The sequence below is a fragment of the Manihot esculenta genome, chromosome 10 (assembly GCF_001659605.2).
Source record: "Manihot esculenta cultivar AM560-2 chromosome 10, M.esculenta_v8, whole genome shotgun sequence".
Lineage (NCBI taxonomy): Eukaryota > Viridiplantae > Streptophyta > Magnoliopsida > Malpighiales > Euphorbiaceae > Manihot > Manihot esculenta.
Genome location: NC_035170.2, coordinates 31,055,076 through 31,116,023, shown reverse-complemented (window position 1 = coordinate 31,116,023; position 60,948 = coordinate 31,055,076). Strand labels below are relative to the sequence as shown.

At 32.3% G+C, this 60,948-nt stretch overlaps 5 protein-coding genes across 13 annotated transcripts; all 5 read right to left on the bottom strand.

The window, feature by feature from the left end:
- Positions 1-296: 296 nt before the first annotated feature.
- Positions 297-7,834, bottom strand: LOC110624380 (cellulose synthase A catalytic subunit 3 [UDP-forming]). Its single transcript, XM_021769476.2, has 15 exons — positions 7,449-7,834; positions 6,545-6,712; positions 5,947-6,142; positions 5,464-5,681; positions 5,269-5,377; positions 4,977-5,175; positions 4,385-4,651; positions 3,896-4,241; positions 3,669-3,806; positions 3,231-3,356; positions 2,932-3,144; positions 2,505-2,769; positions 1,965-2,167; positions 1,214-1,564; positions 297-1,058 (listed from the first exon to the last, which is right to left on the bottom strand). Exons 2-15 carry the CDS (start codon positions 6,566-6,568, stop codon positions 474-476), a joined length of 3,240 nt encoding a protein of 1,079 aa, XP_021625168.1. The 5' UTR covers positions 6,569-6,712; positions 7,449-7,834; the 3' UTR covers positions 297-473.
- A 1,353-nt stretch (positions 7,835-9,187) lies between these two features.
- On the bottom strand, positions 9,188-20,837 carry LOC110624360. Its single transcript, XM_043960749.1, has 4 exons — positions 17,581-20,837; positions 16,584-16,665; positions 9,354-14,237; positions 9,188-9,259 (listed from the first exon to the last, which is right to left on the bottom strand). The coding sequence occupies exons 1-3, from the start codon at positions 20,835-20,837 to the stop codon at positions 11,139-11,141; spliced, it is 6,438 nt and encodes a 2,145-aa protein (XP_043816684.1). The 3' UTR covers positions 9,188-9,259; positions 9,354-11,138.
- LOC110624831 (putative disease resistance protein RGA4) lies at positions 16,286-33,352 on the bottom strand. 5 transcript variants are annotated; one of them, XR_006352389.1, is made up of 5 exons: positions 29,935-33,352; positions 29,750-29,785; positions 16,964-17,153; positions 16,584-16,615; positions 16,287-16,480 (listed from the first exon to the last, which is right to left on the bottom strand). XR_006352389.1 is itself a non-coding variant. In XM_043961316.1 (2 exons), the coding sequence occupies exon 1, from the start codon at positions 33,236-33,238 to the stop codon at positions 29,960-29,962; it is 3,279 nt and encodes a 1,092-aa protein (XP_043817251.1). In that variant the 5' UTR covers positions 33,239-33,352; the 3' UTR covers positions 29,348-29,437; positions 29,935-29,959. The 5 variants fall into 5 exon arrangements, 2 of the variants coding, with proteins under 2 accessions (XP_043817251.1, XP_043817250.1); XR_006352391.1 differs by lacking the exons at positions 29,750-29,785; positions 29,935-33,352 and adding an exon at positions 17,293-17,428 and having other exon boundaries at positions 16,286-16,480; XR_006352390.1 differs by lacking the exons at positions 16,287-16,480; positions 16,584-16,615; positions 16,964-17,153 and adding an exon at positions 29,456-29,471.
- Positions 33,353-36,757: 3,405 nt separating this feature from the next.
- On the bottom strand, positions 36,758-42,781 carry LOC110624828 (putative disease resistance protein RGA3). 5 transcript variants are annotated; one of them, XM_043961310.1, is made up of 8 exons: positions 39,413-42,781; positions 38,917-38,993; positions 38,510-38,792; positions 38,397-38,428; positions 38,010-38,270; positions 37,671-37,910; positions 37,459-37,559; positions 36,758-37,377 (listed from the first exon to the last, which is right to left on the bottom strand). In XM_043961310.1, exon 1 carries the CDS (start codon positions 42,714-42,716, stop codon positions 39,438-39,440), a length of 3,279 nt encoding a protein of 1,092 aa, XP_043817245.1. In that variant the 5' UTR covers positions 42,717-42,781; the 3' UTR covers positions 36,758-37,377; positions 37,459-37,559; positions 37,671-37,910; positions 38,010-38,270; positions 38,397-38,428; positions 38,510-38,792; positions 38,917-38,993; positions 39,413-39,437. The 5 variants fall into 5 exon arrangements, with proteins under 5 accessions (XP_043817245.1, XP_043817246.1, XP_043817247.1 ...); XM_043961311.1 differs by lacking the exon at positions 38,917-38,993 and having other exon boundaries at positions 39,412-42,781; XM_043961312.1 differs by lacking the exons at positions 38,510-38,792; positions 38,917-38,993.
- On the bottom strand, positions 39,172-58,029 carry LOC122721219 (putative disease resistance protein RGA4). The gene is made up of 2 exons (XM_043961309.1): positions 54,565-58,029; positions 39,172-39,258 (listed from the first exon to the last, which is right to left on the bottom strand). The coding sequence occupies exon 1, from the start codon at positions 57,869-57,871 to the stop codon at positions 54,590-54,592; it is 3,282 nt and encodes a 1,093-aa protein (XP_043817244.1). The 5' UTR covers positions 57,872-58,029; the 3' UTR covers positions 39,172-39,258; positions 54,565-54,589.
- Positions 58,030-60,948: the final 2,919 nt, after the last annotated feature.

The following is a 60,948-nucleotide window of genomic DNA, read 5'->3' as shown; positions in this document are numbered from 1 at the left end:
TTCATGAACTTTGGCGAAACTTATAATTTTTTTTTGCCTATACATTTTCAAAATCAAGTAATTTAGTCTTTTGAATGCAGAGTTGGTCACTAACAGTTGAATCTGACTTCATAATAAAATTTTTAATTAATGAATGCATTTGATTAGAGGTGACAAATTTTCAATTCATAATTTGGGCTCCTCTGATCTTAGAATCATTCATAACCCATCTCAATCTATACAAAAACTGAACCATCTGTGAGCAGTACATGAAGTTGTAGAATAAATAGAATCTTTGTTCCACCAGAGAAGTCCACTAAGTTTAAATAATTTATCATTCACCCAACAACAAAATAATTTTTAAGTACATCACGTATAAACTGCACAGGCTATAGATTCACATGATGGGAAGATTGAAAAGATCACAAAAAATATGCAAGATTTGCATTACTTCACCTCCATTAGAGGACTGGGAAGTCTTCAGGTTTCTCTTTTTAACAGTTGATTCCGCACTGCTCAACATCTGGTCCAGTAACTCTAGTGGTGAAAGGATCAACTCTCACCCACAACAAAGAGAATATAGAGGCAAGCAGAATAGACCATACCACAACGATGGTTGGTGTTCGGTTCTGGCGACCCATAAGACCTTTCAGGAATGGATAAAGATGGACGATCACCCAAAACGCGAAGAAAAGCTTGCCGAAAAGAGGACCCCATGATTGATAACCACTGTTAATGGCGTAGGATATACCCGCGACGACACCCACCAAGTTAATGATGAGGAGAGTTGTTGGCGGGATTAGAAGAGTTGTCCATTTGAACATGTAAAGTTCGGCGAAATCTCCATCCTCGTCTGAGGCCTTGGAGGTGACAGTGAAGTTTGTGTCAATGCCGGCGAGTACTTTAAGCAGGCCTTGGAAAACGGCAAACAGATGGGCTGAAACACCTCCAATAACCCAAAACTGTTCATTTCTCCACCACTCGTCGATTCCTACGCCACTCCATCTCATCTCCAAAATACCAGTTGCAAAGATGGAAAGAAAGAGAGAGATGAACCATATACTTGCAAGATTACTAATCTGCAAACAGATAAACACAGAAACAATGAGATTTAGTATTTTAAATTTTCCTGCAACTGGAGCTATTTTCATGTTACGAAACAATGGGATTAATAAAACACATCTCAGAGTTGAAAATTTGGACAGTTTCAACAGCTACCACCTCTATCACTAACCTGTGGAATAATGAACTTGTTAGTAAGCAGACACACAGCCGGAAGTGTGCAGTACAAGAGAAGGGGAATGGCTGTTACTGGATAAATGGTGGTGTTAACATAAGCAAATCTCTCGAGCCACTTTAGTCTACCACCATAACCATACCAAATTGGACAATGCCGACTGAAAAGAATTTCCACAGAACCTAAAGCCCATCGAAGCACTTGGTTCAGACGATCTGAAAGATTAATAGGAGCAGAACCTTTAAAGGCTGGACGCTTGGGCATGCAGTAAATTGATCGCCAACCACGGGCATGCATCTTAAAACCAGTAAGAATATCTTCTGTAACAGAACCATAGATCCATCCAATCTGTAGATAAAGAAAGTTATTATCATTGCTATGGACAACCCAACCAGCACCAAAGGGCAGAGCCATAAGAGAACTAGTTCACATCAGTAAATTACAGCCTAAATTTAACATATAAGATTCTTCAAATGCATAAAAGCAATTACTTGCTTCAGTTGTAAGGTTTGCTTAATAATCCGGGGGCATATAATTTATCCACACATGCAAATCAAGGGAAATTAAGGTTTAATTGGTAAGAAACCACTATCATTAATCAAAACGCAATCTTGACTCCTCTTGTATTGTTCACAAGATATTGGAATTTGGAAGGGATCTTCATGTTCATAGATGCTAATTTGCTGTGGGAATTCCAAATGGGGAAAAAAAGAGATGTTAAAAGCATATGAACAAATAAAATGCATACCTCACTTCCCCAGTCTGTCTTATCCTCGTAGCCACAGCTAATAACATGAATCGCCTCTTTAAGAAGATCCTCTGGTGTTGCAGACTGAGGAACACCACCATTCTCCATAAGTGTGGAAGCAACAAAAACAGCAGACTGGCCAAACCTTTTTTCCAGGCTCATTTGTGACATTAGCAGTGACTTCTCATCATCAAATCCAGCACCTGGATTTACATTATACCCATATCTTCGTAAACATCTAATATTATTCAATAATTCAAAAATCGACGCGACTTTCATCAATCAATTCATGCCAAAAAACCAAGAAAACTGCAGAATAATGACATTACCTTAAAGTTGTGCAAAATATTTTAATAGTGTGCTATTTACATGAGAAGAACAAACAACTGGGCTCAAGAACAAAATTACGGGGTGGTGGTAGGCTAATAAATTTTTAGATGTTAAAAGTACCACTACTGCAATGCTTACAAGCTGTAATAAACAAATTAAAACTGATGCATTTACCAACAAAACAGAAGAACAAAAATAAAAAGATTGTACCTTCAACTCCCTCTTCTATATCTTCTAGACTGAAAATTGGCAGAGTGGGATCTACATGCTTTCCGGATTTCTTTTTGTCTGAGCCCTTCTTACTTGATTTTGAATTCTTCTTTCGTGATCCGCCACAAAGAGAAGATAGAAACCCATGTTTCTTATGCTTGGGCTTGAGAGGAGGTTCATAACCATACAACGCTGTTCTATTGAAGACACATCCAGTACCCACGTAAACAGGGCCTTGAATACCATCTAAACCTCTCAAGTTTATCTGAATTTCATAAGAAAACAGACATTATAATTAATGGTATGCAATGCAATTAATTCCATGTAGCATTCTTAATATTCATCCAATTATCAAGTCATACATGACATGTAGCGGAAAGACGTAATAGAAACAGAATTCATCTTCAGGAAATGATAGAAAACTTACATCAAAGAAAACAGTATTTCGGTTGGCATATCGATCGTTTCTATCAATACCATCAAATCTCTGGGGAAACTGAACGTAACATACTTGTTTCCCAAGGTTGGGATCCATCAGAAAACACATAGATTCTCTCAAAGCCTTGCTGTTGTTTATGTAGTGATCACAATCAAGATTCAACAAGAAAGGTCCATTAGTAAGGACAGCTGATACTCTGACCTGCAAGAGTTGCATTTGCCAGCAAATGTGAGATAAGCCCATAAACAAAAGCAATAATCTTCACTTTTTTATTGCTAACTACTCACAAGTGCATTCATAGCACCAGCCTTCTTGTGGTGTTGGAAGCCTGGACGCTTTTCACGTGAAACATAAACTAGCCGTGGCAGCTCATTACCCTCAGCATCAAGACCTCCATTTTGACCCAAGAAAACCTGAATCAAATGACAACAGAATTAATGCCATAATAGTACTACAGCCAGGAAAGAAAAAAGGGTTTCAGGTTCCTCAGCCTGTGATTCACAATCCATATATGCAAGCCAAAAAATTAATCAATAAATAAAAACTGGCACGCAAAAGTTATGATGAGGAAAAACACCAAAGACAGGATTAGACAAAATAACATCTTCGGCACTGGCACACAATTTTCCTTTTCATTGATCAGTTTTAAATTAAACTACCATAAGTAACAAAATAATCAATTATATACATCACAAATAGATATGGCAACGGCAAAATAGTTTTACCTGAATCATTCCTGGATGATCTCTAGTGTTATTTCCTGGCCATGGGGTACCATCTTGCATAATCCATCCTTCTTCAGGAACTTTTGTTGCCTTAGCAACAAGCCCATTAATACGAACTTTGAATTCTTCATATTCTCTCTGGAAGAGAAGAGGAAGGAGCAACATAAGACAAACTTAGTTGTGTTAAAAGTTCAGTGCAGCCAAGTACACATGTACCGTACTCTCACCTTCATTGCTCTACGCTCTTTCACAAATGATGTTTGCACTTTATCCTTCAAGTAGTCAATCTTTTGTGTGAAGTACCATTCTGGAGCCCTTGGTTCAATGTTATATTTCTTACAGAAAGGCACCCATTTCCTTGCAAACTCTGAAGTCTCAGCCAAAGCTTCAAATGTCAACATTGCAGCACCATCATCAGAGACATAGCAAGAGACCTTGTCAACTGGGTAGTCAACTGCAAGAATAGAGAGCACAGTATTTGCTGTCACAAGAGGAGGCTCCTTTAATGGATCCACAGTACTGACAAAAATGTCAACAGCAGCTAATTGTGATGGTTCTCCCTCACGATCATATCTGTAATAATATGGAAAAAGCACTTAGCAATCTAAACACGACAAACACAACACTAAAGCTCAAATAACTTTACAAACCAAACTTGCAGAATAGGATATGATCAAGAGCAAGATACACAAAGACAGAGAGAGAGAGTATAATACCTTAAAGCAAGTCTGTCAAGATATGTTTCACGGTTTACAGGCAGCCACTTAGGGAACTGATCCAGAATCCAAGATATAGCAAACCATATCTCACATATCACAGATATTAACCACAAAGCATATGCATTAGGCACAGGATTCGTTATTCGATAATGCAAGAAAATGCAGAGGATAATCAGCCGCAAAACAATGACCATCCTGTATGGATTAATCCTAGATGATGGAACGGAGACCTTCCTAGAAAGAGGCTGTCGAGCTTCATCATTCCTGCAAAACCACAGGAATATAAACATTAGGTATAGCCCTCATTGAATTGGAATGAAGAAATGAACAATAACAGATGAAAGTTGCACTTGTGAGTAGCCCAAAAGACTAATGGTTGAGTTCATTTAGAACCTAACACATTGTTCACTGTCATCGTTAATGACTAATGTTTGAAACAACATAATATATTCTATGCATCTTGAGATTTTTAAGGGCCCCAAATGATGAAACCCTGTAATAAAGAATGCAAAGAAAAGCCTGATAACTCCAAATTTCATCAATTAAAGAGTATTAAGAATCTAGAGAACTTAATCAGGCAAGAACTTACAATAGAGAGTCATCAACAAGCACATCAGTGCAGGCATCAATATCTCCAACACCCCTTTCAGAAGGAGCTTGGCCTGTGCTCATAGGAACAACATTCTTCTCCTGCTTCATCTTCCAGCCATCAACTCTCTCTTTCCAGGCTACATTTCCCAATCCTGGTGAACCATACTCCCGCACTGGATCCACAACCCTCACATTAGCTGCAAAATGAAAGCAAACAAAACCTGTAATCAATATCACATATAACCAGAAACATACAGACAGAACAACTTCAAGGAGAAAGAAAAACTTACGTAATTGATTGATATCAGCCGTGTAAGGAAGAGGATGGATGCGCTTCCCAACTCCAGGAGATGCCATAGAAATATGTTCAGGTGATGCAGCAGAAAGCTCTCCAGATACCTAGATTTTGCAGTGGCTGATGATTAATTTTACTTCAATTCCACATTAAACCAGAATAACAAAAAACCAGATGCTTATTGAGCTACCTCATGTCCATTGGTGAGAAGAGGGATATGATTATGAGAAACCTCTTTATCATAATTTGGAGCTTCAACTTCCTCCCCTTGTCTGTAATTCATCTGCCAGCTCAACATGCGTTCTGCAATCTTCTGCTTGTGGTCTTGAGATTCTGAAGAGTAATTGAAGTCATCGGTGCCATCATTTGCATCACCATCTTCTCTATCAGCAAGAATGGCAGGGCTACCTGGAAGTTATGCAAACAATCAGTGATAATACAATTCAGAAACTACAAATGTCCATGAAGTAAGTAGAATGATAATTTCATTTTCCATTCACCACAAGAAGTTTTAGCAAACATGCATAAATACCAAAAGAAAAGATGCTATCTAGATGAATATTATATATAACCAGCAAACTAAAAGTTGCTAACAGCTCAGAATCATAATCTCTCCTCTTCCTAATATGTAACAACTGAAAAATATTGACTGGCATAATCTTATTCAACAAACCTTTCTGCCTCTTGTATCTGGTTTTGCATTGAGGGCAAGATTGATTCCCATCCTTCCTCTCGTATTCATAGCAAGGCCTGCACACTGGAAATGCACAAACATTGCAAGCAACAAATGGGTCGCCATCCACAGTTTTGCCAACATTATCACTGCATATCTGGCAAACCTGTCCACCCACATTCTTCATGGGTTTTGCCTGAGCATCCAAGGATTACAATTGCACATATTTCAGAAATTCAGTAAGGAATCACCATCTATCTAATTTCATAAACTAAAAACATATAAAACAGACTAATCCAGAACAAAAAATTCTAGTACATCATAGAATATGATATAGAACTAAATTACATAAAGAAAATGAAATTCAAATTTTTAATGAACATAATGCCCAAGTCAGTTGCTGGATAGCAATAGTTCCCTCTCAGCAACACTTTCCAGCATTGGAGTTGTATGAGAAAGTCATAGTTAACTCTCAACCCACTTATGAACTGCTTGGTTTCTCTGGTATGATATAATTCCAAGTTTGGAAACAGAAGCAACACAAAGCAAATTACCACATTATGACATACATTAAATTTTCAGTTCGCCAGTTCCTTACCGCAGTTTCACCTTCAGATTCCATTGGCACCTGCTCTTCTTTGCCAGATGTGAACAATCAATAGAGATGACAATTTAGTCTTCAGTCTCAACAATATTTATCATGCTTAAACACACAATGTGATAAAAAGAGATTCCCCTTTCCGTATTCTTTAATTTTGAAAGCAACCTGCAAAACAAAGTGATATTCAGTATCTTTTTCAACAAGCATTTTCTATATCATAATATCAAGTGAGAGAGAAGAGGAACTAAACATTTATCGTTTATTAGCTGAAGCAATATAAGAGGAAAAATAAGTGATATAGCGAAAGTAAGTGGTTTTCTTGTTCATTTAAAATCTAATAAAAGGAAATAAATTTAGAAAAAATGAACTTAGTCAATTAAGTCTACTCATCCTCCAGTTTCTCAGCAACTACAGACACCGAGTGCAGTTTGCCAAAAACAAGGCAGATAAATCCCAAATCTAATCACTTCACAAAATACACACACACACACAACCGATGACTACGTTACAAATGCAAGAATCAAAACCCATTTCTTCTATTTCTCCAAACTTTCTCAGGTAGCAAACATAACCACCAAACAACCACCAAAAAATCCAAAAAGATCGAAACTTTCAACTCTAAATCAGCAACGAAAAGTGTAAGATCGTTCGATTCATGACTAATCCAGCAAACACACCAATACTTACCCAGCTGAAAAAAAAAAAAAAGAAAAAAAAAACTAAAGCAATGCACCCCTAAAAAGGGGGGAAAACGAGATGCATCTAAAGCTCAGCCACATACACTCCTCGATCTCCCCAGAACCCATTCAATCTGGTTAGAAAGAACAGTAATTTGCTAAAATCTCCATCAGATCTCGCAACATATAAGTTGAGATAGAGAGAGAGAGAGAGAGAGACTTACAGAGGTGAAATCAAAGATAGATGATAGAGAGAGAAGTGATCCAATTGAACTCCAACCCAGTAGAGAAGCAAAGCAATGCAGGCTAATAGACCAACCTTCTCTTATCTCTCTTTTTCTCTTTCTCTCTCTTTGTATTTATCTATATATATATATATATGTAGAGAGAAAGGGATACAGGTGTAGTATAGCTGTAAATGAATGTACAGTGATATAATACAGAAATTAGCTTATAAGTAAGGAAAGCGACGCAGCAGCGGCTGTGACTGTGAGAGGGGCTAGAGAGAGAGAAGAGACAAGTCCACCGACAGTGAGAGAAAGAGGAAGAAAATTTATGGGAATTTCAGAGGGAGAAGAAGAAGAAGCAGCAGATGAAATCAACGCTTCCAATTCTCTCAATCATTTCTTTGCACAAAAAAAAAATTTATTATTTTTCTGAAAATTCCATAAAAAAGAATCATATATAAATTCCAATCTAAAAAGAATGTCTTTTTTTTTTTCAGATATAAAAAATAATAAAAATATTTTACCGTTTTCTTACGTGGACTGTTGTGAGTTGTCGGGGAACTCAGCGGTGCTGGTGCTTATGAGTTCGACTGTGGTTGTCTTAGCCAATAATATATTGCCACGTTGGAGGGGAGAGCTATATGTCGTTTTTTTATATAAAGAAAAAATGTACTTGCGGAAACAATGCGCGTAATCGTGGCGTGCGATACGGTGTGTTTTCATTTGTGGGTGAAAATGTAAAACTGCAATTTTCATTTTTTAATTATATATATATATATATATATATATATATATATAAAAAATTTTTGATTTTAAAATTTTTATCTTTTAATTATATATATATATAGTTAGTTGAATTAAAAATTAAATCGAATTAAATAAATTAAAAATTAAAATTTTAGTATTTATAAAAATTAAACTGAATTAATTCTGATCAATCTAATATCTCTATATTATTAAAAATAATATATTATTATCACTAATTGATTCAGTTTAATTTTTTAATTTTTTTTATTAAAATTGAACTGAATCAAAATAATTAAAATTTTTTAAATTAAAAATTAAACTAAACCGAACCGAATTAAAATGATAAAAAAAAAATTTTAAATTAATTTAATTCGATTGATTTAAACATTTTACTAAGATTGGTTTTCTTTCCAATAAAAAATACATTGTTAAAAAGGAAAATATTGATGAGATTTTTTATATATATTTATTATTTAGGCATGGTTGATGAGATCTTTATTTTGCCCATTGGTTTCTTCTCATTCCTCACTTGCTCCTATCACTTTCAAATAAATAAGATTTTCCTAAACTAATTGGAGTTGTTAAAATCAATTAATTTAGTAGCACAGAGAATTTAGATAGCATTAGTAATGGCATGGAAATGTAAGAATATTTTAAAAATCTAAGAAGCAATTTGAGTTCTTATGCTAAGTTTTCAGAAACTACAATGAAATTATAAATAAATGAATCTGCAGACAAATACTTGCTACTAATAAAGAAAATTGTCAAAAATAGTCACTTAATCACAGAAATGTATTGAACTTGAAGATGCTGTTGAACAGAGCAGCTACATGTCATCTTGCCAACACCAAGTTTTCTGAATTAGAATCGCTGCGAGTATTGACCCGTGCAGTTCTGTAGCTAACACGTTACATAATTATTATTGTGAAGTTGCGGAAACCATCTTCTGTTGCAGACTGATAAGAATGGCAATGAGTCGAGTATTTTTCCCTTTTTTCCTTTAGATGTTTGATCTGATTCGTGTAGTTGCTCTACCAAATGAAACAACTGTTCATCCATGCCTGGACACAAAGAGCATTAAATTAAACGAAACAATCATTCACATTGCTAAATTTCAGGAAGAACTAAATAGAAGTATAGTACTAATTTCCAAACCTGAAAAAGATTAAGCCATCTGCTTAGCTCTTTGCTAAATATACAGTCATCACTAACTCCATTTACTTGCTGTTATGCATGTGTATCTAAAACAAGAGCAGCAAGGATACCTTTTTCTTATGGGGCCATAATTGGCTCTGACTGAACTCAAACGCGAGAGCTCACAAGTCACAACACGGTAGGCAATTTCAGTATCAATGATGGGTCATGATTCGTCTAATCACTATTAGCATTTAGTGATTATTGGCAATAAAAGATGTTAATTTGGAGATTCACTTGACAGCAGCAGCAACACAGTACATGAAAGTCCATATAGAACAGCAGATTCACTTGGAAGACTTATCATACAATAATTTATGAGATGGAAAAAGGATGAACATGTAAATCATGATGGCTCAAGAGTATCAGAATTCACCTTTGTAAAAACTCTCTTTCAGCTGCAGAACAATTATGAAGGCAACGCATGTTTCTGAGAAACTCCGGCCAGGAAAGCCAACAATACTGATAGATATCTTACCATTCCAAGGCTTGGCCCTACAGACCAAGAGTCATTTCAAGTATTATATCTATTGCACACAAGAACACTAACACCATGTTAGGTTCAATTTCAATTTCTAAAATTTTGTGAAATTCAATTGAATTCCATGTTTTGTGTGTTTGGTTTGAAGAAAAATTAAAAATCCATTCTAGGAATTGAATTCCATGGAATTGGTTATAACTAAAACCAATTCATTCAAATTTTGATAGAATTTGAAATGAATTTGTTACATATTTTAGAAAGAGGAGAAGGGGAGGAGCTTAGTACAGCTGTGAGTGTGAGCCGGATGGGTGTGAGTGTTGTTTTGGAGGGATAATTGGTTACAACAGAATTTTGTTGAGAATTGGGTATAAATAAGACGCAGCTATTGTGTGAAGGCATAGAAGAATAATCAATAACAGAATTCTCTCCCTATTCTCTCAATTCTCTTCTCACCCATTATAATTCTCTTCTTCTCTCTCTTCTAGATCTATTTTTTTCTTTCACTTACCTTATTCATCGGAGGGTTTATCAGATTCTCACAGAATTCTATCTGGAATTCAATTGAATTCCACATAACTCTAATCATAGAATTGAACCAAACACTATGTAATATTACATGGAAACCATTCCTTGATGTTTTCATCCAGCATGAACTGAAGGTACGCAAGAATGACTCTTACTAGCAGGCTGAAGATAAATAATTCTTTACTGCATTTCTAGTTAAGCAAAGTGATGAAGACAAATAAACTTCAGATTAATTTAATAACAATATTTCAAAACTGATGAACTTTATTAGAAACTTGATAGTACCTAATTATGAGGAAAATAAAACTAAATTGAATCAAATAAAAAACTAAAATAATTCCATTTATATAATCAATTTTATTAATTTTTCAACTCAAGTTTTTGCTTATCGGGGATGGGGACGGTGATCATAGGGACGGAAGTCCAAGTTTGGGATGTGAGCAAATTTAGGAAGATACTCACCAGTGTTCTGCCTGCATTTTTCTGAAAGCGAATGACAAGCAAAAACTCTTAAAGATTGTAATTTGGTGAGATTGGCTATCCATTCTGGTAAAGACAACAAATTATTACACCTACCAATTGCAAGGCTTTGCAGAGTGGTAATGTGCTGAAGCCCTTCTGGGAGACACACCAATTCTGGAATGCTGTTCAACTCAAGAGAACGAAGGCTTTTAAGGGCTTGCCATTCCCCACCAATGTCCCTCGCATCAGTAGACACGGGCACTATTCTTGGGCAGTCACTAATGCTCAGAACTTCTAGAGAAGTTAGGCTGTGTAGCAACTCTGCTGGCATAAGTTCTAGATCCTTGATATTCTTTAGAAATAGCTGTTCCAACTTCCAACTGAGAATGAGTAGCGGAAAAAGGAGAAGAAGAAGAGGAAGAAGGAGATGCAGAGCTATAGTCTCCAGCTGAATTCATCATCTTCAATGTTTGCTCCAATTGCTCGATGGTGGCGTCTACTAATTCAAGTGTTTGTAGAGATGGAAAAAGTGGCATTGAAGTTAGGTTAGGGCAAGAAAAGATGGACAACTTAGAAAGACAGTTAAAAACCTTGGGTAACATTGCTATCGATGATAATCTCTTCCATCCTTTTAAAATAGAGCAATCTGATAGCCAAAGCTCCTTCAAAGAAGGAAACCCTCCATTGTTGGTATCCACTTCACAATCAATGTATTCTAGATTACTTAATTTAGAAATTCTTAAATTTTCAAGAAAAGGGAAGTGATCAAATGTCGGGAGAAATTGAATATTTCTGCAGCATGATATATGAAGCTCCAACAAATTAGTGAGGAAAGGAAGCCAGCTTGGATACTTGACTCCTCTGTAACCAGACAAGTGTAGGCCTTTGAGATTTTGGTGTGGCCTTAGCTCTTCCAATGCCATTTCTTCATTGTTCAAATCTTTTGCATCAATTTTATCTTTATCATTCTCGTCATCATTATAGAAACAATGAAGTGGGATCCATTCTAGGCTCAAGGATTGGAGATATCGCTTTTCTTTCAAATTGGCAGCACAAAATTCATCCAGTGCATCATTTTTCAACACATATCTCAAATATTTTATTGTTAGCTCTCCTCTCAAATTGTTCATGTTGCGTAATGCATCCAGTCCACTGATAGGCTTGGAAGCAGAACCATCTCTGCCCAACAAAAATGCCGTTAATCTCTCAAGGCGAGTCAATTTTTCAATCCCAAGTGGCATATCACGAATTGGATAACAATTATAAAAACTAAGTTTCCTTAGATCCACCAACTTTCCTATGTCCTTTGGTAGTCCTTCGAGGCTGCTGCAATGGTCAAGTATCAGCACTTGCAAGTTCTGTAATCTACTAATTGAACTTGGAAGCTTCCTAAGACGGTTATTGTAGGAAAGATCAAGATACCTCAAATGCTTCAACCCAAAAATGGAATCTGGCACTTTGGATTGTTCACCTAGATCTAATGCTCGTAAATATTTAGATTTAGAAACAAGTAAAAGGTAATTTCCTGGATCATAATCAACAGTGTCATCACACCATAGCTTATGATGATTATGAAGGAGGAGCGTTCGCACCTTCTTTGCATTGAAAAAGTTACTTGGAAGTTGCTTTTCATACTCATAGTTATAAGCATATTGAAAAACATGTCGAGTTGTTTTTCCAACAGATGCAACATTTGATACTGATAAAGTGAAGCTCTCTTCTCCAGCAACTAATTTAGCTAGATCATGAATTAAATCATGCATTTTACAAGTTTTCATATTACCCCATTTATCCTTTGTAACTTCTTGGAAAAAAGACATGAAGAGAAGATCCCTAAAATATATTAGACCAGTCTCTTCCAAACTTTGGCTTGGGTCTGATAACTCAATATATCCTTGGGCCATCCAAAGATATATCAATTTTTGCACAGAAATTTCATAATCTTTCGGGAAGATTGAGCAATAAGCAAAGCAATGTTTTAGATAAGATGGAAGGTTATCATAACTCAATTTAAGAGTTGACAAGATATTATCTTCTTGCACTTTTGGAAGTTCATTATTTCTAAAGAATAGCCATTCTGACACTGTGTTTTTACAGTATAATAAACCCCCTATTGTCCTTATAGCTAAAGGAACCCCTACACACTTTGCTACAATCTCCTTTCCAATTGCCTCTTGGCTTGAGCTTGGCACTTGCCTTTGGTCAAATGCTATCTTTTCAAACAATGACCAAGAATCAGCCTCAGAAAGGCCTTTCAACTCGTGTACTAAAGTTGAACGTGTTATTTTAGCAACCTTTTTAGAACGAGTGGTTATTATTATTTTACTTTCTTTTGCACCCCCTGCTAATACATCCCTTAACCGAAACCATTTTTCCACATCCTCATTCCACACATCATCCAATACAATTATATATCTTTTCCCATTAATCTTTTCATGAAAATTGTTTTTCGTTGCATCCATTCCAAGGTTATCACATCTCCCACTAGTCATGGATTCTAAAATTTTTTCAGTTATGAGTTTCACATTAAAATCATTAGACACACAAACCCATCCTCTTAATTCAAAATGGGTTTTAACTCTTTCATCACTGTACAAAAATTGAGCTAGGGTTGTCTTTCCCAATCCTCCAATACCAACTATTGAAATTACTGTTAAATTTTCTTTCTTATCAGTACTCAGTAAAAGATTTTCTATAATTGTATTCTTGTCATCGTCTCTACCAACAACAATTTCAGGTAAAGAAGAATGGGTTTGCTCTCTATCCCTAAACATTATAGATCTTTCTTCTCTGCATTCATTTAAGTGAAAACCTCTATCCCCTTTAATATAATCTAGCTTTTCTCTAATGTTCTTAATCTTACGAGCCATTTTATAACCATAAGAAAGCCTATTCAAACTTGGAAAGGAAAAGCGTACCTGATTTGCAGACTTCTTATCTTCACTCATCGATTGTTGCCACAATGCTTCGGCGGAGAAATCATCCAACAAGTCATCTGCATCGTAAATTGCTTGTTTCAACCTTTGAAGCCAAACTTTAACTTGTTGATTCTCCGAGCATTGCTTTTCAGCATCAAGAAGCACAGCTTGGATGGTAGAGACTGTGTCCTTGAGTTTCTCAAGCTCATCTTCAAGATTCCACCACTTCCCAATCTCAAGAATAGTACGAGATCCCAACTTTTTAATTATATCTCCTGCAATGTTAAACAGTACAGCTTCTGCCATTTCTGTTATCAAGAGAGTGAAAGAGACGAAAAGAAAAAACAAAGAGAACACCAGAACGTTGAGTTTTGAACTTTGAAGGACTGTGATACTTATGCTGCTGTTGCCTGTGGGGAAGAGGAAGGCAGCCATGGTCCAATTTATAGACGGTAAATTCTTAGGGGACCCACGTAGCAAAAGACAAAATCACTAAATATTTTTAATAAAAATTTTTAAAAAATTAAGTTGTGCATTTTACTTGAAAATATTGCCAGAGAAGTATCCATTGATGGGTTATGATACAGATGAGATTTGACCTTTTTTAAATATATGATTATTGCGTAACGTGTATGAAGACATTCACATGGGCCACCATAAAAATATCCAATGCATCTAATCAGCTTCACTTTTCTTTTCATGTGACAAACGGCTAGTGTTCATTAAATAAGAAAAATTAGCAAGAGCACCCCTTTTTTTTTTTCATGTGACAGACGGCTAATGTTGTACTTTTTTGATTTCCTTAAATTAATTTAAAGTTTTTAATTCAAATTCAATATAATCCAAAAATTTTTAATTCAAATTCAATATAATTTAATACTGTAAATTCTAAAAACACCTTTTAAGAAAACTTCACGGTCTCCCTCCTTCCTTCCCTCCACATTAACTCTCTCTCCACATTTTTTTCCCACATCTGAAGTAAATTCCAATACTCCATTATCAAACTGTTGCTGTCTCTCTTTACCCATACAAGCCATGTCTAGTGTGAATTTCAATAAAGCCTAGTGAAACTATACAGGTAGGGTTTGTGAGGGAGCTGGAAAAATTTGGAAGCAAAGAGGAAGATGAGCATATAAGTGAAAAATATTGAGAATATATGATGTTGCAATTTAAGATGCATCTGCTAAAGAAGATGACATGAAAGCCAAAATTTGATTTGAAGAATTTTGCATCAAATGGGTATTAAAAAGGTAGAGAGTGAAAATGCTGGAGACACCATAAATGGGAGGATCCATGATGCTTAGAGAAATAAAAATGTGAAGCAGTAGAAAGAAGAAAGATCAAAGATGAAGATGTTGAGAGGGAGAGAGCGGAAAGAGAAAGAATGTTAATATGGAGGGAAGGGAGAACGAGAGAGGTTGAAATTTTCGTAAAGAGTGATTTTGACATTTAGAATATTTTATTTTCTTTTTAATAGATTTTAGTATGAAAGATTTTCGGTTTGAATAGAATAAAAATATAAAAGTTTAAGTGTTCAATCCTAAAAGTAGACTTAATATTTTGAGATTTAAAAAATAAAATTTATAATAAGTGTGTAAACTTAATTAGAGAATGAAACGTTTATTCACTTTTATCCATGTTCCTTTTATCTAACCGCTTTTCTGTTACAATATCATATGTCTTTGTCACTTAGATCCGTATGTATACCATCGCCAGACCTCATTTCCACGATATGCGGCCATTTAATTCTCCTAACTTGCATGCAAATAGAACCGCAAATTAACCGTACCAGCTATTTTCCATCACATCACTAGACTAGATTACCTCCTGTTAGACCCGTACTTATGATTGATTTGCCTTGCTCCATATATCCGGATTAGGCCTTATAATGTTGAGTCCGCCTGATGAACTTTTGGCTTGCGTCCTTATTTAGAATTCGACATTATGCCTTTAGAATCCGACTTTACTCTAGACGTAGAAAACCCGACAGTCATTAAAACTGATCCGTTAATTATATTAAAGTTTAAATATTAAAATATAATTTATCTTATAATTTAAAGAGATCTCAAACTTTAATTTTGATGTGTTTATGCAAACCTACTTTAAAAAAAAATGTGTTTCTTGCAAACCTTACATTCGATTTTCTAATGAGGCTTGTAGCATGGAACTACGCGATTCGGTCTATGAAAAATTCAAAAACAAGTTGCTGAATTAATTAAAATGTTGGCTTTTTGCAGTATTTACAATTAATCCACTTCTCAACATAATTCCCTCATAATTGAACCCTCTGATCCATTTTTCATGATGTTGTGCATGTGTAACTTCAGCAAGAGCAGCAAGTGATGAAATTGTAAGAATTCAGAGACAATCATTTGCCATCCTAGTCCGAAAGTGCTCCGAATAATTCCTGGAAGGAGAAGACTTGAAAATTTTTATAAAAGGACCAAGAAATTCACTTCCTTAACAATGTAAACTAGACTACTCCTACTTTGATTGATGTTACTCATCACTGATTCTCCAAATCAGAGGTAAAGACATCAAAGTATTACAGCTTCCAATTCAGAGCAATCCTTCACGGCTGAGCCAAAAGCTGCCTATTCTGAAAGAAGATCCAGTGAATTCATATCCCCTCTGCTCCTTCTTTAAGACATTTGGCATCCATCTTATTCTCAAAGAATCTGGGAATTCATGGCTTCCACTATCTTATTCTCAAATAATTCAGGAGAGACCAAATCAGAAAATGCTTTTATACCTTTGAAAATTAACAAATTATTATAAAACAACAAATTAAAAATGATCTCAAACCTTTGCTTCAAATGACTTGCATGATGTGTAGCCTGCAAGGATTAACAAATGGAACATATTGCAATTAAATTCAGAAAATTCACTATCAGGATAGAATAAAGATTGCAAATGAATGTTCCAAGGGTTGTATTAACATCCTTCCAGATCTGCTCATATTACAGAACCGCACTTGTTACAGTTGATCACTTTCAACTGAGTTTACATAGAAATTGAAAAGAATTAAGCAAATAAATCTCCAGTGTCAAACTATCAAAAGAAGAACACTGGAGAGTTTAAAAGTTAATTGTGTATTGAAATTGAATGGATTGCTTGCCAGTATAGTTGAAATTTAAATATTTTTGCATGCAAGAGTTAAAGATTTCATATCTAAAATTTCATACCTTTTTAATGATGGAAAAGGGTACTGCATTGAAGATTTATCATCTTTGCTCCTTCCTCAAACAGATAAAAATTCTTCTTTCCAGCACAACCAAATGACCACTGACAAAGCGGGTTCTTTCAGAAGCAAAGTCTTGTAAGTCTTCCCTGCAGACCATCTGTCGCGGTATGAACATCATTTGCTTCTATTCTCTGCAGATAGAATTTGCATTTGAATTTTAATATTATCTTTGACAATAGAATATTCTCTAGACGTTCAAACATAGCAAGAAGGTAAATGCGATTCATTGATAGAAATAACATTATTTCATTCTGAAGTTTTCATATCAACCTATCATCGTAAGAACACTTGTAAAATTTGAAACTCGAGAAAAGGTTTGTGGAGTGCAAAAGCAACATATAATTCCAGCGTTGGAGTAGAACCGAAGTAGTACATCTGCATGTAGAATCATCCTTCTGCAGTTGTAAATTGGATTGATTAGCTCCATCAGGAGTTTTATTTGGCTAAGAAGTATTTATTTAGAAAAATTACGTGATTTTATTAAAATACAATGAAGGGTTGAAGTAAAGCAAGTCCTAACCTGTGAAAGCAGAGGATCCTTCTTCTTACAGTACATACCGGCCCTGAATATTCTTTCCATTTATGCCGATATTTGGGATGTGAGAAATGTTGGGCCAATCTGCAGCCATATCATGTGCGCATCTTTCAGACAAATGGGGGCAATCGATAACACTCAACTGTTGTAAAGTGGTGATTTGACGCAGTCCTCTTGGTAGCGATTCCAGTTTAGGGCAGCCATTGATACATAGATTTTGGAGTGCTGTGAGGTTGCCTATCCATTCAGGCAAAGCCCTCAAATTAGAACATCCGCGGATAGTAAGACGTTGCAAGGTGGTAACATATTGAAGCTCCCTTGGTAGAGACACCAGATTTGAAAGATTATAGAGAGAGAGAGTTCGGAGACTAACAAGATATCTCCATTTGAATATGCCACACTCATCCTCATCACTAATTTCCATGCAGTAGCTAAGAGTTAGTTCCTCAAGGAAGCTGAGGTTCTGCATCCACTCTCCAGGTAGAGATGCTAGATTCTCAATACCGTGTAACCACAAAGTCTTTAATTTGGAAAAAGGAGAAGTAACTGAAGAAGAGGTTGATGGTACTGCAGAAGCCGTTGCAGACATCTGCAATGTATAATGCAATGGTCTTATGTGGGCATAGGTAAGATGAAGCTCCATGTCTAGTGATGGAAACGTTGGCATCACAGTCAGGTTAGGGCAATTCGCGATGGTTAATTTAGAAAGACAAGGAAATTGAGGCACCATCTTTGCTTCCATACATGTTCTCCACCACCCTTTCACATTAGGGCAAACATCGAGTTTAAGAATCTTTAGAGATGGAAAGAATGTTGCTGCTGATGCAGATAAAGAAGAGAATAAATTATCTTCATCTGATATATACTCCAGAGAATCGAAATAGCCAAGATTGAGAATTTCCAGATAAGGCAGATTGTGCAATGGCGGCAAATGCTCACATTTCGGACATTCATATAAAGTAATATTGACGAGACTTGTGATAGAAGTAGGCCAATTTGAAAATCTCACACCTTTATAGCCAAAAACATCCAATTCTTTCAAGTTCGGGTGAGGGTGTAGGTTATCCAACAACAACTCACTATTTCCACTATTGCTATCTCCCTTGCCAGCCCAGCTTAATCTTAAGCACTGAAGGTGTTTCTTTTCCTTGAGATTTACTCGGCTGGACTCCAAAGCTGCATTTTTCACATTTTCTAGTCCTTTAATGCAGATTTCATCTCGTAGCCGGTTTAAGCTATTCAACTCATTCAATGAGGAACATCTCCTTCCTTGATCACTTCCCACAACAAAAGTTAACAACGTCTGCAGATTTGTTAATCTCCCCAACCCCAATGGCATGAATTCAAGCTTATAACAATCTTTATTAATAAGTTGTGTGAGACAAATCAATTTCCTCATGTCTGTAGGTAATTCTTTAAGACTCTGACATTCCCAGAGTATTAGAGTTTGCAAATTATACAAGCTGCAAATGCAGTTTGGAAGTGAACTGATTTGAGAATGAAAAAATTCAAGATACCTCAGGTGTTTCAACTTTCCAATTGAATCTGGCAATCCATTGATATTCCATCTAAATCTCAAAGCATGTATGCTCCTACAATTTGAAAAGATACTATCTAAATTCAACCTTAATCCATCACCAATATATGGACAATACAGTGTCCTCAATCCTTTATTTTTTAGCTGCCTGAAGCATTCCTTTGAAGACAAATTTTCAGAAAACACATGTTGGACTCTATCAGGAATATGTTTAGTATTATCATCAATTGCAAAACAACTATCCCCTGCTATTGACTGTGCAAGGTCATGGATAAGGTCATGCATTTTATAACAATACTCATCCTTTTGGAAAAATGACCTAAATAACAATTCATTGAAGTATCCTTCCCCAATCTCCTCTAAATTTTCATTTTCACTTTGACCCCGAGACTGAACATATCCTTGTGCCATCCACAACTGAATTAATCTATCCTTATCAAACTCATAATCTTTTGGAAACATTGCGCAGTATGCAAAACACTGCTTTAAATGGTATGGTAAGACATCATAACTCAATTTCAACACTCGACTAATATCACCATCACTCTCGAAGACCTTCCACAACTCATTTTCTAGGACAGACAACCATTCACTTTCACTACTTCTTAGTTGCATTATGCCTCCTATAGCTCTAATTGCAAGTGGAACTCCTTTGCATTTCTTTGCAATTTCTTTCCCAATTTCTATTAGATTTGAATTCACTCTGCTTGTTCCCTCTCTAAATGCTACCTTCTCAAATAGATCCCATGATTGATCTTCAGTTAGACCCTGTAAAGGGTATGGAGAGTCTACACCCATAGCTAAAGCAACCCTCTTACTACGAGTAGTTACTAAAATTCGACTCCCTATGGCACCAACCATTAAATATTTCCTCAATTGACTCCAAATCCTATTGTTCACATTCCACACATCATCCAACACCAACCAGTACTTTTTGCCTTCTAAACATTGTCTAAGGCGAATCTGTAACTGTTCCAAAGACAAGTTGTCAACTTCATTATTGCCTGCACTTTTAAGGATGAGCTTAACTAGTGTTTCAACATTTGACTCCTCAGAAACACATACCCATAACTTCAAATCAAAATAATTCACCACTTTTTCATCATTAAACACTAATTGGGCAAGTGCAGTCTTTCCTAAGCCACCAAACCCTACAATTGCAACTACAGAAATATTGCTTTGATTGACTGGACACATCAATGATTCTATGACCTTCTCCTTATCTTCATCTCTTCCTATAATTTCTGATTTCAATACAAAGGAGTCTGTCTCCCTCCAACTATTCTTTATTCCCATACATACTCCAGCTTCCTTCCTAATTATAAAGCCAAAGTCAGACATTTCTTTGGCGATTTCATCCAGCCTCTCTCTAATATCTTTAATACTATGACCCATCTTGAAACGAAATGCAATTTGATTTGAGGAAGAAAAGAAGTCGCATACCTTAACCATTCTTCCCTCACCTTCAACCTTCCTTCTCAAACCTTCAGTTGCTACATCATCAAACAAGTCATCTGCATCATAGACAACCTCTCTAAGCCTCCTTACCCAGTTCTTCACTGCAAGGCTCTCCTCTTGCTTCTCCTCAGCATCCACAAGTATTGCTTTGATGGTGGAGAGAGTAGTTTGAAGCTTTCTAATATCCTTTTTGAAGCCATGCACCAAACTAACTTCTTCAGAAGCAATTGAGGCCAACTTTGTTAGTAAGTTTTCTGCAATGCTAAATGGGATTTGTTCAGCCATCGATAGAAAGAAAAAAACTGAAAATGGGCAAGATGAAAATGAAGAAATTAAAGGAAAATTTCAGGATTTGTGAGAGATGATGCAGTCCATAACTAACGAGCCAATATACATAAGGTGTGGAAGAAAGCATTACATTCTCCAAGAAGAAAAAGCAAAGTATTTTGATTCCTTAAGGTAGAAGTAATGAATTATATATACAAGAAGTTATGCTTTGCCTATTATTGAAGTAATTCCCTAGGAAGACGCGTGTAGCATGATTCATATCTGTTCTGTGTTTGAAATGATGCATTATGCGAATAAATTTTATTTTTTAAAATAAAGTTTTCTTAAGTATAAAAAATTAAAATTTTTTCAATTCATATTAAAAATTAATAAATTATATATATAAATTGAGCAATCCCTAAATTGAATATTTCAATAAATATAGTTTAACTGAAACATACAAATTAAATTTATATAAATAATTAATTTAATATAAAATATTAGTTTATTTGTGACTTTCAAGAGTAAATCAATAATATTTATAATTAAACCGTTCTTTTTATGGTTTAAAATTTTTATATAATAGCTAGTTTGAGTAGTTTGATTAATTTTTTTTAGCCTAAAACCTTAAATTTGTGTTTATATATTTACTTATTTTGAAATATTAATATTTATAATAATAAAAAAAAAACTACCTCTCATTATTAGTTCGCTAATCTTACTTGATTTTTGTGAAATGAAAAAATAAAAATTTTATGCAATCATTTTTTATCTTATTAAATAAGAATTATAATGAATTGGATATTTTTAAATATTTAATTTAAAAATATCTTAATAAATTAGATTTGAATTGTTATAATTAAGTTATATATAAATTCATATGTGATAATTTTAAATCGAATATTTTTATATATCGAGTATTAATCATTTGAAATTATTTATATAAATAATTAATTTAATATAAAATATATATTTTATAATAATATTTATAAAATTTGTTAAATATTTTTATTTAAAAATTAATTTTTAAAAAATTATTAAATTTTTCAATGAAAAATATTTTTATATAAATTATTAATTAAAATACATAAATTTAAATGAAATGAGATTTTATTTAAATAATTATAATTAAATTTATAATAAATTTAAATAATTTAGAATAATTTTTTATTAAATAATAAATTTAATTTTTTTTTAAAAAGTAAAACTACTGATGGTATTAATAAAATTCCATCAAATAGAAAGAGATATCATCCCAAACAGAGATACGATTATACTTAATAGATTCTCTAGCCAAACTATGAGCAGATAGAGTAGTATTACGACGAATCGATTTAACAGAAATATCAGTTATAGAGTTAACAAATATTTACAATCATTTAAAATCAAATCTCTGTATAAGATAATTTGGCAAAGATTCTCTTCAAAATATATGTCTAAACCCCTGCATATATGATAATTTGATAAAAATGCTCATCTTTCTTTCTCATCTCTCGAATATAAATCATTAAAATCTTCCGAATAAAGTCACGGAAAAAAGTTTTTACGAGATAAAGGTCGAATAAGATTCCAAGACTGACGTCGTCGCTGCGATTCCAAAAACCCATAATAACTAGTAAATCTCCATTTAACATTACCTTCTAAAACGACTGAATCAATAAAATTCGAAGAAAAGTCAACCACAGAAACAGACACATGACTCTTTCACATTAACGAAAGACCTCTTTCAAATCTTATCTATTGACTGAAAAGCAACCATTAAAATGTAAAAAGTTACGAAAAAATTCCATATAAGAATTAAAAATTTTTATTTCTATAAAAAATAAAATATATTAGATTGTATGTGAGAAATATCTCCACTATACAGAAATCATAAGTGACGATCGGAATATCTTTAAAACTCTTAATAGGGACACAATATCTTCTTTTTCATCGGTAATCAATTGACACAGATCGTCTTACATGGAGAAGGAAAAAAAAGTTAGATTTAAGGAAGAGTAAAAGGTGAGAGTATCGAGTCACAATGAAAATTTTGCATCGAAAGTAAGTGGAACTGAAAATTTAAATATTAATAATATTAATTAAATTCAAATAATAATATTAATCGAATGTGGATAGAATTATTTTTATCGGGGATTTTACTCATATACATTCAATTTTTGAATATGGGAGAAAAATTACTATTACTATTTAATTTATGTTAGATAGGGAATTGGACAGGCCAGTAGCCACATACCTAAGCCATTCAGACAAAATAGCGGCCCCAAACGGAGCTCCAAAGCAAGTCCGCGCCATCACCGCCTACTACCTAAAAGCAACATATTTTAATTTAAATTTTAGAAAAATTACACTTTAATCCTTAAATTTTAATATAATTAATAGATCAATTCATATATTTTAAAATCAAACATTTAAATTTTTATATAATTATTCTGTCTAAATTATATATTTTTTCATTTATAATTTCATTAGCCAATTAATTAAAGGGAGAATAATATTTCAAGTATCTAAAATGTTTTTATAAATACTTAAATCTTTTTCAATATAGTTGATAATTTTTTTTTGAATCAAACATAGTTGATAATTTTATATTGTATAACTATATTTTGATTTCTAAATTTTAGTATAATTAATAAATCAGTACTTATAATTTTTAAACTAAATTTTTAAATCTCTCTATATTTAATTCGTCTAAAATTACAGTTTTTTCATCCATTATTAATATTAGTTCAAAATTAGTGGATGGTCAAATTTTTTCTGAAAGTATAATTTCTTTCTAAAATATTTTTTATAAAATTTTACAATCTATTTAAAAGTTATTCGGTACTACTTAAAATAGCTGAAATTGTAGGAATTTTTTAAAAGTTTTGAAATTATAAATATTAAAATATTTTAATGAATGGAAATTGAAGAATAAAAATGCTAAAAATTAGTTAAATAGGATATTATAGACAAAAGTATAGGGACTTAAGTGTTATTTCAAATAAAAATAAAGGATCAAAATGTTTAAATTATAATAGAGGAGGATAACCTGATCATAGAGGGATTTAATGTGTACAATTTTTAAAATATAGGAACCGATTCATTAATTTTACTAAAATTTAAGAACTCAAGTGTAGTTTATCAATTTAAAGAGAGTAATAAAAACATTTTCACACTTTTATCTGAAAAAATGAACAGAGAGACCTCTAATTTAGACAGACTAATTATAAAAAAATTTAAGTGTTCAGTTTTAAAAATATAAGAATCGATCTGTTAATTATGCTAAAATTCAATGATCAAAATATAATTTACTTTTAAACATTTTTGCTAAAAAAAATTAAACTGTATTTCATAATTTTTTTAATAAACAAAATAGGTCCTTTGATATAATCGAAAAATAGAGTCGTGCTGTAATTAATTAAATTTACAAAAAAAATAATGTAGGTGTCTACGATAATTACTAAATCAGTAAATTTGGAGAATAGGGTGAGTATAAGAAATTACTTACAATTCAAGAGTAATTATATAAAAATTAAATATTTTTATTTCTGGGATCATTAATTGATATATTATGAGAAAATATAGTTAATTATAATTAAATATTTTTATTTATGTGATATAAGAAAATATAGTTAATTATAATATTTTTTAAAAATCTAACAATGATACACCCAACTCATTGATAAGAGATCTCCTCAACTCATTGATTAATGATTCCGTGATTACGAGCATTATGAGAATTTGCTCAATTGTATATGTTAACAATAATTTTATAGAAAGACTCAGACTTATTGAGAGAAAGGTGAAGTCTTTTACGAAGAATTGAATGATTATAATGTTCGAGTTTTATGGGTGAAACTATATATTAAGTTATTATACTCTTATCAAGTGGTATTATTTTACTGTGACATCTAACTAACTTTTCGCTATTGGTGTATAACATCACTATTATTAGAGGCAAATACATCTAGGATTGTGATTTAAACCTGGAAAATATTTAGGATTGTGATTGAAATCTCATTTTCCAAATTTACTATATATTCACTATTTTAGATATTTTTAAAGAATGTAGTTTGAAACTTTATTTAATTATTATGAAATTTTGATGATTAGAATATATTAAATTAACTTAATAAATAATTTTTAATAATTTCTTATTAATAGCACTCACAGATTTAGTCTGACGATAAATACATCTGAATAACTATGAGAAATCTCAAATTTTATTTCTCTAATCTTTAATTTCCATTTAAAAAAAAAAAATCCTAACCAACATATTTAACGAGCTACCTTTTTAATATAGCAGCTCTAACATATACCAAATTGAAGCTCATTTGTTTTTTAAAAAATATTTTTCTAATAAAATGTTTTTTTTGCATTTTTTAGCATTTGAAGACTCAATAATTAATAAAAAATATTTTTTTAATAAAAAATCTAAATCATTTTTAAAGAAAAAATTTCACTTTTTAAAAAACAATATCATTTATAGATTTTTAAAAATCATATTAATGTCCTTTATTTTTTAACATTATAAAAATAAATTATTTTCTTTAAAAATATATTTTCTATGATTAAAAAAATTTATATCCATTTTGTGGAAATTTTTTTATTTTTTTATTAATAAATATTTAAAGAAATTGAGAGAAATTGAACCGTAATTATTAAAAAAAAATTAATATATTTTGTCAACTCATTTATTAGAGGATATCTTTTACCTCCAGACTTTAAATGGTGTGCTTATCTGTCTTGCCAACTCATCCTCAAACATGTGTTGCCATGCATTTTCTACTCAGAAAGGGGGAAAGGGCTTCAAAATCAAAGAGACAATCATAAAGCAAAAGATGTGAACTTTGATGAATTTCTTGAGGGAAGGTTTCATAGCTGATTGGCTACTGCCAGCCTACCAAAGTTTAAAATAATCTTACATTTCACAACACAAATCCAAAGAGGTAGGGTAGAAACATGGTACTGAGCTGCCAATTGCGCCCATATTAAACTTACAAGTAAATTACAATTTACTCCTTATATTTTAATAAAAGTTATATATTAGTTTTTTTTTTTAATTTTAAAAGCCATTTATTTAGTTACTGTAATTTTTTTAAAAAATCAAGAAATTAGTTCTACTCTAAAAAAAGATACAATGAAGCAGCTGTGATTTATGGGGATAATCATAGTACTTAATCCTTAAATATGTAATAGTTGTGCTTAGTGGGCATAATCATTTTTTTCCTTTTATTCATATGAGATCCATTTCCCTTTTATTTGCTAGTGATGTCTAACGACTTTTCTATTACAGCGCCATTTATTTTTGTCGTTCAAACCTGTACGTACAGACATGTTAGATCCCTTCTCCACACCAGGTTGTCATTTAATTCTCCCAACGAGTATGCAGACAGGGTTAAGAAGTGACTGGGTCTGCTATCTCTCTTTATGTCACATTACCGGACTAAATTTTTTTCTATTGGATCCGAAATCAAGAATGATCCGACCTATCTCACGTGTCTGGATCAGAGCATGAGATGTTGGATTGGTCAGTCTGAGGAAATTCACGAGTTTTAGACTAACTCTGTTTTGTTGAGCGTGATTTTATTCAGATAACTGAAATCCAGCGATCAACTATATTTTTTTAAATTTAGTATTAGCAGGAACCTATCCCATACTTATAATTATATCTCTTATTATTTTTCTATTGCTATCGTAGTGTCAGATTTAATTATTATTCGATTGTTTTTCTTTTTATTTGACTATAATTTTTCGCACGACAATAACTAAGTTTGGTGTATTAGATTGATTTGAAAATTGAATAAGTCATGAATTTTGGATAAGTTGTAAGCTATATATTCTGTGTTGAAATTGGACTAAATTGTAGTTTTACCGACTCTTTAGCCATGTTACCTGCGATATCCATTTGCATTGTTAAACAAAATATTTATTTAAGCAAGGTTATGTTTGGATTGGAACTTATCCAATCTTCCACAAAAAGCAGATGCGAGAAAATCAAGGTATGGATTGGAGGGCTTGTGGAAAAAAGAGCAGCATGTTTTGCTCTTAATTGTATAGGAATTCTTGTGCTAGCTTTGCTTCATTGGAGCCAAAGCCCAAAAGCAGACGTCGGCTACGTGCAAGCGATCCAGTGAAAAGAATTGATAATGGGCATTAATTTTTCATAAATAGTACTAAAAAGAAGCTTAAATAATCAATAAAATGGCCTATCCAGATCACTGAGCTAACTGACCAGCTCCTATTATATTCACCATTCAGCATCCATGCTGGCAATGTCACTGTTTACTCTGTACCCATCAACACACTTCTCCAATGTCTTCTTTCTTTACTTTATTCAAATCTCAATCTCCAATCCCTAACAAAAAAAAAAAATTCAGAATAGCAGCAGTTATATCACTAGAGAGGCTCACTGTTTCCTGCCATGTTATTGCTCAGAAAATTCAAATAAACTATAAGAGAGAAAAGGTGGCCCAAAAAAGAAAAGTTAAAATGGTCTAGAGCCACGTGTTTTCTTTTGTCCAGCTGTTGTTAAGATCAGCCTCCACTCTCTACGTGTCTTCATCTACATCCTCTACATGCCAGTCTGTTCACACGTGCCTTTTTTGACCTTTATCTCACTGCCTCCCTTGTGGGTCCCTGTTATCTGCTAATAGACAAATAACATTCAATTTAAAATTTTTGTTTTCTAGTTGAAAATTTAATTTTTCATCGAAAAATAAAGAAAGAGAAGCTCCGTGTCTAGTGATGGAAACATTGGCATCAAAGTCGGGTTACAGCAATTCGCGATGGTTAATTTAGAAAGACAAGGAAATTGAGGCACCATCTTTGCTTCCATACATGTTCTCCACCACCCTTTCACATTAGGGCAAACTTTGAGATTAAGAACCTTTAGGGATGGAAAGAATGTTGCTGTTGATGCAGATAAAGAAGAGAATAAATTATCTTCATCTGATATGTACTCCAGAGAATCGAAATAGCTAAGATTGAGAGTTTCCAGATAAGGCAGATTGAGAAGATATACTGTTGCAATTTAAGATGCATCTACTAAAGAAGATGACTTAAAAGCCAAAACTTGATTTGAAGAATCTTGCATCAAATGGGTATTAAAAAGGTAGAGGCAGAGAATGAAGATGTTGGAGATGCCATAAATGGGAAGATCCATGATACTTAGAGAAAAAAAATGTGAAGCAGCAGAAAGAAAAAAGATCAAAGATGAAATGCGGAGGGAGTGAGTGTGTTAATATGGACGGAATAAAAATACAGACATTTAAACCTTCGGTTCTAAAAGTAATAAAACTGATAGTTAATTATACTAAAATTCAGAAACTAAAATATAATTTATCCTAAATTTAAAACGATTCTAACTTTAATTTCAATGTGTTTTCTAGAAACCTTATATTCTATTTGCTAATTCGGCTTGCAGTATGGAACTACACGATTCGGTCTATGAAAAATTCTAAAATTCAAGCCATACAGTCGAGATAGCAAATGAACAAGTTGCTGAATTAATTAAAATGTTGGCTTTTTGCAGTATTTACAACTAATCCACTTCTCAACGAAATTCCCTCGTAATTGAACCCTCCGATCCCTTTTTCATGATGTTGTGCATGTATAACTTCAGCAAGAGCAGCAAGTGATGAAATTGTAAGAATTCAGGGTCAATCATTTGCCATCCTGGTCCAAAAGTGCTCCGAATAGTTCCTGGAAGGAGAAGACTCGAAGAATTTTATAAAAGGACCAGGAAATTCACTTCCTTAACAATGTAAACTAGACTACTACCACTTTGATTGATGTTACTCACCACTGATTCTCCAAATCAGAGGTAAAGACATCAAAGTATTACAGCTTCCAATTCAGAGCAAACCTTCACGGCTGAGCCAAAAGCTGCCTATCTGAAGAAGATCCAGTGAATTCATATCCCCTCTGCTCCTTCTTTAAGACATTGGCATCCATCTTATTCTCAAAGAATCTGGGAATTCATGGCTTCTACTATCTTATTCTCAAATAATTCAGGAGAGACCAAATCAGAAAATGCTTTTATACCTTTGAAAATTTACAAATTATTATAAAACAACAAATTAAAAATGATCTCAAACCTTTGTTTAAAATGACTTGCAGGATGTGTAGCCTGCAAGGATTAACAAATGGAACATATTGCAATTAAATTCAGAAAATTCACTATCAGGATAGAATAAAGATTGCAAATGAATGTTCCAAGGGTTGTATTAACATCCTTCCAGATCTGCTCATATTACAGAACCGCACTTGTTACAGTTGATCACTTTCAACTGAGTTTACATAGAAATTGAAAAGAATTAAGCAAATAAATCTCCAGTGTCAAACTATCAAAAGAAGAACACTGGAGAGTTTAAAAGTTAATTGTGTATTGAAGTTGAATGGATTGCTTGCCAGTAAAGTTGAAATTTAAATATTTTTGCATGCAAGAGTTAAAAATTTCATATCTAAAATTTCATACCTTTTTAATGATGGAAATGGGTACTGCATTGAAGATTTATCATCTTTGCTCCTTCCTCAAACACGTAAAAAATTATTCTTTCCAGCACAACCAAATGACCAATGACAAAGCAGGTTCTTTCAGAAGCAAAGTCTTGTAAGTATTCCCTGCAGACCATCTGTTGTGCTACCAACATCATTTGCTTCTATTCCCTGCAGATAGAATTTGCATTTGAATTTTAATATTATCTTTGACAATAGAATATTCTCTAGACGTTCAAGCATAGCAAGAGGGTGAAACTAGCGAGAAAAATTAAGTGTAGCAAGAAGGTAAATGCAATTCACTGATAGAAATAACATTATTTCATTCTGAAGTTTTGATATCAACCTATCAAAGTAAGAACAATTGTAAAATTTGAAACTCGAGAAAAGGTTTGTGGAGTGCAAAAGCAACATATAATTCGAGCGTTGGAGTAGAACCGAAGTTGTACCTCTGCATGTAGAATCATCCTTCTGCAGTTGTACCTCTGCACATAGAATCAGAACTGTAAGTTATTAAATTTGAAAGATAAAATGAAGACACAATAGAATAACCTATGGATAAAAGTATTTATTTAGAAAAATTACGTGATCTTATTAAAATACAATGAAGGGATGAAGTGAAGAAAGTCCTAACCTGTGAAAGCAGAGGATCCTTCTTCTTACAATAAATACCGGCCCTCCCTTTGAATATCATTTCCATTTATCTGGATATTTGGGATGTGAGAAATGTTGGGCCAATCTGCAGCCATATCATGTGCGCATCTTTCAGACAAATGGGGGCAACGGGTAACACTCAACTTGTGTAAAGTGGTGATTTGACGCATTCCTCTTGGTAGCGATTCCAATTTAGAGCAGTAGTGGATATTTAAATTTTCGAGTGCTGTGAGGTTGCCTATCCAGTTAGGCAAAGCCCTCAAATTAGAACATTCGTGGATAGAGAGACGTTGCAAGGTGGTAACATATTGAAGCTCCCTTGGTAGAGACACCAGATTTGAAAGATTATAGAGAGAGAGATCTCGAAGACTAACAAGATATCTCCATTTGAATATGCCACACTCATCCTCATCACTAATTTCCATGCAGTAGCTAAGAAATAGTTTCTCAAGGAAGCTGAGGTTCTGCATCCACTCTCCAGGTAGAGATGCTAGATTCTCAATACCTTGTAACCACAGAGTCTTTAATTTGGAAAAAGGAGAAGTAACTGAAGAAGAGGTTGATGGTACTGCAGAAGCCGTTGCAGACATCTGCAATGTATAATGCAATGGTCTTATGTGGGCATAGGCAAGATGAAGCTCCATGTCTAGCGATGGAAACATTGGCATCAAAGTCAGGTTACGGCATTTCGCGATGGTTAATTTAGAAAGACAAGGAAATTGAGGCACCATCTTTGCTTCCATACGTGTTCTCCACCACCTTTTCACATTAGGGCAAACATCGAGTTTAAGAATCTTTAGAGATGGAAAGAATGTTGCTGCTGATGTAGATAAAGAAGAGAATAAATTATATTCATCTGATATGTACTCCAGAGAATCGAAATAGCTAAGATTGAGAATTTCCAGATAAGGCAGATTGTCCAATGGCGGCAAATGCTCACATTTCGGACATTTATATAAAGTAATATTGACGAGATTTGTGATAGAAGAAAGCCAATTTGAAAACCTCACACCTTCATAGCACACAACGTTCAATTCTTTCAAGTTCGGGTGAGGGTGTAGGTTATCCAACAACAACTCACTATTTCCACTATTGCTATCTCCCCTGCCATCCCACCTTAATCTTAAGCAGAGAAGGTGTTTCTTTTCCTTGAGATTTACTCGGCTGGACTCCAAAGCTGCATTTTTCACATTTTCTAGTCCTTCAATGGAGATTTCACCTCTTAGCCGGTTTAAGCTATTCAACTCATTCAATGAGGAACATCTCCTTCCTTGATCACTTCCCACAACAAAAGTTGACAAAGTCTGCAGATTTGTTAATCTCCCCAACCCCAATGGCATGAATTCAAGCCTACTACAACCAATATTAATAAGTTGTCTGAGACAAATCAATTTCCTCATGTCTGTAGGTAATTCTTTAAGACCCCAACATTCCCAGAGTATTAGAGTTTGCAAATTATACAAGCTGCAAATGCAGTTTGGAAGTGAACTGATTTTAGAACTAGAAAATTCAAGATACCTCAGGTATTTCAACTTTCCAATTGAATCTGGCATTCCATTGATATTCCATCCAAAACTCAAAGCACGTATGCTTCTACAATTTGAAAAGATACTATCTAAATTCAACCATAATCCATCACCAAAATATGGACAATACAGTGTCCTCAATCCTTTATTTTTTAGCTGCCTGAAGCATTCCTCAAAAGACAAATTTTCAGAAAACACATGTTGGACTCTATCAGGAATATATTTAGTATTATCATTAACTACAAAACAACTATCCCCTGCTATTGACTGTGCAAGGTCATGGATAAGGTCATGCATTTTATAACAATACTTAAACTTTTGGAAAAATGACCTAAATAACAATTCATTGAAGTATCCTTCCCCAATCTCCTCTGCATTTTCATTTTCACTTTGACCCCGAGACTGAACATAGCCTTGTGCCATCCACAACTGAATTAATCTATCCTTACCAAACTCATAGTCTTTTGGAAACATTGCGCAGTATGCAAAACACTGCTTTAAATGGTACGGTAAGACATCATAACTCAATTTCAACACTTGACTAATATCACCATCACTCTCGAAGACCTTCCACAACTCATTTTCTAGGACAGACAACCATTCACTTTCACTACTTCTTAGTTGCATTATGCCTCCTATAGCTCTAATTGCAAGTGGAACTCCTCTGCACTTCTTTGCAATTTCTTTCCCAATTTCTATTAGATTTGAATTCACTCTTCCTGTTCCCTCTCTAAATGCTAGCTTCTCAAATAGATCCCATGATTGATCTTCTGTTAGATCCTGTAAAGCATACGGAGAGTCTACACCCATAGCTAAAGCAACCCTCTTACTGCGAGTAGTTACTAAAATTCTACTCCCTATGGCACCAACCATCAAATATCTCCTCAATTGACTCCAAATCCTATTGTTCACGTTCCACACATCATCCAACACCAACAAGAACTTTTTGCCTTCTAAACATTGTCTAAGGCGAATTTGTAACCGTTCCAAAGACAAGTTGGGCACTTCATTATTGCCTGCACTTTTAAGGATGAGTTTAACTAGTGTTTCAACATTTGACTCCTCAGAGACACATACCCATAGCTTCAAATCAAAATAATTCACCACTTTCTCATCATTAAACACTAATTGGGCAAGTGCAGTCTTTCCTAAGCCACCAAACCCTACAATTGCAACTACAGAAATATTGCTTTGATTGACTGAACACATCAATGATTCTATGATCTTCTCCTTATCTTCATCTCTTCCTATAATTTCTGATTTCAATACAAAGGAGTCTGTCTCCCTCCAACTATTCTTTATCCCCATACATACTCCAACTTCCTTCCTAATTATAAAGCCAAAGTCAGATATTTCTTTGGCGATTTCATCTAGCCTCTCTCTAATATCTTTAATACTATGACCCATCTTGAAACGAAATGCAATTTGATTTGTGGAAGAAAAGAAGTCGCATACCTTCCTAACCATTCTTCCCTCACCTTCAACCTTCCTTCTCAACCCTTCAGTTGCTACATCATCAAACAAGTCATCTGCATCATAGACAACCTCTCTAAGCCTCCTTATCCAGTCCTTCACTGCAAGGCTTTCCTCTTGCTTCTCCTCAGCATCCACAAGTATTGCTTTGATGGTGGAGAGAGTAGTTTGAAGCTTCCTAAGATCCTTTTTGAAGCCATGCACCAAACTAACTTCTTCAGAAGCAATTGAGGCCAACTTTGCTAATAAGTTTTCCGCAATGCTAAATGGGATTTGTTCAGCCATCTATAGAAGGATAACGACTGAAAATTGGGCAAGATGAAAACAAAGAAAGTAAAGGGGAAAACTTGTGGATTTGTGAGAGATGATCCCAATCCCATCCATAATTAATGAGCCAATATATAAGGTGTGGAAGAGAGCATTACATTCTCTAAGGAGAAGAAGCAAAGTAGTTTTCCCCAGTTTTTATGCAAAACAAAAGGTAGAAGCAATCAATAAGATCAATAGAGCATTACATTCTCTAAGGAGAAGAAGCAAAACAAAAGGTAGAAGGAATGAATATGTAGAAAGAAGTTATCCTTTGCCTATCTGTGGAGTTATTTCCTGGAAAAACTAATTATTAAACTAAAATTAAGTAATGTTATAAGTTCTTAGACAATTTTTGTTCCTTAATTTCAAGAAGCATTTGATACGATTTGTGTTATAAGATCATGGAAATTTGTTATCTTAATTATTTATTAGTGAGACTCAAAATTCAAAACATCATAGGCTTGAAGATGATTCCAATATCCCTTACCTAAAACTTATTAGCATTTCATATTCTAAGATGTGCAATGTGTTTTATCTTTTAATAAAAGAGAGAACACATATAAGAAGCAACCTATAGTTTGTTCTTTGGGATGAGTTGATGGGCAAGGATACCAAGGTGCTTTTATTCCATTATAAAAGGAAAGAAAGTATTAGAAAAAAATTAGTCGTTTATTCGTATGTTGTGTGTAGATATTATAATATTTTATTTATTAGTATATAAAATAATATAAAATTATTTTATAAAATAATATATTTTTTTATGTATTTACTCTGATTATTAAAAGTAGTAAAATATTTTTTTTATATTTAGATTTCGAATTTAAAATTATTAATTTATACTATAATATATTATTTTATTTATTGAAATTCAAAATAATATAAAAAAAATTATTAGTTAAATATGCCATCTATATCATAAAACAAAGAGAATAACCAAAGAAAATAACCTTAGAAAATAATTAGAAATCCAATAAATAGGTATGATTTCTAATTTTAGAGTAAAAAATTCAAAAACCTCACAAACCCATGCATCAACAAATTTCATTGTATCAAATAAATTAAAAATTTTAGTATTTATTATCATGTATTATTAATTTTTAATATAATATTTTATTCATACAATTATATTTTTAAAAAAATAAAATTTATTAAATTTTAATTGTTGATGTTCTGAGATTCAGATAATAGAGTTTATAATAGTGGTGTAAGCTTAGTTGGAGAGGAGAGAGTTCCTCTCCTCTTATTCTTTTTCTCTTTATCTTTTAATGATATCTAACGGTATCTCTATTATAGCGCCACTTACTCCTGTAACACATGTTCGTACGTATAAAAGCGTCAGACGCTCCCTCTATGCCAGTCAACCATTTAATGTCTTTTGGCGCATCCGCAGGCAAGGTTGTGAAGTGACTAGAGCCGCTATCCTTCCTCTTGTCACCTCATCAGGCTGAGCTTCTTTTTACTGGATCTAGACTTGTGAGTGACCTGATTCATTTCACGCGTCCGCATGCGTATGCGCACCCGATAGAACTAAATGGCCGTCTGACATATTCGTATATACGGATCTAAGTGATAGAAACAGGTTGCACTGTAGCAGAAAAGCGGTTAGACGTTACTAGCAGACAAAAGAAAAAGAGATAGAAGGGATGAACACCTTCTTCTCCGGTCAAACTTAAACACCCACTTTAAATCCTATTTTCTGAATTTCAGAATACCAGGTATCAATCATCGAACTTATTTATATAAATAATTAATTTAATATAAATATATATTTTATAATAATATTTATAAAATTTATTATATGTTTTTATTTAAAAATTAATTTTTTTGAGAAACATTAAATTTTTCAATAAAAAATATTTTTATATAAATTAGTAATTAAAACATATAAAATTAAATGAATAAAATTTTATTTAAATAATTATAATTAAATTTATAATAAATTTAAATAATTTAAAATAATTTTTTATTAAATAATAAATTTAAATATTAATAATATTCGAATTAATCGAATTCGGATAGAATTATTTTTACCTATAGTTTGTTTCTTTCTTTTCTTTTCTTTTCTTTTCTTTTCTTTTTAGGTGGGATTGGGATGAGTTGGTGGGCAAGGATACTAAGGGAGCTTTTATTCCATTATAAAACAAAAGGAAATATTAGAAAAAAACTAGTCTGTTGTGCAGGTATTACAATATTTTATTTATTATTATATAAAATTATTTTATAAAATAATATTTTTTTCTTATGAATTCACTCCAATTATTAAGAGTAGTAAAATATTTTTTTTATATATTTAGATTTTGAACATGAAATTATTGATTTATATTATAATATATTATTTTATCTCTTAAAATCTAAAATAATATAAAAAAAACTATTGGTTAAATAGGCCAACTATATTATAAAACAAAGAAAATAATTGTAGAAAATAATTAAAAATTTAATTAATATGTATGATTTTTAATTTTAAAGTAAAAAATTTAAAGATTTCAAATATTAATCAACTATAAAGTCATGCATCAACAAATTTTATTGTATTAAATAAATTAAAAATCTTAGTATTTATTATCATGTATTATTAATTTTCAATAATAAATTTTATTCAAATAATTATATTTTTTAAAAAGAGAATCATGTGAATCAAAGAATTCTAACATTTAAATTACTCTCATCCAATTTCTATCTATCCAAAATTATTCAGTTGACCAGAAAGATTGTAAACCATATATCTCATGCCAAGAAAACAATAATAAAAAAAAAATTTTAAACACTAATCATTTGAAAATAAATAAAATAAAATTGTGTGGAGAATTAAGATCGTTCCAATGGATTTTACATAGGATAGACATATGAGGATTACATTTTTATAGAAAGAAAAGAGATTAAAATTACTACAATTATTATATAATAAACTATAATAATTTAAATTTAATAATTTGACGGTTAAAAATTTGTAATTTTAATTGTATTAAAAACCTATTTTACTTTTTATTATATAGTTTTTTAATAAATTATTTAAATAAAATAAAATTTTAGTTTGATAATATTTTATACAGTAATTCTAATAATTTTTGAATTGTTTTATGTTTTATCATAATTAATATTTTTTTATAGTAATTTTAGTTAATTATATATATTTATTCTATATAATTATTCACATCATATCAATAAAAATATATAACATTTATTAATTAGATTATAATAGATATAATTTTAAAAAATTATCAAATTAATAAATTAGTACTATTATGAAATAGTAAAAAAAAATTCATAATATTTTGTTATAGACTTATTTATATATTTATATCACAATATAAATAAGTCACTATATCTATAATAATTTTGGTCTTTGATATTTTATAAAATGAGTAAATAAGTCATTATATCTATAATATTTTTTTATGAAGAGAATTTAGTATTAGGCATTAAATTGGACGCTGATATTGCAATGGACTGAGACAGAATCTTGATTATTGGTTCAAGGAAAGGATGAGCTTCTGAAACTCATAATCAATGGAGCATTGAATTTAAAGGGACAACTTGTAAATGATTATATTTAGAGGTGTAAAGAAAATACAATACATTAAAAAAGAAAATCTGAAATTTACACTTCATTGGCACATCTAAACATTAGCTAAACCAAGCCTTCAGAATTGAACTTCTAGCCAGCTAGATGACATCTAGCCAATGAACGAGCAGCTGAATTAAAATGTTCAGCTTTGGCTCTACAGAATCTCCATGAAATTCCCTCATAATGAATGCATGTGTAACTTCAGCAAGACTAGCAAGTGATGAAATGGTAAGAATTCAGGGACAACCATCTCCCTTTCTAGTCCAGAAATGGTTCCAATAGTTTCTGGAAGGAGAAGACTTGAAGAATCAGAAAAAGAACCATCTCCCCACCATGATTCTTCTAATCAGAGGGATATGAACAACAAAGCCTGACAGCTTCCAATTCTGAGGCATTAATTGCAGAGCGGTAATGAGCTGAAGCCCTTCTGGGGTTTTGGTGTGGCCTTGGAGAGCTTCCAATGAGGAGGAGTTCAACTAAATGGAACTCCAAGAATGAATGTCTGCTCCAAGTCAACATATCAGAAAAAGTATGCGATTCTTTCAGCCTATAAAAATAAAAGCTGAGGCATATAAGAAAATGAAGTGGAAAGTACTTAAGGAGAGAGAGGAAGTTTGGATTCTTTTACCATCATGTTTCTATAAGAAGCATTCTGCTTTCTCAGTGGCAGTTCGCCATAAGTGAATAGCCCAGGACTTCTGATGGATGCACATCTCTATAATGACGACACTTGTGAAAAAGAAAAAAAAAGGAGCTCTTCAATTTGCTATCTTAAGAGATATTTGTCCACTCAGTGAAAAACTAAATCAATGGATATTTCGTTATAAAATGTTTTTATACCTTTCAAAAATTTAAGAATTTCTGCTTCGTTCTCCCAGAGGAAGTTGTTGAGGTTCCAGTATCTGTTGATTGCCTACAAGGATTAGCACATGGATAGAGAGAGTATAAGCTTTCTGCTTTCTCATTGGTAGTTGCCACAAGTGAAATAGCTCAGTACTGTTTATGGATGCTCACTAATGAAGACACTTGTGAAAAGAACAAGAAAAGAGCAGCTCTTAGATTTGCAACCTTAAACGATGTCTGTCCACTCAATGAAAGATTAAAAAAGTTCAGGATTCTTCATCCCCCACAACCAATGCATATTCTTTCAAAGCAAACTGAATTTGCAAGTATCATTACCATCTTCACCTGTAAATCTGTCAAAGAGTATTAGTTCTCTTCCAAAATCTTCTAAATTGTTTTTAAACCACTATTCACAAGGTCATATGATATTTACCATTGCCTATTCTGAAGCCATTTTTTGTCACGACAGCAGACCATTTCTCCACGGCTGAGCCAAAAGCTGCCTACTATGAAAGAAGAACAAGTGAATTCACAGCACCGATTATTTCCTCCACTCCTCCTCTAAGACACTTGGGATCCATCTCACTTTCAAAGAATCTAGGAATTCATGGAGCCATTACTTTATTTTCAAACAATTCAGGAGAGACCAAAACAGAAGATGCTTTGATAACTTTCAAAACATTCAAATTATTATAAAACAACAAATTAAACACGAGATCCAACCTTTGCTTAAAATCAATTGCATGCTTGGTAGCCTGCAAGGATTAACACATGAACATATTGCAATTAAATTCAGAAAATTCACTATCAAGATAGAACAATGATTGCAAATATACCAGGTATCAACATACTTCAAGCCCTGCTTATATCACAGAACCACACTTGTTGACTCTTGAAAGATACCAGTCCTTGAGGCTCCAGGATCTGCTGCTCTGATCCTAGACCTTGCTTGGAGTGGCTTGCTTCTCCATTCTCAGAGGAGTAGCGACGATGCAAAGTAAGTTGGAGAGCAATTGACTTTTAGATACAGAATGCAAATTCCCATTGCTTCCAAAAATGCAAAATTAATTCAAATGTCTATTCCAAGAGTTAATTCAAGTTATCCACATCCTTCCAGTTCTGCATATAAGACAAAATAAAAAAGGTAATTGCTAAATTACGGCAATATTAAAAGAATAATAAAATATGGCAAAAATTTTTTAAAAAATATAAAATCCCAAAAAACTGGTTAAGAGATAAGAACCTGTATAATAGTCAATGAGTCAATTACAACATCCAGAAATCATCTGCCACACCACAAACCTCATTTGCTTCTATTGCCTGCAGACATAATTTGTGTTCAGAATTGGAAGAATCAAGAGTTGTATAACATAGTATTTGATTGAGGATAAAATATTCTTCAGATGCTAAAGGGTAACAAGAAGGTGAAACTGTGAGAAAAATAAAGTTCATAAATGTGATTTACTGATAAAAATAACATGGTATTTGATTTTTTTAGTTTTGTTATCCACCTGTCATCATTAGAGCCATTCTAAAATTTGACAAAGGTTGGCGGTGTATAAGAGCAACATATATTCCAGCATCTCTGCATATAGAATCAGAAAAGTAAGTTAACTTAGATAAGGTGAAGACAGAATAGAGTAGCCTACTGGATAGAAGTATTTGTTTGAAAAAATTAGGTGATTTCATTTAAAATAAAATATAAAAAAAAGAAGGGATGAAGCGAAGAAAGTCCTAACCTGTGAAAGCAGAGGATCCTTCTTCTTACAATAAATACCGGCCCTCCTTTTGAATATGATTTCCATTTATATGGATATTTAGGATGTGAGAAATGTTGGGCCAATCTGCAGCCATATTGTGTGTGCATCTCTCAGACAAATGGGGGCAAAGGGTAACATTCAACTGTTGTAAAGTGGTGATTTGACGCAGCCCTCTTGGTAGCGATTCCAGTTTAGGGCAGACATTGATACATAGATTTTGGAGTGCTGTGAGGTTGCCTATCCATTCAGGCAAAGCCCTCAAATTAGAACATTCGCGGATAGTAAGACGTTGCAAGGTGGTAACATATTGAAGCTCCCTTGGTAGAGACAACAGATTTGAAAGATTAGAGAGAGAGAGATTTCGGAGACTAACAAGATATCTCCATTTGAATATGCCACGCTCATCCTCATCACTAATTTCCATGCAGTAGCTAAGAAATAGTTCCTCAAGGAAGCTGAGGTTCTGCATCCACTCTCCAGGTAGAGATGCTAGATTCTCAATACCCTGTAACCACAAAGTCTTTAATTTGGAAAAAGGAGAAGTAACTGAAGAAGAGGTTGATGGTACTGCAGAAGCCGTTGCAGACATCTGCAATGTATAATGGAATGGTCTTATGTGGGCATAGGCAAGATGAAGCCCCATGTCTAGTGATGGAAACATTGGCATCAAAGTCAGGTTAGGGCAATTAGAGATGGTTAATGTAGAAAGACAAGGAAATTGAGGCACCATCTTTGCTTCCATAAATGTTCTCCACCACCCTTTCAGATTAGGGCAAGATTCGAGTTTAAGAATATTTAGAGATGGAAAGAATGATGTTGTTGATGCAGATAAAGAAGAGAATAAATTATCTTCATCTGATATGTACTCCAGAGAATGGAAATAGCTAAGATTGAGAATTTCCAGATAAGGCAGATTGTCCAATGGCGGCAAATGCTCACATTTCGGACATTTATATAAAGTAATATTGACGAGATTTGTGATAGAAGAAAGCCAATTTGAAAACCTCACGCCTTCATAGCACATAACATTCAATTCTTTCAAATTCGGGTGAGGTTGTAGGTTATCCAACAACAACTCACTATTTCCGCTATTGCTATATCCCTTGCCATCCCAGGTTAATCTTAAGCACTGAAGGTGTTTCTTTTCCTTGAAATTTACTAGGTTGGACTCCAAAGCCGCATTTTTCACATTTCCTAGTCCTTTAATGCAGATTTCACCTCGCAGCCGGTTTAAGCTATTCAACTCATTCAATGAGGAACATCTCCTTCCTTGATCACTTCCCACAACAAAAGTTGACAAAGTCTGCAGATTTGTCAATCTCCCCAACCCCAATGGCATGAATTCAAGGCTACCACAACCCTTATTAATAAGTTGTCCGAGACAAATCAATTTCCTCATGTCTGTAGGTAATTCTTTAAGAATCCGACATTCCCAGAGTATTAGAGTTTGCAAATTATACAAGCTGCAAATGCAGTTTGGAAGTGAACTGATATTAGAACTAAAAAATTCAAGATACCTCAGGTGTTTCAACTTTCCAATTGAATCTGGCAATCCATTGATATTCCATCCAAAACTCAAAGCACGTATGCTCCTACAATTTGAAAAGATACTATCTAAATTCAACCTTAATCCATCACCAATATATGGACAATACAGTGTCCTCAATCCTTTATTTTTTAGCTGCCTGAAGCATTCCTCAAAAGACAAATTTCCAGAGAACACATGTTGGACTCTATCAGGAATATGTTTAGTATTATCATCAACTGCAAAACAACTATCCCCTGCTATTGACTGTGCAAGGTCATGGATAAGGTCATGCATTTTATAACAATACTCATCCTTTTGGAAAAATGACCTAAATAACAATTCATTGAAGTATCCTTCCCCAATCTCCTCTAAATTTTCATTTTCACTTTGACTTTGAGATTGAACATAGCCTTGTGCCATCCACAACTGAATTAATTTATCCTTAACAAACGCAAAATCTTTTGGAAACATTGCGCAATATGCAAAACACTGCTTTAAATGGTATGGTAAGACATCATAACTCAATTTCAACACTTGACTAATATCACCATCACTCTCGAATACCTTCCACAACTCATTTTCTAGGACAGACAACCATTCACTTTCACTACTTCTTAGTTGCATTATGCCTCCTATAGCTTTAATTGCAAGTGGAACTCCTTTGCATTTCTTTGCCATTTCTTTTCCAATTTCTATTAGATTTGAATTCACTCTTCCTGTTCCCTCTCTAAATGTTAGCTTCTCAAATAGCTCCCATGATTGATCTTCAGTAAGACCCTGTAAAGCATATGGAGAGTCTACACCCATAGCTAAAGCAACCCTCTTACTACGACTAGTTACTAAAATTCTACTCCCAATGGCACCAACCATCAAATATTTCCTCAAGTGACTCCAAATCCTATTGTTTACATTCCACACATCATCCAACACCAACAAGTACTTTTTGCCTTCTAAACATTGTCTAAGGCGAATCTGTAACTGTTCCAAAGACAAGTTGGGCACTTCATTATTGCTTGCACTTTTAAGGATGAGTTTAACTAGTGTTTCAACATTTGACTCCTCAGAAACACATACCCATAACTTCAAATCAAAATAATTCACCACTTTCTCATCATTAAACACTAATTGGGCAAGTGCAGTCTTTCCTAAGCCACCAAACCCTACAATTGCAACTACAGAAATATTGCTTTGATTGACTGGACACATCAATGATTCTATGATCTTCTCCTTATCTTCATCTCTTCCTACAATTTCTGATTTCAATACAAAGGAATCTGTCTCCCTCCAACTATTCTTTATTCCCATACATACTCCAACTTCCTTCCTAATTATAAAGCCAAAGTCAGATATTTCTTTGGCGATTTCATCCAGCCTCTCTCTAATATCTTTAATACTATGACCCATCTTGAAACGAAATGCAATTTGATTGGAGGAAGAAAAGAAGTCGCATACCTTCCTAACCATTCTTCCCTCACCTTCAGCCTTCCTTCTCAAACCTTCAGTTGCAAAATCATCGAACAAGTCATCTGCATCATAGACAACCTCTCTAAGCCTCCTTACCCAGTTCTTCACTGCAAGGCTCTCCTCTTGCTTCTCCTCAGCATCCACAAGTATTGCTTTGATGGTGGAGAGAGTAGTTTGAAGCTTCCTAAGATCCTTTTTGAAGCCATACACCAAACTAACTTCTTCAGAAGCAATTGAGGCCAACTTTATTAGTAAGTTTTCCGCAATGCTAAATGGGATTTGTTCAGCCATCGATAGAAAGAAAAAAACTGAAAATGAGCAAAGATGAAAATGAAGAAATTAAAGGAAAATTTCAGGATTTGTGAGAGATGATGCAGTCCATAATTAATGATCCAATATATATAAGGTGTGGAAGAAAATATGATATATTAAATTTAAATTAGGGAGATGTATAATTTAGTTCTTGGATATTGGCATTATTAATCAGTCAAGTCTCTGTATTTTTAGAAATCTATTAAAACGTACTTATCTTTTTTATCCGTCAACGAAATAGTCATTCTATTTATTTTTGCAGTTAAAAATATATTAAAAGACCAAATTGTCCTCCTTCTTTTCCTTTTTCTCCTCCTCTTTCTTCTTCATCGATTCTTCCTCTTTCTTTTTCGATTCTTCACTTCTACTTCTGCTTCTTCTGCTTTTTCTTCACTTCTGCTTCTTCTCCTTCTCCTTCTTCTTTTTCTTCTTCTCCTTCTCCTTCTTCTTTTTCTTCTTCTCCTTCATCATTATCATCATCATTTTCTTTTTTTTTTCTTTTTTAATGATGATGATAATGAGGAGGAGGAGGAAGAGGAGGAAGAGGAGGAAGGAGGAGGAGGTGGAGAGGAGAAGGTCGAGAGAGGAAGAGCTATTTCGTTGACGAAAAGAAACGATAAGAACGTTTTAATAGATGTAAAAAATATAGGAATTATTTCGTTGACGAAAAGAAACGATAAGAATTAAATAAAATATTTTATTTGAGGATAAAATTGGAATTTAAAAATTTTATCTCTTACCTTTTATCTAATTTTAACGGAAAAGAGGACGGAATGACTATTTTATTGATGGAAAAGAAAATATAAAAATATTTTAATAGAGGACGGAATGACCATTTTATCGACGAAAAAGAAAATATAAAAATATTTTAATAAATTTTTAAAAATATAAATATTGATTTATTAATAATAATAATATCTAGAAATTAAATTATAAATCTCCCTTTAAAATATTATTACTATTTTATAAAATTTTTGATTTTATTTATTAAAAAATAAAAGCAAAGGACAAAGCAATTTAATTCTTTTTCTGCAAATTGCAATCAAGTCATCACTCGTCAACTCCTACCTAACCTCTATTCACCCTCTCACACTTGTGTTCTTCATTTCTCTGCTTCCTATCTCTATTCTGCTCTCAAATCAGAGGTCCTCTATAATTTTAGAGATTTTTTACATCCATAATTATATTAATTAATAAATTTAAAAATAAATATTTTAAACATTTAAAATAATTTGATAAATATAATAATATGAGTGAAATTTTTAAATTTTGTATGTGTCGATTGACTGACACCAAACAAACTAAAATTAAAATAAATTAAATTATAATTTATGTATTTAGTACCGATAAAAACAAAAATTTCATGATCGAGTCAATGTCAAATTAAAATAAAAATTAATATTTATTCTTTATGCTATAAAGAAATTTTTTAATTTTAAAAAATATATAAAAATATTATAATATTTTAAAATATTTACTGATTATTTATTCTATTAATTTTTGTTTTTAAAAATTTTATTATTTAATTTTTATAATTTAAAAAAAAATTATTAATTTATTTAAAATAAATTTAGAATATTGACGTGCAATGGGCCTTACTTTATAAAAGCAAAGGACAAAGCAATTTAATTCCTTGGCTGGAAATTGCAATCAAGTCATCGCTCGTCAACTCCATTAATTCTCTGCTCTCAAATCAGAGGTGGTTCTATTATTTTTCTATCCATATTAGTTCACAAGTTAAAATAACTTAATAAATAAAGTAACATGGATAAATTTTTTTATATTATATAAATTATAATTTTATATTTAAATTTTAATAATTAATAGATTAATTTTTATATTTTTTAAAATTAAACTCTTAAATTTTTTATATTTAATTTATCTAAAATTATAATTTTTTTATTTATTATAAATATTAATTAAAAATTACTAAATGAACAAACTTTTGAAAATATAATTTTTTTTTAAAATATAGTATAAAGTCTATAATCTATAAATATTTGATACCATTTAAAAATATTAAATTTATAATTTTTTTTTTAAATTTTGAAGTTATATGATATTAAAATATTTTAATAAATAAAAATTAAATAGTAATTAATTGAATGTGATAGGTTAAACAAAGTTTAATGAGAATTTAAATATTTTTTCAAATGAAAAATGAACTTAATTGTTTAAATGAAATTTATTTTATTTTATATTATTAATAAGTGTAATAATTATAAAAAAATTATAATTTAATTTTTAAATATTATCATTATTAATAAGTCAGTCCATAAATTTTTAAAAATTTATTAAAATATTTTATATTTTTTTCTTATCAATAAAATAATTCTTTCATTCTCTATTCCATTTATAAACTTTATTTGCTATAATTGAGATTTATTCAATTTAATAAACTTTATTTTTTTTAAAATATAATTTGTTGAATAAATTTATTAATATATATTATTTATTGAAATTTTTAATTTTATTTGTTACAATTGAGATTTATAGTGCATAAATTTGTATTTAATTATTATTTTGAATTTAAAATTTTTAAATAAATATTTTATTTTTCTTAACAAGTGAAGTAAATTTATACTAAAAAAATATTATTTTATAAAATAATGTTATATAATAATAATATAAAAAAATTTAATACCCACGCTTAATTTAATTATATAACTATAAGCAGTCATCGCCGGTCAACTCTTACATACCCTTCTATTCAGTATTCACCAGTCTTTACTCATCCATAGCCAGCGGGCCCATCTCTCTTGTTAGTCGTATCTTGACTTGTTGGGATTTGAATCTAATATATTATGTAGGTTTTTATTTATATAAAAAATTTATTAATTTTAAAAAATATATCAATTAATAAATTAAAAAATAAATATTTAAAATAATTTAATAAATATAATAATGTAGATAAAATTATTTATATGGCATAAATTATAATTTTATATCTAAATTTTAAATATAATTAATAAATTAATCTTATATTTTTAAAACTAAAATTGTAAATTTTTTATATTCAATTTTTTTAAACATTATATATATTAGTTAAAAGCTACTTTATTATCAAATTTCTAAAAATATAATTTTTTTTCTCTAAGAATACGGCGTAAAGTTTATTATTTATAAATATATAATACAATTTAAAAATTATTAAATTTATAAATACTTTTAAAAATTTTGAAATTATTTAATATTAAAATATTTTAATGAATAGAAATTAAATAGTAAAAATATTAAAAATTAATTGAATGTGATAATTTAGATAAAATTTAATTTTAAGTATTATATCAAATAAAAAATAAAAAATAAATTTAGCTATTTAAATTTTAATAAATGAGTGAAATGAATGAAATCTAATTTATTAATATTTTTAATTTAAAAAATAATAAAAATATTTTTATATTTTTAATAAAAATAAATATATGAAAAGTTTAATTATAAAGATATTTAAATGTTTAATTTTAAAAATATTAAAATGTAATATCCGGCTAGATTCCGGTACTGGAATTCCTACCGTCCGGTGGAATTTGGATGTCAGAGACCTCTAGAAGGGTAGAATCATGTTTTCACAAATGTTTTTCATGTATTTAATGTTTTTAAATAAAAAGGAAACTGAGTTTTGTATGAAAAAGACTAAGGAGACTTTTCCAGGTTTCGCCGCCGAACCCCAAGTTCGGCCGCCGAACATGGGATGGTTTTGGAGGGTAAGTTAGGCTTCCGAAAGTTTTAAAGGTTCGGCCGCCGAACCTCATGTTCGGCCGCCGAACATGCATGAGATGTGGGGGCACGTTCGGCAGCCGAAAGGTGGTCTGGCAGCCCCTATATATGAGTTCCATGGCCGAAACGGGCGAGTTTTCTCCCCATTTTCGGCCACGGTGAGCTTATGCCCTCCTAAGGTTGTTTTCAATGCTTTTCCTTCAGATCTTTCGTTTTTAACAATGTTTTTGTCGATTTGAAGGTATTTGACGATTTTAAGCAAGTTTTGAGCTTGGAGACCCAAGGAAGATAAAGATCTCCCATCTCCGAGTTTAAGTCGACTCATTCTCGATCTTCAAGAGGTAAGAGCCGATCTTAAGTTCATTTTATGTTTTAAACAAGTTTTATGCAAGTTCATGGGGTAGAAATGCATGAGTAAGCTTAAGTAGAGTTTATGGGTTTTATGCATGATTTTGTACAATGTGGCTTGTGATATGCATGTTTGTTGTGTTGTAGTTGGGGCTTAGGATAGTTTGGAGCCCCTAGGAGCTTATATGCATGTTTGGGAGTGTTGTAGCATAGGTTTGTGCATGATGGAGGAGTTGGGAGGCATTTGTGCATGTTGAGCAGAGTTTCTGCCCTTTTGGGAGAAACCAGGTTCGGCTGCCGAAGGGGACTTTCGGCCGCCGAACCCTCTTGTGGAGGCAGCATTCGGCTGCCGAAGCTTGCCCCCGAAAGAGGAGTTTCGGCTCTGTCGGGCAGTTTCGGCCGCCGAAGGTGCCCCCAAACATGCATGAGTTTCGTCTCTGTCTGGGAGTTTCGGCCGCCGAAGGTGCCGCCGAACCTGCCTGACTTTCGGCTTTGGAGGGACTTTCGGCCGCCGAACCTGCCGCCGAAAGTGCCCTGTTCAGCCATTTCTTGCATGTTTTTGCATTAATGTTTTATGATGTTTTAGGGGGTTTTTGGGGAGTAGTTTAGAGTTATGTTTCAGTATGTTTGGTCCCTCATTTGAGTCCACCTGTGTAGGTTCGGACCCGAGGAACCGAGGACCCCAGCAGTGAGTCAGCTGCCCCAGTGTCTGGTCAGAGCTAGCCAGAGGTGAGTGGAATAACTTCTTAAGTTTCAAACTAATAAATAAATGTTGAGCATGATACATGCATCACGTATGCCATGAGATGTACTAGGTTGTTTGCATTAGAATCACGAATATGTTGCATTGTATAACTTGATGATGATGTGGATGAATATTGAATGATCCTTTAGTCCTCATATGTTATAGCATGATGATGATACGGTATGGAAAGACCAGTGAGGCCCATTCTACGCCCCTGGCACAGAGAAAGAGAAAGACCAGTGAGACCCATTCTACGCCCCTGGCACTATGGAATGATATGTATGATATGATATGTTAAGAGAAAGACCAGTGAGGCCCATTCTACGCCCCTGGCATGTTTGGATTATGTAGAGGACTATTGGTGACAAGTTCATCATTGATGTGATTTGTTTGTGCTATGTTGCATTTCATGAAGGCATGAAATATAAATTCAATATTTTTACTATTCTGCTCACTGGGCTTTTTAGCTCACCCCTCTCCCCTAACCCCAGGTTTGCAGGTACGGGCTAGACAGAGAAGTCAAGAAGAGTAATGTTTTATGCTTGTAATAGATAGGTAGTGGACATGAAAATTGTAATATGATGTAAGAGTATTGTATAGTATGTTATGTAATGATGATGATGATTGAGGTTTAGAGATGTGCTTGACCCTATGATGTTGTCCCTTTTATTATATGATCCTAGATGTTTTATGTCACAGATGTAAACCAACTCAACATATGTATGTAGCCCATTGGGGCATTGATGAGATCCCACAGAGGGATCAATGTATAGTTATGGTATGATCAGGTTGAGTTTGGTATATGAAAGAATGTATGAAAAGAAAAAGAAAAAAGTTTACAGTTTTTATGTATGTTTGTTGATCATGTATGAGATTATACAGGTTCTCAGGATGCATGTTAGGCTTGCTACGGGTTCCGGCTGCCTTAAGCCGATTTGGATCCTAGCGCCGGTAGTGGTCCGGTTTCCGGGTCGTTACATAAAATAAATTAAATAATTATACTTAAATTTAAGAATTAAAATTTAGTTTATTTATTTAAAAGAATAATAATATTTTTAATAATAAGAGATGAATGATAGAATATTTAATTTGAATGGATGAATTATAGAGAAGTTTAAATTTTTTATGTTAAGAATATAAAAATTGATTTGATCATTATATTAAAAATTAAAATATAAATTATTATATATAATATAAAAATTATAAAAAATATGTATATAATGTGAGTTTGGATACGATACCAGTTTAATACTATTTTAATTGGGTTTTCAGTAAAATAATAAAAAATAAAAAATAAAATAAAATAAAAACAAATTTAATTTAGTATGATTTTTATTATAAAGCTTTAAGGGCTGTTCAGGCAGAGTCACATCTGACTCGGAGAGTATTTATGGAGACTTTATGGACACCAGAGATGTGTGCACAGACCCACACCAAACAAACTAAAATTAAAATAAATTAAATTAGAATTTATGTATTTAGTACCGACAAAGACAAAGACTTCATGATCGAGTCAATGCCAAATTAAAATCACAAAATATTACTGCAAAAATTAGTATTTATTCTTTATACTATAAAGAAATTTTTTAATTTTAAAAAAAATATATAAATATTATAATATTTTAAAAATATTTACTGATTATTTATTTTATTAATTTTTATTTTTAAAAATTTTATTATTTAATTTTTATAATTTTAAAAAATTAATTAATTAATTTTTTATATTTTTAAAAAAATTATTAATTAATTTATCTCTATTACAAATGTTAATAGAAGAATTAATTAGTAAAATATTTAAAATATTTTATTATATTTTTTAAATTAAAAAATTAATTTATAATTTTTTATATTATAAAAATTAAATAATAATTTTTTAATATTATATAAAAGAGAAATGAGAAATGAAAATAATATTTTTTAAAAAAAAAATAAACTAGTTTAGTTTAAAATTCAAAATTTGGTATCTTGTTTATTTAAATTATTAATTTATTATGTATATTTCATACTTAAAAATCTAATAATTCATTTGATTTATTTTTGACATATTAATATGATTAATTTAATTAGGTTGATTTATAATTTAATTTTTGGATATTACTCCCTACAATTTTAGAAACTTATTAAAACGTCATTATCTTTTCTATTTATCAATAAAATAATCATTTCATTTATTTTTACCATTAAAAATATAATAAAAAATCAAATTATCCCTCTTGTCTTCCTCCTTCTCCTTCTTCTTCATCGGTTCTTTATCTTCTTCTTCTTATTCTTCTTCTTTTTCTTTTTCTTTTTTGATTCTATTTTAATTTTTCTTTTTATTCTTCTTTTTTAAAAAGGAGAAAGTAATTTTTCCTTTTATTCTTTTTCTTCATCATCATCGTCTTCTTCTCATTTTTCTTTTTCTTCTTCTTTATTTTTTATTCTTTTTCTTATTCTTTATCATTATCTTCTTTTTTTCTTCATTTTTTTTCTTGTTTTTTTGAGGAGGAAGAGAAAGAGGAAGATGAGAGACTATTTTGTTGACGGAAAGAAACGATAAGAACATTTTAATAGATGTGAAAAAAATATAAGGATTATTTCGTTAACGGAAAGAAACAATAAAGACGTTTTGATAAATATGAAAAAAGATAACGACATTTTAATCAATTTATGAAAATATAGGGATGGACTATTTTATTGAGGAAAGAAATGATAAGTAAGGACTATTTTGTTGACGGAAGTAAACAATAAGGACGTTTTAATAGATGTGAGAAAAAATAAAGATTATTTCATTAATAAAAAGAAACGCTAAGAATATTTTAATAGATATAAGAAAAGATAATAACGTTTTAATAGATTTTTAAAAATGTAGAGACTGACTTGTTAATAATAGTAATATTTAATGATTAAATAAAGAGTTTTATTTAAGAGTAAAATTGGATTTTAAAAATTTTCTCTTATATTTTATTTATTTTTAACGAAAAAAATGATAAAATAACTATTTTATTAACGAAAGATAAAAATTAAAGATATTTCAATAAATTTTTGAAAATATAAAAATAATTTATTAATAATAGCAATAATCAAGATTAAATTATCTCCCATTTAAATATGAGAGAAAAATTACTATTACTATTTAATTTATGTTAGATAGGGAATTGGACAGGCCAGTAGCCACATGCCTAAGCCATTCAGACAAAATAGCGGCCCAAACGGAGCTCCAAAGCAAGTCCGCGCCATCACCGCCTGCTACCTAAAAGCAACATATTTTAATTTAAATTTTAAAAAAATTACACTTTAATTTTTAAATTTTAATATAATTAATAGATTAATTTCAATTTACAATTTAAAATTTTATATAATTATTTTATCTAAGTAAAAAATATTTTCATTTATAATTTCATTATTCAACTGATTAAAGAAAAAATAAATATTTCAAATACTTAAAATGTTTATATAAACACTTAAATTATTTTTAATATAAGTGAGAATTTTATATTGTATAATTATATTTTGATTTTTAAATTTTAATATAATTGATAAATAAGTCTTTATAATTTTTAAATTAAATTCTTAAATCTCTATATATTTAATTCGTCTAAAATTACAGTTATTCTATCAATTATAAATATTAGTTCAAAGTTAGTAGATGGTTAAATTTTTTCTAAAAGTATGATTGATTCTTAAAATACTCTTTATAAAGTTTATAACCTATTTAAAATAGCTGAAATTGTAAGTATTTTTAAAAAAATTTGAAAATATAAATATTAAAATATTTTAATGAATGAAAATTAAAGAAAAAAATGCTAAAATTTAGTTAAATGAGATATTATAAATAAAAGTTAATGAGAACTTTAGTGTTATTTCAAATAAAAATGAAGGATCAAAATGTTTAAATTATAATAGATGAGGATGAACTGATTATAGAGGGATTTAATATGTACGATTTCAAAAATATAGAAATCGATTCATTAATTTTGCTAAAATTTAAAAATTTAAGTGTAGTTTATCCATTTAAAGAGAGTAATAAAGATATTTTTACACTTTTAACTGTAAAATTAAATAGAGAGACACTCACAGGCTTAGCCTGGTGGTAAGTGCATCCGAGTAAATCTGAGAAGATTTCAGGTTCGAATCCCCCAACCTCCAATTTAAAAAAAATAAATAAATAAATGGAGAGATCTCAAATTTGGACAAACTGATTATAGATAAATTTAAGTATTCAGTTTTAAAAATATAGAAATGATCTGTTAATTATGTTAAAATATAAAAATCAAAATATAATTTACCTTTAAATAGTTTTGCTAAAGAAAATTAAACTGTATTTCATAATTTTTTTAATAAGCAAGACAGACCATTTGATATAATTGAAAAATAGAGCTATACAGTAATGAATTAAATTTACAAGAAAAATAATGTGGGTGATTGACGCCTACGGTAATTACTGAATCAATAAACTTAGAGAATATGATGAATATAAACAAATACTTAGAATTCAAGAGTAATTATATAAGAATTAAATATTTTTATTTTTTTTATCATTAATTGTTATATTTGTAAGAAAATATAGTCAATTATAATATTTTTTAAAATCTGGCAATGGTATAGCCGACTCATTGATAAAAAAATTTTTCAGCTCATTGATCAGTAATTCTATAATTAGAGGCGTTATAGAGATTTACTAAATTGTGTATGTTAATTGTAATTTTATATAAAAATTCGACTTATTCAGAAAAATGTAACATTTCTTATTAAAAAATGAATGTTTGTAACATTCGAATTTTCACTTGAAATGAGTGAAACTATATATTAACTTATTGAACCCTCACCAAGTGATATTATTTTATGATAACATCATGTCTAATTAGCTTTTAGCTATATAACATCACCATTATTACAGGCAAATACATTTAGGATTGTGATTTAAATATGAAAACATTTAGGATTGTGATTGAAAATTTACTATATATTTACTATTTTAGATTTTCTTAAAGAATGTAGTTTGAAACTTTATTTATTTATTATGATATTTTTATGATTAGAATATATTAAATTAATTTAATAAATAATTTTTAATAATTCCTAACCAACATATTTAATGAGCTACCTTTTTAATATAGCAGCTCTAACATACACCAAAGTCAAGCTCATTTGTTTTGAAAAAAAAACATTTTTCCAATAAAATATTTTTTTTGCATTTTTTTAGCATTTGAAGACTCAAAATTAATAAAAAAAATCTAAATAATTTTTAAAGAAAAAATTTCACTTTTTAAAAAACAATATGATTTTTAAAAATCATATTATCCCTTTATTTTTTAACATTATAAAAATAAATTATTTTCTTAAAAAATATATTTGGGATGATTAAAAAAATTTATATCAATTTTGTGGAAATTTTTTATATTTTCTTTTTTTCATTAATAGATATTTAAAGAAAATTAGAGAAATTGAACGGTCATCATTAAAAAAAAATTAATATATTTTATCAACTCATTTATTAAAAAATAACTTTTATCTCTAAATTTTAAATTTATAGACTTAATTTAATAATAAATATATCCGAATAAATTTAAAATATTTTATATTCTACTCCCGGTAAGGAGAAAAAGGGCTTCAAAATCAAATTTCACAACTTTTATGAATTTCTTGAGGGAAGGTTTCATAGCTGATTGGCTATTGCCAGCCTACCAAAGTTTAAAGTAATCTTACATTTCACAACACAAATCCAAAGAGGTAGAGTGGAAACATGGTACTGAGCTGCCAATTGCACCCATATTAAACTTACAAGTAAATTACAATTTACTCCTTATATTTTAATAAAGGTTTCTCATTGGTAGTTGCCACAAGTGAAATAGCTCACTACTTTTTATGGATGCTCACTAATGAAGACACTTGTGAAAAGAACAAGAAAAGAGCAGCTCTTAGATTTGCAACCTTAAACGATGTCTGTCCCCTCAATGAAAGATTAAAAAACTTAAGGATTCTTCCTCCCACACAACCAATTCATCTTCTTTCAGAAGCGCACTGAGTTTGCAAGTATCATTACCATCTTCACGTGTAAATCTGTCAGAGAGCATTAGTTCTCTTCCAAAATCTTCTACATTGATTTTAAACCACTATTCACAAGGTCATATGATATTTACCATTGCCTATTCTGAAGCCATTTTTCGTCATAACAGCAGACCATTTCTTCACGGCTGAGTCAAAAGCTGCCTACTCTGAAAGAAGAACCAGTGAATTCATAGCACCCACTATCCCCTCTACTCATTCTCAAAGAATCTGGAATTTCATGGCATCCACTATCTTGTTCTCAAATAATTCAGGAGAGACCAAATCCGAAGATGCTTTGATAAGCTTCAAAAATTTCAAATTATTATAAAACAACAAATTAAAAATGATCTCAACCTTTGCTTAAAATGACTTGCATTCTAGGTAACCTGCAAGGATTAACACATGAACATATTGCAATTAAATTCAGAAAATTCACTATCAGGATAGAACAATGATTGCAAATATACCAGGTATTAAAATCCTTCCAACCCTGCTTATATCACAGAACCACACTTGTTGACTCTTGAAAGATACCAGTCCTTGAGGCTCCAGGATCTGCTGCTCTGATCCTAGACCTTGCTTTGAGTGGCTTGCTTCTCCATTCTCAAAGGAGTAGCGACGATGCAACGTAAGTTGCAGAGCAATTGACTTTTAGATACACAATGCAAATTCCCATTGCTTCCAATGTGATTTACTGATAGAAATAACATAGTCTTTGATTTTTTAGTTTTGTTATCCACCTGTCATCATAAGAGCCATTCTAAAATTTGAAAAAGGTTGGCGGCATATAAGAGCAACATATATTCCAGCATCTCTGCATATAGAATCAGAAAAGTAAGTTAACTTAAATTAAGGTGAAGACAGAATGGAGTAGCCTACTGGATAGAAGTATTTGTTTGAAAAAAATTAGGTGATTTCATTTAAAATAAAATATATATATATATATAAAAAAATAAAAAAAAGGGATGAAGCGAAGAAAGTCCTAACCTGTGAAAGCAGAGGATCCTTCTTCTTACAGTAAATACCGGCCCTCCTTTTGAATATCATTTCCATTTATGCGGATATTTGGGATGTGAGAAATGTTGGGCCAATCTGCAGCCGTATCGTGTCCGCATCTTTCAGACAAATGGGCGCAACGGCGAACACTAAATTGTTGTAAAGTAGTTATTTGATGCATTCCTCTTGGTAGCGATTCCAGTTTAGGGCAGCCATCGATATGTAGATTTTCGAGTGCTGTGAGGTTGCCTATCCAGTCAGGCAAAGCCCTCAAATTAGAACAGTCGTAGATAGTGAGACGTTGCAAGGTGGTAACATATTGAAGCTCCCTTGGTAGAGACACCAGATTTGAAAGATTATAGAGAGAGAGATCTCGGAGACTAACAAGATATCTCCATTTGGATATGCCACGCTCATCCTCATCACTAATTTCCATGCAGTTGCTAAGAAATAGTTCCTCAAGGAAGCTGAGGTTCTGCATCCACTCTCCAGGTAGAGATGCTAGATTCTCAAAACCCTGTAACCACAAAGTCTTTAATTTGGAAAAAGGAGAAGTAACTAAAGAAGAGGTTGATGGTACTCCAGAAGCCGTTGCAGACATCTGCAATGTATAATGCAATGGTCTTATGTGGGCATAGGCAAGATGAAGCTCCATGTCTACTGATGGAAACGTTGGCATCACAGTCAGGTTACGGCAATTCGCGATGGTTAATTTAGAAAGACAAGGAAATTGAGGCACCATCTTTGCTTCCATAAATGTTCTCCACCACCCTTTCAGATTAGGGCAAACTTCGAGTTTAAGAATCTTTAGAGATGGAAAGAATGTTGCTGCTGATGCAGATAAAGAAGAGAATAAATTATCTTCATCTGATATGTACTCCAGAGAATCGAAATAGCTAAGATTGAGAATTTCCAGATAAGGCAGATTGTCCAATGGCGGCAAATGCTCACATTTCGGACATTTATATAAAGTAATATTGACGAGATTAGATATAGAAGAAAGCCAATTTGAAAACCTCACACCTTCATAGAACATAACGTTCAATTCTTTCAAGTTCGGGTGAGGGTGTAGGTTATCCAACAACAACTCACTATTTCCACTATTGCTATCTCCCTTGCCATCCCACCTTAATCTTAAGCAGAGAAGGTATTTCTTTTCCTTGAGATTTACTCGGCTGGACTCCAAAGCTGCATTTTTCACATTTTCTAGTCCTTTAATGGAGATTTTACCTCTTAGCCGGTTTAAGCTATTCAACTCATTCAATGAGGAACATCTCCTTCCTTGATCACTTCCCACAACAAAAGTTGACAAAGTCTGCAGATTTGTCAATCTCCCCAACCCCAATGGCATGAATTCAAGGCTACTACAACCCTTATTAATAAGTTGTCCGAGACAAATCAATTTCCTCATGTCTGTAGGTAATTCTTTAAGAACCCGACATTCCAACAGTATTAGAGTTTGCAAATTATACGAGCTGCAAATGCAGTTTGGAAGTGAACTGATTTTAGTATTTCTAAACAATTCAAGGTACCTCAGGTGTTTCAACTTTCCAATTGAATCTGGCAATCCATTGATATTCCATCTAAAACTCAAAGCACGCATGCTCCTACAATTTAAAAAAATATTATCTAAATTCAAGCTTAATCCATCACCAAAATATGGATAATACAGTGTCCTCAGTCCTTTATTTTTTAGCTGCCTGAAGCATTCCTCAAAAGACAAACTTCCAGAGAACACATGTTGGACTCTATCAGGAATATGTTTAGTATTATCATCAACTGCAAAACAACTATCCCCTGCTATTGACTGTGCAAGGTCATGGATAAGGTCATGCATTTTATAACAATACTCATCCTTTTGGAAAAATGACCTAAATAACAATTCATTCAAGTATCCTTCCCCAATCTCCTCTAAATTTTCATTTTCACTTTGACTTTGAGATTGAACATAGCCTTGTGCCATCCACAACTGAATTAATCTATCCTTACCAAAATGATAATCTTTTGGAAACATTGCGCAGTATGCAAAACACTGCTTTAAATGGTACGGTAAGACATCATAACTCAATTTCAACACTTGACTAATATCACCATCACTCTCGTAGACCTTCCACAACTCATTTTCTAGGACAGACAACCATTCACTTTCACTACTTCTTAGTTGCATTATGCCTCCTATAGCTTTAATTGCAAGTGGAACTCCTTTGCATTTCTTTGCCATTTCTTTTCCAATTTCTATTAGATTTGAATTCGCCCTTCCTGTTCCCTCTCTAAATGCTAGCTTCTCAAATAGCTCCCATGATTGATCTTCGGTTAGACCCTTTAAAGGGTATGGAGAGTCTACACCCATAGCTAAAGCAACCCCCTTACTACGACTAGTTACTAAAATTCTACTCCCTATGGCACCAACCATCAAATATTTCCTCAAGTGACTCCAAATCCTATTGTTTACATTCCACACATCATCCAACACCAACAAGTACTTTTTGCCTTCTAAACATTGTCTAAGGCGAATCTGTAACTGTTCCAAAGACAAGTTGGGAACTTCATTATTGCTTGCACTTTTAAGGATGAGTTTAACTAGTGTTTCAACATTTGACTCCTCAGAAACACATACCCATAACTTCAAATCAAAATAATTCATCACTTTCTCATCATTAAACACTAATTGGGCAAGTGCAGTCTTTCCCAAGCCACCAAACCCAACAATCGCAACTACAGAAATATTGGTTTGATTGACTGGACACATCAATGATTCTATGATCCTCTCCTTATCATCATCTCTTCCTATAATTTCTGATTTCAATACAAAGGAGTCCGTCTCCCTCCAACTATTCTTTATTCCCATAGATGCTCCAACTTCCTTCCTAATTATAAAGCCAAAGTCGGACATTTCTTTGGCCACTTCATCTAACCTCTCTCTAATATCTTTAATTCTATGACCCATCTTGAAACGAAATGCAATTTGACCAGTGGAAGAAAAGAAGTCGCATACCTTCCTAACCATTCTTCCCTCACCTTCAACCATCCTTCGCAACCCTTCAGTTGCTACGTCATCCAGCAAATCATCTGCATCATAGACAACCTCTTTAAGCCTCCTTATCCAGTCCTTCACTGCAAGGCTCTCCTCTTGCTTCTCCTCAGCATCCACAAGTATTGCTTTGATGGTGGAGAGAGTAGTTTGAAGCTTTCTAAGATCCTTTTTGAAGCCATGCACCAAACTAACTTCTTCAGAAGCAATTGAGGCCAACTTTGTTAGTAAGTTTTCTGCAATGCTAAATGGGATTTGTTCAGCCATCGATAGAAAGAAAAAAACTGAAAATGGGCAAGATGAAAATGAAGAAATTAAAGGAAAATTTCAGGATTTGTGAGAGATGATGCAGTCCATAATTAATGATCCAATATATATAAGGTGTGGAAGAAAGCATTACATTCTCCGAGTAGAAAAAGCAAAGTCTTTTGATTCCTTAAGGTAGAAGCAATCAATAATATACACAAGTTATGCTTTGCCTATTGGAGTAATGACACGTGTACCATAACTTATATCTATCAAGATAATCATAGAGCTGATATTATTTTAAAATAAAATTAATTTAATATAATTTAAAAATTATAGTGGATAAACTTTATCACATTTTTTAATTTAATTTAAATAAAAAAGTCAATTAAATTTAAGAAATAAAATAATCTATCTAATATAAAAATAACAAAATATTTATATAAATCTGAGAGTAGTTCTTCAGACATTGAATTATATTATAAAATTATATAAAATAAATTAATATTTAATTAAATAATTTATCTTTCAATTTATACATTGTGAAAGTTTAATTCATAATAAATTTAAATAATATTAATAATATTTATTTTTAAATAATTCACAATAAATAGTGCTAAATTAATTTATTTTACAAAATTCGATTAACAATGTTAAATTTATATAAACTCATTTTCGATTAATAATATAATTTTAATATATACATATAACATTAAATTTGAATAAAAAATAAATTAGATTTTAAATTTAAATACAAAACAATATATTCAATTTAAAGTTGTTAAATATTAAAACAATATGTATATTGAATAATTAAGATAGAAAATAATTAAAGAATTCAAATAGAAAATGATGATCTGAGATCCAATAGAATAGTGTTTTATAAGGGTTTTTGTATTGAAGAATAAAACTTAAACTTCTAGGGAGGGGACTCCCCCTTTTATCTCTTTCGTCTTGCATGTTGGTGATGTGTAAAGGCCTCCCTACGATTGGGACACGCGTCTCTAACATACAGATTCGGGCGTACGAGGGTATCAGCCGCCTGCTCCATGCGTAACGGCCTCTGATTCTCCTCGTGCGTACGCTCGAGCGTGTAATACCCGGCTAGACTCCGGTACCGGAATTCCTACCGTCCGGTGGAATTTGGGATGTCGGAAACCTCTAGAAGGGTAAATGCATGTTTTATGAAATGTTTTCATGTATTTTAATGGTTTTAAGTATGAAATTAAATGAGTTTTTGCATGAAAAGTCTTTGGAGGAAAACCCAGGTTCGGCCGCCGAAAGTCAAGTTCGGCCGCCGAAAGTCAAGTTCGGCCGCCGAACATGCATGCGTTTTGGAGGCACGTTAGGCCCCCGAAAGCATGAGTGAGGGAAGTCCAGGTTCGGCCGCCGAAACTCAAGTTCGGCCGCCGAACATGGCATGCATGCGGAGGCACTTTCGGCCCCCGAACGTGACCTGGCCACCCACCTATAAAAGGGGCACTTAGCCGAAATGGGCGAGCTTTCTCCCATTTTCGGCCACAGCTAGCTTCCGACCTCCCTCTCCCCAAATCTTGTGTTCTTTCTCCAAATCTCCTCCATTTTTCTTGAGTTTTAACCTCACATTGCAAGTTTTGAGCATTTAAGACAAGTTTTGGAGCTTTGAAAACTCAGGAGCTCATTTGCTTGGATCTCCGAGTTTTGGTCGTCTCTCTCTCTCGATCTTCAAGAGGTAAGAGCCGATCTTAAGCTCAATGTATGCTTTAAATAAGTTTTAAGTTGTTTTATGGGGTAGAAATGCATGTTTTTGTTAGTTGAGCTATGTTAGGTTTTATGTGATTTATGGACAATGTATGTTGTTTATGTGTGTTTGAAGTGTTGTAGTTGGGGTATATGATAGTTTGAGACCCCTAGGTGTGATGTATGATATGTATGCATGTTTTAGAACAAGTTTATGCATGATTTGAGGTTTTGGGAGGCAAGAGGTTCGTTTGAGCCAAGTTTCTGCCCATTTGGGAGAAACCAGGTTCGGCAGCCGAAGGAACTTTCGGCCGCCGAACCCCCTTGTGGAGGCAGCATTCGGCTGCCGAAACTTGCCCCCGAAAGAGGACTTTCGGATCTGTCTGGGACTTTCGGCCGCCGAAGGTGCCGCCGAAAGTGCCCTGTTCAGCCATTTCTTGCATGTTTTTATGTGCTTGTTTCATGATATTTTAGGGGGTTTTTGGGGAGTAGTTTAGAGTTATGTTCATGTATGTTAGGTCCCTCATTTGAGTCCACCTGTGTAGGTTCGGACCCGAGGAACCGAGGACCCCAGCAGTGAGTCAGCTGCTACAGAGTATTGTCAGAGCTAGCCAGAGGTGAGTGGAATAAACCTTAAGTTTTAAAATTAATGAAATATGAATTTTTGAGCATGATCCATGCATCATGAATGTCATGAGATATAATAGGTTGTTTGCATTAGTATTCACGAATATGTTGCATTGCATATTTGATGATGTTGTGGATGGATATTGAATGATCCTTTAGTCCTTGATATGTTATGATGAGACATGTTATGGTATGATTGCCGGTTGTACCCATTCTACGTCCCGGCCAGAGTAAGAGAAAGACTAGGTTGTACCCATTCTACGTCCCTGGCATATTGGAATGTTATGTATGTTATGTAAGAGAAAGTCCGGTTGTACCCATTCTACGTCCCGACACTTTGGAATGTAGAGGACTAGAGGTGACAATACCATCCTTATGTGATTTGTTTGTAATGTGTTGCATTTCATGAAAGCATGAAATTTTAATATGTGTTTTCTCTATTCTGCTCACTGGGCTTTGTAGCTCACCCCTCTCCCCTAACCCCAGATGTGCAGGTACAGGGTAGACCAGGAGGTTAGCCAGAGTTTGAAGTATATGATTATGTAATAGCTAGATTGTGGACATGACAATTGTACTATGATGTAATGTAAGAGATTACAGTATGTTATGTAATGAGGTATATTGAGGTTATAGTTGTGCTTGACCCTATGAGTATTGTTATCCCTTTTGATACATGATCTATAGATACGTTTATGATGTCCATGATAGTCCAAGCTCAATGTATGATGAGTTACCCCATTGGAGCATTTGAT

Bases quoted from the DNA above. Each gene is read 5' to 3' on its own strand.
- LOC110624360 (XM_043960749.1), bottom strand. From the start codon at position 20,837: ATGGCTGAACAAATCCCATTTAGCATTGCAGAAAACTTACTAACAAAG. The intron at 16,666-17,580 runs GTATGTACTGTA...CTATCCTGATAG, and splicing joins GGAAAGAATATTCAGGGCCG to TGAATTTTCTGAATTTAATT. The intron at 14,238-16,583 runs GTTTGAGATCAT...GGGTCCCCTAAG, and splicing joins GCAAGTCATTTGAAGCAAAG to AATTTACCGTCTATAAATTG.
- LOC110624828 (XM_043961311.1), bottom strand. From the start codon at position 42,716: ATGGCTGAACAAATCCCATTTAGCATTGCGGAAAACTTACTAATAAAG.
- LOC110624831 (XM_043961316.1), bottom strand. From the start codon at position 33,238: ATGGCTGAACAAATCCCATTTAGCATTGCGGAAAACTTATTAGCAAAG.
- LOC110624380 (XM_021769476.2), bottom strand. From the start codon at position 6,568: ATGGAATCTGAAGGTGAAACTGCG. The intron at 4,242-4,384 runs GTATTATACTCT...ATATTATTACAG, and splicing joins CTTGACAGACTTGCTTTAAG to ATATGATCGTGAGGGAGAAC. The intron at 1,059-1,213 runs GTTAGTGATAGA...ATCTGTTTGCAG, and splicing joins ACAAGTTCATTATTCCACAG to ATTAGTAATCTTGCAAGTAT.
- LOC122721219 (XM_043961309.1), bottom strand. From the start codon at position 57,871: ATGGCTGAACAAATCCCATTTAGCATTGCAGAAAACTTACTAACAAAG.